A 72,089-nucleotide genomic window follows, 5' to 3' on the forward strand; every position below is an offset into this window, starting at 1 on the left:
TCAAAGTATTCAAATATAAGTCCTGGGTTGAGTTGTGATTGTTTTGTAAAGTAGTTATTAAAATTTTATAAAAATAAATAACAACTAAAAATAAAATAAAAGAAAATAATTAAACAAAATGGGGATTTTAAAAACAATTTATTTTCCTTCTTTCCCAAAAACACTGCCACTTGGTGGACTCCGGATAAAGTCAAGTAATTAACTAAAGCCTTTGACTTTTAAAAAATGAACTTAGTTCTTTAAAAGGCGCAAATTAAATATTTACATTTCAGTAAAGCAATAAAAAATTATAAATAATTTTATGAATTGATAATAAATAAAAAATGTTAAAAGAAGTATGAAAATAAACCTAAACACAATCCGGAAAAACGTAGTGCGGAGCGGAAATCTACTTTCTGACAATAACGGAATTAATATTTGCCCACGACACACCACTCTGGGATCCCCAAACGGGCGCACTTCAGAAGTTTTTGTCGGTCAAAAATATCAAAAATATACTTGAATTCATTTTTTTGGTATTCCTGCTTCATTATATTATGGCATATTTTTTTTTAAGTTGGCCAATATTATAGTACGGCTTTGTTGGCTCCAACAACTAAGATCCTTGAAGTCCTGGAAAAAAATAAACACAAATAAAAGTTAAAAATGAGGAGCAAATAAATTGCAAATAATATTGCAAAAGTTTTGCATTTTGTTGGGGGAGTGAAGTGGAGTATGGGTGTGGATGTGGGTGTGGGTGTTTGGCTAGCCTAAAATTTGATTGTATCGCATATCGTATTGCATTACGTCTAAATTGGACTTCTTTATTTCAATTTTTATGAAACTAAAAATATAATATAATACAAACAAAAAAAGATTGAAATATTCAATTCAAATTTTTGTTGATTTTGCCTTTGTTGCGACTTTTGTTTAAATTTTTCCGCAAATTTCCAAATTTGATTTAAGGACTAGACGAAGTTCGCGGTAGAAATGAGGATGACATTGACGACGACGTTTGGTGAAGCCATGCCAAATATATCCTTGTTGTATTTGAAATGTGGAAATATTCTTCGAGTGTATAATAAGTATAATGGATTTCATAAGCATTAAGTTTATTTGAAAATTTATGCTTTTAGCCAAGTATAATAAATTTGATTTTTATTTTTATACACCGTGATATTTGCACCAAATTGCATATATAAATATAATTTTCACAGATTCATTACGCAGAGTTTTGTGATATAATAAATTTAAAAATAAAAATGAAGTTTATTATAATTAAGAGCAATAAATTCTAAAAAAAATTAATAAATTTTTTCGAATTCGTTTATCTCTTGTATTTTTGGTATCATTACATGTTCATATATTCCTTAATATGGCTATTACACCTGATTTTTCTGAAGAACTTACTTTTTACAGTTGTGGATTATTTTGTTGAGATAGAAAACCAGTATGAATCCTTAGTAATGCTCTTAAGATACTCATTAAGGAGAGGTCCGTCGAATAACTTAGTTTCTCTAAAAAAATGACTTCATATAATCCTTGATAGGAATATCCTATCTAGCATGATTTCGTAATAGACTGAAAATAGGCAGCAAATCTACCTCAACACCGATATCTGTTTAGCATATAACATGAAGATTAAAATTTTTTTGAAAAATAAATATTACAATATTGTGATTCTTATAATATGTGTTATTGATTTAAGCTCTAAGTAGATGAAAATAATAAGAAATTTATAAAAGAAAAAACAAGTCACCTACAAATAGAGTGACTTCTGGAAAAACATGATTAGTCATTGTTTCTAATTTGACAGGCACGAGTTCTAAGCCTAGCACTTGCAGTCCAAACAAATTATATATGGACTAAAAAATTATTAAAAAACTTTGAAATATTTTTTAAGATTACTGAGGATAAGTATTTGGCAATACTTGAAAAAGCGTTGTATGGTCCGCAAATTTTTGTTGTTGCTTCTTTATTACTGTTCAAACCTTTCTAGAAAGTTGATTCAGTTGTCTGATATTTTTATTTCCGTTTTTTAACGGAATCTTTTCTGGAAAAATGTTTAAATTAAATATTTTATAAACACAATGTATTGTAATCTATTTTCTACAGTTAAGTGTAATTGGTTACTTTACTATGCAATGGTTGGATTAATTATAGTCATATTTTCTTGCGAAAAAATCACAACAAAACTGTTTACACTAAAAACAATAAACCCACGGATATTGACTTCACAATATATACTCAGCCCACACTTGCAAAAGAAGTATAATTCCGAAAATCAAATTATACGGAAATAACCTCACTAATGTCAATTTGAAATTTAAACAACAGTAATCATCAACTGACGGACTTAATCCATGAGTTGGCAAAGAAAATTGAGTTCAACTTATAAAATCACAGTCATTCATAGATTTGCAGCGACTGAGCTCTTATAGTGGAAGGATTTGCTGTACAATTAAGAATTCCGGTTGGCTAAAAATAAAATGGCATCAGTTCTTTCTAATAAGCATATATCTAAATCTTTCTAAATCATTCTAACATATCTAGAAAATATAAGAATTACAACACTATCCAATCAGGCTCAACGTTTGGATGAGAATGCAGGTCAGAAACTACTCGCAGCAAGAGATATTCTCACCCTCGCTATGCCAAGAATGTCTATTAAAATTACAATAAATAGAACTTATATTTTTAATTAAATAGACCATATAAAGCAGTTTTAACTTCAACTTCAGTAACTTTTTAGAATAATCTAAGTAAGCAGAAAAATATTTATATAATTTTTACCCATTATCATAACAAATTTTTAAGAAAGAAAAAATTAGTTCACTTTATTTTTGTTTAAAAAATTTTAAAATTTCCCTTCAAAATTTATTAGTTTCCAAAATTTAAAATGAAGGACTTTGCAGAAAACTCTGAAAGCAATAAACTAGAACTAATGAAGGCAGTCAAGGAAAACAATATTACAGCTTCTTTATTTCCATTTTCGATGACTTCAAGATTAATTAACACTCGATCTGAACTACAGACTTCTAAGTGTGACTCATCTCTTAACAAAAGCGATATGATTTATCTACTGAACATTGTCACTTCACTCAAATTATACGCAGCAAGAGGTAAACTACAATTCTATGAGAGTAATACAGAAGAATGTAATGAAGAATGTAATGAAGAAGACAAACAACAACTTCCGTCTTCGATTTCAACTGAAGAGTTATCAGAGGAGTCTTCTCAAAACATAGAGGGCAGCCTAAATACTACTGTTATATACAGCAATACAAATATAATAGATTCCGATTATGCAAGCGAAAACATATAGAAAACATTTAGACTTTGTCTTAAAAATGCAATGAGTCACCACTGCAGTCCTTTCAAATGATCGAAAATTGGGTAATTATTATATTAAAAATTGTTTTGTTTTCTAACAAACAAGTATTTCTCGAAAATATATGAGGGTAGTATTAAGTAAACTTTTAACAAATAAATTTTTGGGCCGACCTATTATGTATTCCCTTATTATTTTAAGTTGAAAAACAACAAATATAGCGACATACATAATCATCAACTTAATTGAAATACTCTTACATCAAATTTCGTCCTTCAAATGTATAAACAACTGTAGAGTATATAATTTCCCATTTAAATTAATCATAAAACATCAAACCATGTACACCTCAACATACAGGTACCCTAAAACTTTTAGCTGATTATTGCGTCTTGGTTCACTTAGGTCTTAGAATTGCAGAGCTTGAGTTATTTTTTCTAAATGTGTATCAGTATATATCTCCCATATAAATAATTACAACTGCTGTTCGTTCAGTCAAAAGTTCTTATTTCAAGATCTGATATCTATAAATGATACATATTTTGCATATTTTTTTACATATAATCCTGCAAGAATACTTTTATTCAAATATTTGACTTCTTCATCTACCAATATTTCTTATATATCCAAAGTTGTTATTATACTTAAAGCTTGAATAATAATTTTTATTCCTCACAACATAGGTATATGTACAAAATCATCTGTAATTAAGTACTTAAATCTTTTATTTCTTATTATTTATTTATTACAAAAAATAAATTCATATAATATTTATAATAGAAATAAAGCTGTTACTATAAAAACCATAAAAATTATGACGATATTATTATGAAAAAAGCCTGTCATACGACAGAATTGTCTGCTTAGAAATATCTGTACCGATATTCCTATCACATCAGAGATTGCGGTAACAAGCAAATATTGAATAGGAAATCTCTAAAGGTAAGATTTTAATAAGTATCTTCCAAATATAGTCAATCAGATCTTTACATATTTGAACAGAGTTATCATCACTAATGGTAGAGTCAATATAGAGGTCTACATGATCTTAGTGCTATGTTAAGCTAATACTTTAATTTTGAATGCATGCTGCAACTCAACAGATTTGAGATCTAGTTTGTCACACACGAACTTTAATAAAAACTATACTATTCCCAAAGAAATCCCTGTGACACAGCTACAAGATGTGTTACTGAACAATCATCTGTAGAGAATGAAAGTGTAGTGTTTGTTGAATGATGAGAGATTCTTAAATGAAAAGAGTATTTATAATGACAACATGATGCATACACTTGGAGCCCACAGAAGCTGCTTAAATAAACCACAAAAGTCTGGAACGAGAACTGTTTCGATAAAGGCTGACAAGTCATTTAGCGAAGTTAGACAGCAAGCTAGAAATAAAATTAAATGGATCTCGCGGAAGACTAAAGACCATGGTTAACCTCAAAAAGATTTACAAGAAAATTATTTGAACAAAGACTGACAAATTGTTTAGCGGACTGAGACAACTATATAAAAATATGATTTAATGAAACCCGCTAAAGGATAAGTGCTATGACAAACCATGACTTGGAGAAGAATTATTGAGACAGAAGCTGACAAATCGTTTAATTAACTGCGATAACTAGCTGGTTATCGTAATAGATGGAAGCAGATTATTGAAACCCTAAAGTTGTTATGGAAATATATGTAATAACAAAATTCATTTAAATACAATATTAGCTGAAAATAATAATCTCTGCAATATTCTCTTTCAAGCAATTTAAATAATGTCACATTTTTTATGAATAAAATTCTTATTCTTGCTTTATTTTTTGAATTACTTAATTTTACTAAATTTTTAATGCAAAAAAATCGAACTTAAAAAACTAAAAGAGAAATAGACTCGTATGGTCAATGTACTGGTAGGCATAATTTGGTCCGAATTCCTTGTCAATATCAACATATCGTATGCATAATTTAATGACGATAACGGTATCTGATTCTACGAACAGTCTTGTAACGATAGCCATCAGCACCCAATTCAGCAGATTTTTGTTCTACTGGAGCTTCTTCTGCTGGTGCTTCAGCTGGTGGAAGGTATTCATTAGCAGGAGCTTCGGCAGCTGCAACTTCAGAAGCATCAGCCTCACGACGATGACGACGGAACTTAAGACGACGTACAGTCTTGTAACGATAACCATCTTCAGCTACTTTAGTCTCTGGTTCTACTGGTGGCAAATATTCTTGGCTAGGTGTCTCTAATGGTGGCAAGTATTCTTGAGAAACATCACGACGATGGCGGTACTTCAATCTGCGTACTGTTTTATAACGATAGCCATCCTTAGCCAAATCAGCATTATCTTCTACTGGTGCCAAATATTCTCTTGATGGCTCAGCAGCCACATCGATGGCAGCATCATTTACAGCTGTTTCAGCGGCAGTAAACGCTACGAAAGCAACCAAACACGCAACCACGAAAAGTTTCTGTAAAATTGGTTCAAACTTAGAAAAGAGGATAATATTTTAACAAAATCCTGTAGAGCTTACCATTTTTGAGAATTTATTTTCTTTTACCCTTGATTTAATTTCTCAATAAAACTATAATGAAGTCAGCACTATCGATGTGTTGAACCCAAATGATGGCTTCTAACAAAACGTTTACAGTATTTATAGTCCAAGTATCGTTTAATTTCGAATTAATGGCAGAACTGTTACCAAATATGAAACATGTAACAAACCTAAATTTAGAATAAAAATAAATATGAAATAATAATAATAATAATAACAAGTGATGCTCCACGCATTTGATGGGTTTGAAGTGCACATTGACTTTCAATGGGTTTGAAGCAGCCAACGAAGAACGCACACAGGCACACACGTGTGTATCTATAAAAAACGAGCAATTAATAACTATTTAAGCCAGCAAATATTTCTTAATACCAATTTTTCTAATTAACAATTTTTTCCCCATTTTATATTGTACTGCTTGAAATCGTACAATTATTTTTGGAGCAGGTTTCTTAAGTGGATTTTAAAAATATACAACAAAATTTTGTGTATTCAAATAATTGGCTACCGACTTTACTAAGAGCACAAAAAATATATTTAATTTAAAATAAATTCAATAATATAATGTATCTTTTTCTGAGGAGCCCTCAGATGTCTTGCTCAAAAATCTTGCGGCTTCATAATTGTTTTGGCATAAGTGACTCTTCTATTTCTGTTTCCAAATCCGTTTAAACTTCATTTATTTGCTTTTCATTTATTTATTTATTTGTGCAATTAGTAATGTAAAATGTCTTATAAATTTGTTAAGAACTGTTTCCTTCTCAAAGTTTTTGCTTAATTAATATTCAATCGTGTGTTTAAAAAAGAAGCACTTGTATACTCGTATCTTCCAATAAAGTGAGTATTTGTGGCTTTGTATTTTCACGAAAAAATTTTAATTATAATATTACATAATTATGACGTCATGTTAGCAATGTTAAGCTGGCCTTGAGTTTACAATTTTTAATAGAAACAAAAAAGAATTTGTTTTATTTTTAATTATTTTTACCATTCAAGCATTTTATTTTGCCTACGCAAAAAATGTTTCCATGACTAAGCAAAATTTCACATTTAAAAATAAAACAATACACAATTTCAGAATGATTTCTTAAGAATAAGTCAAGCAAACAAAGGTAGGTTTCAATAATTATTGAAAATTTGGAATTAGTTTCCTTTTGGAGCAGTCAGAAGAACAAAGTCGTGGTCTTCGTGCTCCAGTTGCTTGAAAGACAAAGTGTGGCTGCTGTCGAAGCTAATCATTCTATTAGCAAATAATTCAAATAGCATCAAATTTAAAACAAAAACATATAAGATATAAAATAATTCATCTTTAAAAATTTTCCATCTCTTAAATTAGTCCTACTATTCGTCTGCGTCATCACATTTTCAAGTTTTCAAGAGGCACTGTAGGAACTCTTTTTGTAAATATGGTCCGGAGTTCTCTCTATCATATCAATGTTGAAAAGCTTTGTACAATCTTGGCAACGATCTTTCTGCTCACCATATTCAAAAATCTTTCGAAAGATTGTTTCAAAGATCTTTCGTTTTCTGGCAGCGATCTTTTTTCAGAATAAGCTCTGTTTTCTAAAGACCAAATGAAAGATCTGCTATTAATCAGGCCTTACGATTGTCAGGTAGGATTTTGTTTGTTTTTTTCTTGCACAAAATTCTTTTAATACAAAATAAAATACATAATAATTAAAATAGAAATTAACAATTAATTAATTAATCGAAGTTTATAAAAATAGAACAATTACTTCCAACTTCATTTTTAATACTGTTTATAAAAATTTTAATACATAAATGTTTTTTATGTAATTAATAACACATATTTTTTAAATATTTAAATTTTAATATATATTAATATTTATTTAACATTGATTTATTCATCTATTTATTTATTTATATATATTTAAGCTATAATTTTAAAACTAATTAATTTTTTTTTGCCACTGTTGTTGTGAATGCAGAAATAGTTGCTACCATTTCTTTTATGATATGAGTTAAATTTAATATATAATTATATATGTATAAATAATAATAATAATGGGACATACATCTGACGGCTCATGCATACATCTGAAATAAAAGAAAACAGCTTTCTATCACGAATTACAAATGATAAAACTTATTTTTAAAAGACTTTTGTGTCAGAATAGCTAAAATCTTACAAACGGTCTTCCAGTCGATCTTACAAATATCTTGCGAAAGACTTTTAACGATCTTTGCCACAATTGCCTTGTTAATAACAACTTAATGGCTATAAGTTCCAACATATCAACTTTAAGTCTATGTATAATATATAGATTCAAAAGATAGATATTTGCTATTAATACAGAGTTGCCATCATTTGGCAATGTGTTTAAGAGATACAAGAAATTATGTATTACACAATAATAATATTGAATAATTTTACAGATGGGTACAGCCCTACCCACCAAAACCGTCATACGGATATATATGGAATAAAACATATATTAGTTTATTTGTATTAACTGACCTAAAAATAAAGTTTCCAATATTTCGGAAAATAGAATGATTTTATACTGCAGACTTACTTTTTTCCCTTTTACTTATTAGTGAATAAGAATTTACAGTATTGGTTTTCATGAAAAGAGTTTGATGGAATATATCGTGAATATATTCGATTACATCTAAAGCAATATATCAGAGTTTTGCAAACTAATGCAAACATATTAAATAGCGAGTTGCTTTTTTAGCAAAGCCAAGTCGAAAACAAGGAATTTGAAACATGATGTCTCCAGGGTAGCGTTCTTAAACCGATTCTTTTCAACTTATATATGTCCAAACTCCCGCACCCCCCTGAGGGAGTCAAAGTCATAACATATGCTGATATCTTTACAATTCTAACTACAATCCAAGACCCTACTATGTATATTGTACAACAAAAAGCATACATTTGTATTGGAAGCATACATTTCCCTTGTGGCATCGTTCTTGAACAATAGAAATCTTTACCTATCCTTACATTGAAATAAATCCTCCTGCACTCTATTTACTTCCTGAACTAAAAAGGTATCTTGACTCTAACTTCCTATGTATATTGTGCAACAAACTGAATGCATTCTTTCCCCTTGCGACATCGTTTTTGGACAATAGAAATCTTTATCTATCTCGAAATATATCCTCCTGCACTCTATTTTCTTCCTAGACTAAAGAGGTATCTTGACTGTGCCCAAAAATAGTTCAGTCAATTCAAGATCAAAACAGCCATCGAACTCATGCCTCGGTTATGTGCTGTCGGGTGAAATCTCGTAATAATGTGTTAAAATCGCTCGCAGGTTGCTTATGGGATAAAACCACTATGCTGCTACAGTATGGACCCCACAACCTCCCAAACCCAACAATTTAAACCCCGCCCATTCCCAATCAACACCTTTTCCCTAATTACAACTGATTACGTTAATTCACTCGTATAGTATATAAAGTTATAAATAACAAGCAGACAAATAGATGTTAAATTAAGTTCTTGCTTGGATCTAAAAACGTTTGTTTCGAATATGTTTAAAGTCTACACTAAATAGATAAACACTAATTTGCAAAATAAAAGTAAAATGGCTTGAGTTGCTTATTATAGGTTCTGGTATATACCTTAATGCAAAAAAACAAAAATGTAATGAGTGTTCATAATAAATTATAGAATTCAATTCAACGGATTGTTAATCCAACGGATTGTTAATCCAACGGATTGTTAATCCAACGGATTGTTAACCATCTATAATGAGACAATTATTATAAGTCGATTTTATTGATTTCTACATTAATAACATAAAATTCTGCATAACGAATGGATATAGTACAAATTGATTTATATATTTATTTATAGTATAAATTATCAATTTATTGTAGTATAAATAACATACTTAAATTTAATCTAAAATGTTGTCTTGCGAAGGTGAAGCTATGTACTGATTAATTATTTTTAATTTTTTTTTCAACACTTTAATAAACTAATTTTCGTCTGCTGCTAGTATACACTTTAAAATATAAATAATATATTTTAGAATATTGCAGTTTTAATAAAAATACAGTGAAAATTAGTTCATTTATTCAAAACCCCTACTCTCTCCCAGTCAAGCTATCACCTCCAATGGTGTGTTCATCAACCTATCGGGCAATTTTCCAATTGTTTGCGAAATTTCTTATAAATATTTAATGTGGAAAAAAATAATCGAACTCTGAACAAAATTCCTTGCAAACAATTTGAAAATATGCCTCTGTGCCGGTCTGGCGAGGAATACAAATGCATTCACTGCTCACTGGTTCCGTGCATCCCCATTAAAAAAATGTAACATGCAACTGCAACGTTTTGCTGCATCAACAAAAGTTCTAACGAAGTGTTAATAATGCGAAATCCGAAAGGGCAATAAATAATTAAAAGCAATAATTGTAAAATATTTTCTAGTGAGTGCTGAACACATCCCAGGGGAATGGCAGCGCAGGTTAATAAATTTGTAAAATAGGTGCTTTTGTTTAATGTTCAACATCATAAAACATCGTTCGACGTCTATGAGAATTTCGAATTGCGTACATGCATTAAAGGCCCTGCCTTGTGGTGGGCGATAAACAATTTTTAACATAAAATTGAATTACAGTGTGAATTTGTGGCTCAAGCGTTTGCGGTTTTTAAATTAAATGAAACAAAAATTTGCGAAATCCGTAAAATGCATTCCAAATGCACAATTAAAATAGATCAATTATACCAAAAATTGACCATTCGTTAGCTGCTCATTAAAATCAACAAATATTAATTAACATAATTTAAGTACAACATAAACAGTTTAATGCTTCATAAAATTCGGTTCAATTTTATTTTTAAGCTGTTTGCGATTATTAAATAAATTATGAAGTTATTTAATTTAAATTATGCTAATTAAATTAAATGATTCCTTATAATATATCATGCTTAAGGAAATTATAATAAAGGCCTCAAAGCATTTAAATAGCACAGATCTTTTGTTCTGCAAACTCTTCGATCACAAAAAATCTGAGGTTACGAAATGTGTCTAAATTTAAAATAAGTAAATAAAATAAAATAAACAATGAATTTTAATAGTACACTGTGACCGAAAAGTTTCCTTTGCGTTTTAAATAAAACGCAAAATTCTTAATCTTCATCAATATTTATTTTATCTCCTTCAAAATATGCTCCATTAAGAAGCGATACACAAATGCCAACGTTTCTTCCAATCATCAAAACATTTTTTATAGGCGCTTTCCGGTATGGCTTTGAGTTCCCTCTGCGAATTCTGTTTTACGTCTTCTATGGATTCAAAACGCGTTCCTCTGAGTGGTAATTTGAGGTTGGGAAACAGGAAAAAGTCACACGGTGCAAGATCAGGTGAATACGGTGGCTGTTCGATGGTATTTATTGAATGTTTGGCCTTAAAATCGTTGATAATGTTGAACAAATTGAGGTGAATCGGAACAAGCCGGGCGTTGACACGTCGCATACACAAATTGTCCACCAAAATCAAACGAGCCATCTCACGACCGATGCCTAGCTCTCGTGCTATCTCTCTAACACTCACATGAGGATTTTTGAACACGATTTCCTTTGCCTTTTCAATGTTTTCGTCGGTGGTAGAGGTCGAAGGTCGTCCAGAACGCGGCATGTCTTCGACGGTCGTACGACAGTCCTGAAAGGCTTTGTACCACTCATAAACTTGAGTTTTCGATAAAACTGATTCCCCATAAGCCTTTTGTAGCATTCGCAACGATTCTGCACACGAAATTTCGTTCGAAAAACAAAATTTGATGCAAACTCTTTGTTCAATATTTTTTTCCATTGTTTTTTTCGCAACGCACTACTGAGGTGAACTGGTTTCAACAGCTGCCGTAAACGAACTGTCTGACAGATCGCGCTCATTTTTGGCCATAGTAATTAAGGGACAGTGCTGCCAAACTACATAAACTTAAAATATCGAAAAATATACAGCGCGCGAATTTTAAATGAGAATTTCCGAAAACTTTTCGGTCACAATGTATTAGCTAAATTTATTAGAAGCGAACATTAGGATTATTTTCATATTTCCGATATTGGATTTCTTATACGTCACCAATTTGATTCTATGATTCTAAAATAGTAAAAGAAATGAATATAAAAAATTGGAAAACAAAAGCAAAAAACAGAGTAGAATGAAAGGATGTTGTTAAACAGGCTTAGGTCCTACATGGATTGTATAGTCACGGATGATGATGATTCTGAAATAGTGACCAAGGACCAGTATGAAATTTTTGTTTTTAGTAGGAACCACAAACTTTAAGAATAATAAACTTTATGATTCTTTTAATATGCTTTATGCATTTCTGGTATAATCTATAATGCTTAGGTACATTACATAGACTATAAAATAAAATACAAGCACTTAACAATTTTTTGTGCTTATTTTGTAATAAGTGAGGTCTCAATGGGCAAACTACAAGCTATGTATTTATACCTGCTAAATTTAATTCATGGACCATATTTAACAATCTTGCGGAACACCGATTGGAAACCACTGTTTTAAAAAGTCACTTAACGTCGACTTGAAGTATAAAAGGGCTAAGTCAAATTCACAAATTAAGTATACGAAAATGTGTTTTAAAAGAAAGCTTTAGATTTATTTGAAGAAATGATTAAAAGCACCATGGGGGTAGATTAGTATGGACAGGGAGAGCTATTAGTCTTTTATTAATTGGCATTTAAATTGAGATCGGAAATTAATAGAGGAACTGTAAAGCAATAACAGATTCTATATTATCAATAAGCTCATCTTAAGTACATAGACTGCATTTCAAACGTCTAAAATATTAAAAAAAAAATTTATGATCCTTCGACTTTAAAAATTTAAAATAAAGTAGATAGAATATTTTTTCACTAAGCCGATGATTTTATTCTTCTTCATTATTTAAATAAATTTAGAAAAGCTAATTGGGCTTGAAGTTCAGGTGGAACAAATGTTCTCACAAATATTACTTTTTAAAAATACAACTTTTAAATATTAAATTAAATTAATTCAAGTAGTCTTAAATTAATTCAAGTAGATATATAACGTAAGAAATTAATAACGAAAAGATTTGTGCATCCATCGAATATATCAATATTTATATAAAATTTTCTATAATATATTCTGTTTCTGGACATTGCTTGAATATAGCCAAAAATCAGAGGCGAGGCGTCGAATGATTCAGAGTGATCACTGAACAGCTAAACAAAGCTTCCTTTTTAGATATTTTTTTTTAGTAGGTAAATAATCTCGCTTTGTTGCTACTTAACATTTTTTGTAATAGCTTTTCCAAACAGATTAACATAAATACAAAACGTACAATACAAACAAAATCACACATATGTTAGTTACACCCAACATTATTTATAATTAATAAAAGAAAAAACACATTCCTGTTAAAATATACTAAGGTTCAGATAAAAACTGCACCGTGCTGCTTACAAAGCATGCAAATGAAATCACATTCACATTGGGAATATGTTAAATATTGAATACATAACACAAAACATACAAACAAGCTTCAAAATAAAAGAGAAAACAAGCCCCGCAAAATATGTACGTAAAATAATCATAACTCTTAAATTAATGCGCGCAAGCGGTTCAATAAAAAAAGTGAACCTCTAATATTTTTCAAAGTAAATACAAAAGAGAAAAGAAATGACTGATCGAAAATGGCCTTACATTTGACTAGAGGTTCAGTCGACTACACTAAACCCGAAATTCATACAAATCGTGCAAATACAATCAAAGTCACGGTTGCCGTTTTATATGAGCAAATGGTTCAATAAAAAAATTGAACCGCTCATAGTAAATACAAAGTAAAAGAGTAAATGAACGCATGAGAGTTTCTTACTCTTATGTAGAGGTTGGGAATAAACCAAAAACAAAATCATTATTGCAATTTTATATTAGCAAATGGTAAAAGTAAAGAAAAAAATTAAAGAAATTTGAAGTGAAAAATAATATTTAGAAATAGATAAATGTGTGATTAAAGATTTGATTCAAATAATTTTTTTTAAACGATCTTCTGAAAAAAAGGTTTTAATTCATAAAATGAATAGACCAACTCCAGATATGAAGAATTTGGTACCTGATGTAAAAATGTCGATATATGTGGTAAGTCGCCATTTTCCTACAGCAATTTACCATAAAAACCAGTGGATCACAGGCTGCGAACATTTAAATAAATTGTTTTGTTGGTCTTGTATGCTATTTGCTTGTGGAAAGGACAAAACTCAGGAGTAGGGGGCATACGTTATTGTTGGAATTCTGTTTTGTTCAAATTGTGAACACCTTGCCAAAAAGCTGACGCCTCGCTACTGCCAAAAATTCATCTAACTTTGAACTTAAACTGAAATACGTTCATAATAGAAAACTTATTAAACTCTTTGTTTCAAAACCCCCCAATTAACTATTTTCTATGCTGGTGATATATTTCTTTACCTTATTATTATTGTTAGGGGATGTGGCACTGCGACCGTCGGGTCTATTGTGCTAGCTTCTGGGTTTAGAGTAGGTCTCTAAACCCAGAACTTTACAGAGTTTTATTTCCTTTTCCGTAAGAATATACATTCTCAGGAGCCTATTCCGTATGTGCATTAGCGCAGGGCATTCTAACAGCAAATGTGTGGCCAACTTCTCATTCTCTTCACAGAATCTACAGTTTGCATCCGTGTGTATACCCAGTCTCGTAAGGTGTTCTTTACCTTTCTATATTCAATATTGTATGTAAATTGTATATTGAAAATTACTAAATTTAATATTCTTTTTTGCAATTGAGATTGTTTAAGTCCTCATTAACCCATTAAAATCTGTTACTAAAATTTATAGGTAATTTTATAGAATTGTACAGGATAATGTAAATGTATTTTATCTAAGCTAAGTGCTTTCTCACAAAAGTACATACTGCAATCAATTCTATTAATTCATTACAAACTTACAAGCAAGAATTGAATGATATGCTTCATTATGTTGAATATTATTTTTTTTGCCAATTTTTAAATTTGTTTTTCCTGCAATGAAATACACCACAAAATGACAAACAATTTCGATTTTCAATGGTACACAACTGATGAGAGTCTGTTTGCGAAGCTTTTAAAATAATGACATATTATCATATCATCAGGACGCATTGCTGATGCAGCACTCAGACATACTAAATGTGTAAACAATTATCTTTATGCGTATGTGCATTTATGCTTATTTACGTTGATTCAAAGGACCTGTCTTCCTGCTGCAATAAGCTGAAGCGTTCCTTTACTGTCTTTGTAGCTTCTGGCGATGTCAATTTTTTAATTTAGTGGCATATTTACCATCAATTTGGCATTTAAGCTTTGCAGTATTGCTCACATGTGATATTTTGTTGTGTCTGCAAGTCCGTTTAAGTGTCCTTACAAAGAATTAAGTGCATGCGTTTGCAATGCGAATTGTTTGTTTTTCTGACAAATATGTAAGTAAACAAAATGTTTTTAAATATGCAACAATAATGCAGCTCCAGAAACAATAACAATTACTACTACAAAGAACAGAATTATTATTATTTTACACAATTAAGTGCATACACACTTATGATTCCACTAAAGCTTATAAAGATACAAATAAATGACAATTACTTTGTCTCTTTTTTGACCTGTAAAAGGATTTGTTAAGTGAAGACTTGATAATTTTCACAGGCACACATTTAATTGCCCTTTAGCTACGTTGTTATTTATTTAAGTGAAAATTATAATAATAATAGTAAGAGCTATATTAGTTAAACATATCACTATATAAAGCAGTATGGATACAATATATAACGAGGATTCAACACAATAAAAAGTCTTCTACACAAAGTCTTCATATTTACAATTAATGCTTTATGCTTTTAAAATCTTTTAATAACACTTAATAGATTAATAACACCTAGAAACAATCTTATATATGGGCTTCTAACAATGCTTACACATTTCTTCGGAAAGAGCTCATGTTTTTTGTCTAGTTTAAAAGTATCTCTTCCATAGTATTGGATTACACTCTGTATTAAAATATCCAAAGCATACATCTTCGTTAGTGAAGCATGCCTTTACTAACTACCTTTAACGACTGTCATCTGGTATCACTAAGCATTTGCAAACAGAAGAGGTCTGTCTAAATTTGTCTATAATTTTTCATAATGCTTTCTCAATTTAAGAAACCTTTAAAGATGATCTCCTCTTCCTCAATTAGCTAATAAAACTGTTTTAATTCCACATTTCTCCTAATTGTAAATAAAAAGTTTGGCATATTAAAAGCAGCCATTTGCATTGATAAATATAAGTATCTGACTATTACTATTGCTAAGTAAATTAAAGAATATTATCTTTAAATGCCTTAAAGCTTAATACTGGATAGAGACTGGTGTTTCGGTCTCTTCTCCTCGAGCGTAGACTGTCTAGATTGTAAGACGTCCTATAGCCCCATGTCCCCTCAAAACCGATATTATCTGTGAAAGATGAACTTCGATAACCGAACTTCCTGTTAACAACTTTGAATCAAGTCAGAGGTTATATATTTGAAGTACATAGACCATTTCGCCCTATAATCCGCTATCTGATTAGAACTAATGTCATCTTATCAATATCATCTTGACATATTTCGATTTGCTCCCATAAATTAAATCAGAACTTCTATATTTAGAGTATTTAGACTATATCGCACTTTTGACCTGTCTACTAAAGAAATATTTCTCCACTTCTATTAGTCTATTGTAAAGACTGATCATATAATAACTTTCCTCTGTTTTTGGAAGGAGCAGAGATTAAAAAGAGAGGCTCCATTGAATGGACACCATTTTGCCAGTGCGGGCATACATTTTTTTGGATGGTATTATCTTGAGATAAGAGTATGTATGCCTTTTAAGTCTCGCGTCTAGACATACCAAATAGTGACAGATGAATTTTGGCATATCTCCCGAAAGGCATCCTTAGATATTAGTGGGATCAAAATATATTCAATTTCACATATACATTTAGCTGCCAAAAAGATTTGTTTCCGTTGTATTCCCTATAATTTGCCAAAAGCTCAAATCGAATCGATCGATGCGAGAAAATGCTGAAAAAATACGGCTGCGGTAGCTCAAAACATCACGACAGGTGTGGAATCATGGATTTATGCCTATAAACCCCACACAAAATAGCAATTCACTTTTTGAGACAGCATGTCGTATGTTTTTCAAGAAGTACCAGACATGTTATAACTCTACCACTTGAACAACGTACATCGGTCAATTCTACACAACTATTTATTTGACGGAAATTTTGAGGAAAACTAAAATTGTGGAAAACTAAAACGTAGACGGAAAATCATTCTCCACTACGACAGTGCGTGTTCCTACATATCAACTCAAATAAAAGATTTTTGAGCACTCAATACGTCGAATTTATACATCATCCGCCTTAAAGTCCCGAGTTTGCACCCAATGACTTCTTCTTGTTCCCAAACTTTAAGAAAAAAATATGTTGTGTTCGTGGTGCTACGAACGAATAGGCAGTTGAAACATTCAAAATTTTAGTTTTGGAGATGTCAACTTTAAAGTGGCACAACTGTTTCGAAAATTACTTCGAATTTAAGTCGAAATCGATTTCCAAAATCTGTTATTTATCATGGAGAATTTTTCGAAAAACAATAAAACCATTTTCACTTAAAAGACAGCCCTTGTATTACTTTGTACAGAATATGTATCTTTGCTATTCTCTGTGAACAATGTTTTCACCATAGAGCTGTAGGTTAAGATTAACTATTTTCTATTGAAAAAGGTAATCATTTATAAAATATTGCACTAATTCTATTTTTATTTCGCATCATGCTTACTTAACTCAGTGATAATTTAAGCTGTATATTTTTAATATAACATTTAGAGAACTACTTTGACAAGCAAGTAGAGTATTTTAATAAAGCCTTGAAAGTTTATTTAGCTATTTCCAGCATCAGAATTGAATTATTTATATTTATTTTATACTATAAATATTATTATAAATGCAAATGAAATTATTCAAATTATTGTATACATTTTGAAACCGTTTAAATACTGGCACAATAAATAATCTGAAATCATAAATGTTCCACTAATCCGCATATATAAATTTTGCAAAATAATTCTAAAATCCAAAACTAATACAAACATAATTAAAAACAATTCATACAACACTTATATGTATAGACATACATATATATGAACATACATACAATAAACATGAGCTCATGCCTGCGATTATACGCGCTCCAATGAAGGATTTTTTCTATGTTTAACTATGATTATTCATAATTTACGGATACAAGACCGTATCGCCACATGTCAACACCACAAAATATAAATACGCGTCATTATCGCCGCCATCATAAATTACCAATAAATCCGCCGGAAACTATGTTTTCAAACGATGTCAGCTACTAGGTAATGGGTTGACGGGTAATACGTTATGCTCGTTTAGTTATCGTTGTCTGCATGAATAGAATCCTGTCAATTTTTGCATATCTGCAAACACTCTTCCATATTCGCGTAGACGGGTATGGATGTTTGAGTACGTTAAGTGCTTGCGTACGTCCGTAATACATGCCTGGACTTCCTGTGAAGAGTTTGCTTAAAGGGTTAAACGTGTAAACAATTGCTTCGACGTTGGTTTTAAGGTGAGCTTAAATAAATTGTGTGAACATATATTTTTGTGTTTCTGTAGCTATGTAAATATATAGGTTTTAATATATGCATTATTTGTATTTACTCAAGGACTTACCTGTATATGTGTGTGTAATGCAAATTTTAATTTATTTTGCATACATTTCCTTAGATTACGCATATCAGTGCGTATACGTAACATTCACTCGGCGTGCTTTTGTTATGCGATACCTATCGAGGCTGTACTCCTTCCTGCCTTCCAGGCATAATAACTGTTTATCAATTGTTTTAAAATCATTCAATTATATTTTTGTATTTACACATGTAATAACAATGCATTTATTTTATCTTCAAGATGTTGACAATATGTAGTTATTTTACAAAATAAATATGAAACTCATGCATTTTTAATATTAATTATATCAATAACTGTTTTACAATAATTGTATGTGCAAAAGTTGAGAAAATAAACGAATTTCAAATTCATATTAGGTTTGAGGTTTTGTAGCAACACAATAGATGTCAGTTTAGATAAATAGTTCGATTAGGAAACACAAATTTAATTAAATAATGTTGATTGCATTTATTGAATTTACCTCACATTTTTTGCACTTTTATACAGAGAACATTTTAAATGCAATTGAAGATTATCAATAAGTATATTGTTAGGATGGTAGTACAGTTATCGCATCAGACCCATGTCTGATATTACGCGAGATTAAAATAGTATTTCAGAAAAATTACCAAGAATACCTCTTAAGGTTGCCTCTTAAGTCTTACGCTTAGACAACACTAAATATTAGCCGATCAGTTTTGATGTTTCTGTTCGAAAGTTTAACATTACCTAAAATAAATATCATTACACAGGGACGAGTTCGAAGCCTGGCACTTGCAGTCCAAACAATTATATACGGACTATAAACTAATTAAATAAAATTCGATTATTTCCAAAGACCACTGATTAAGAGTACTTGACAATACTCGAAACAGCGTTGTATGGTCAGCCAAATTTCAATAAAATTAAAAATAAAAAATTTTTGTCTTTGTCCTTTCTTTGCTATTCGAATCCGTCTAACTTTTAAATAGTTTCTTTCGTCATAAAAAGACACGCTATTATCGGCAAGAAAAAATTAACCTTAAATATCATTACGTTTTAGTTTACGCACATTTATTTACAATATTTACATAGATTCTTAATTGTATCTCTTTTATTAAGAGAGATTGAAAGCCTCAACGATATCCAGGCATTTTTATGGAAATAGACCACTTTCCACTAAAAGGAAATCAAATATTCTCATTGAGATGATCAGTCTTATGGTACGTTTTCTTACAGATCACTACAAACTAGAGAACAATGCCAGAAGATTAAATCTCCCTTTCAATCATAACTGTCGCAGCTGTAAGAAAGACGTCATCGTCTCTCATCTGCACTGTCTTTGTCCAGCTCATGCATGGCGGCGACTCAACACTTTAGAGGCCCCTTTCTTGAGGATCTTGTCAGATCATTTATAAGATCTGACACTAAACAACACTTTAAGCTTACCGAATGGTTCTCTGTGGTTTTAAACCCAGAACTTTTTCTTTATATACGGCCACAAAATGAGTGGATTCTCTAAGAATCGCCGGTATAACCTAACCTAATTGTGTCTCTGACAAAAAAAATGGAATGGAACATTTTGATGGGATGATTTTTTATGCTTTTCAATGCGGATTAACCAGAAAAAAATGCATTGATCAACTTAGTTCGACCTTTGGTGATAAAGCGTCACATCAACTGACTGGAATATGCTGTTCCAATGAGTTCTAAGAACGGCTATTGTTCCAAAAAACATCAATGCACTGCAAGAAATAATTGATGGATCGGTATATTACATTCCGGGAGTTAGAAATTCGTATCATTCGTTTTTCTACGCCCGAACAGCTCGTTGAGGCATTTAAAATCCTGGTTTCGGATATACCAGTTTCAGATTTGCAAAATTTTTTTCAAAAATTAGTTCGATTATATTCAAAAATATATTGATCATTATGGAGAATACTTGGAAAAACAATAAAACCATTTTCACTGATTGCTTATTGTGTTTCCATTATTATGGGCTTAAATAATGACTGACTGACTTAAAAAACAGTCATCGTTGCAGCGTCATTTGAACGACTTAACTGTTTAATATCACTGGTGTGATGGCTTTATATTTGTTAATACATTTTAATAAGGACAATGGATTTTGGTTTAATATTATTTCGTAATATAAATCAATAATTAATTAACATTTACAACCTTTCTTATCCATTATATTTAAAATATAAAACTATTAACCTCTACATAAAACTTGAAAACTTTTAATTAATCATTGGAATATTAAACAGAACGTTCTAGTAAATAGAATTCATGGCGACCACCATTTGCTGTCACCCTTCTTCAACTGTCTAATTTTCAGTGTTATCAAATGATTTCTTAATTTTTACAGCCACTCTCCTCTCAATAACTGAGTATCTACAGTTCGGATTTTATTTCATATCCTGTATGCAAATATAATTATTTTTGTTGAACATACATGCCGTACGTTCGAAGTGGTAATGGCAGCTCATCGGTATTCTTTTCGAAGAACGCAGGTCTTTAAGGTCGATTGATATTTTATAGTTTATACCTTCGCTGCTTTCGTTCAGAGCAATCACTAACCGCATGGGGCGGTACGCAGATCTTAGATAAATCATTGAATATCAGGAATACTCAAATTAGTCAGTGAGATGGGCGGGACTCTGCAGAATCCCCCCAGCTATCATAGAGTAAAAGTGCCCAGATGCACTAACTCGGAAAAGGCTTAACATAACCTTCCCTGCTTGTAATGAAACCACGATTGCTTATTCTTTTCTAAACTTCATATGGTACCTTATAATGAATAGTGGTTTCTTCACATGATCTGCTCGAGGATATATATGTGTGCATATATTTATATTCTTGTGAATAAACATCGATATCAGAGACCAATGGCTGCGAATGAAGTTATTTTAAATACTTTCGGAATTATAATCAGAATTATTTTGTGTTTTCATTACGCTCAAAGTCATTGAAAGAATTACTTGGTAAGCAAAGAGTGAGGCCATAGCATTTTTAAGAGGCGTGTTTATAACTTTACACCATATATATGTGCACAATGTATGGACTATTAAAACTGACAACTTTTAAATATGAATGTGAATATTAGGAAGTATAAGAACTGATTATTGATTGGTTGGTTATAGTGACTGATAATTTTCCACCTTAATAATTCTTAAATATTTGCCTCTTTGGTATCATATTTTTTTGCAAAAAACTCATGTATATATACATTACATATACATATACATATACATATATACATTAAATTGATAAATTCTTATTAATAACAAATCTAGGAGTTCGTCGCGAAAATATTTCTCTAAAAATCTGTTCCTACTGAGAGTTAAAACTGGGCGGTCTGATACTGGAAACTATCCAAAACTAGTACTTGATATTAACCAGTATTCGCAGTTGATGATAATGGTATTCGAAATTGTTACACGATCAACCCATAATTGAGTTTAAATTAAAGTTTTGATCAATTTTATCAATAAAAGACAAGTCTTACAGAATTTTAATATTAGGCAGAAACTTGAGTATATAATATTGTTAATTTCAAAAAAATTATACATTTTATTTTATTCAAAATATTTTCGATCGTTGGCTATAATTTTCGACCTTCTTTTTGGCAGTTGAAGAACCAATGAAAAAAAAAGTATTTATCTTTTGAGGTGATCCATTTATCGAGCCATTTTTTAGTTTTTCGTTGTTTCTGAAGCGCTGGTCTCGAAAAATGACTCGGATCAACTTGTAATCTAGTGAAGCATAACGCAAAATCAGTTTACGTTGATATGCATGGTACGCCTAAATGAACCCTTAATTTTTTGCTTTTAGGGCTATCGTAGTAAATCAATTTTTCATCGCCATTCACAAATTAATACAAAGCATCCATGGTTTCTTGTAAGCAAAGAATTAAAACTTTAAATGATTTTCAATGTTGGCTTATGTCAGTTCATGTGGTACTCATTTTCCTTATTTTTAAATTATTTTCGTGGCTTGTAAGCGTTTGCGTATGACTGTTTGAGAGATCGTTTTTTTTTCTATTTAAGCTGTTTATATTAAAATAAGAGGCATTGACACTCTCTTTATTATGAAATATTAGTTTTCAAAAAATTTTAAGTCACGTGTAACATTATGTGCCTCACTTTAACTACTCCTGTGGTATCTTCAATATTTGGAATATTTTTTTGTAATCAATAAACCGTTCTTACTATGATTATAATACTCAAATTTATTTTAAAATAAGTGGAAATATTTACATAAATGAAATAAAATTAGCTCACTAAATTATTAAAAATTTTTTTAATGCAAAAAAGAAAAATTTGCATAATTAATTTCACATTTTTCTCTACTATTTTTAAGATATTTTAAAATTGTTTGAATTTAAAATTATTAAATATTTTTAATAATATTTTGACAAAATCATCAACGCAATAATGCCAAAATATAAGCAAAAATTAACGCCCAAATGTGGAAATGTGGAAAAATTAACAAGCAACTAATTTAAAATGAAAATAATGTCAATAACTGAATTTTAGCCCCACCTTATATAGTATGGCTGGGATATGTTAGTGTTCACCATTCAACACATCCAATAAAATCCAATTTGATGGAAAAACCTACGCGATTTAATGATTAAAACCACATACACAAGCTTGTAGCGCTAAAATATTTTGCTAATTTTCACTAATATTTGTTGCTATTTCATTGTTGTTGTCGTCGTAGTGGATGTTGTTGTTTTGTTAGTGTTGAGTGCTTAAAATATTTATACAACTGCAACGGATCGTGTGTTAATTGCAATGGAAGATTTAGGCAGAAATGCACTTTCAAATATTTAAACGCATTTAATTAAAACACGTAAATGAAACCACATAAATCACACAAATTAAATTACACGTGTTTCATAGCATAATTTCAGGCCGTTCGTATATATAATTTTTTAGTAAAATTATTTTAAATATTTCAGATAAAATCAAATTTAACAAATATAAAAAAATCTACAAAAAATAAACTAATACTCTTTTACTGCATATTTTTTTACATTTAAAAAATAAAGTAAATGTTTTACTACTTTTACAGCATTTTTATACGTTTTGGCTCTTCTCTCGCTCCTGCCCCTCATTCTATTTTGTTTTAATACTATGCTTTAATATGTTATAATAATACCAGCGTGTGAAAATTGTATCTTTCCGCATATGTGCATATCAAATGCATTTATTTATCTATTCTAAAATTTTTTATCATTTTTTTCCATTTATTTCTTTGCAACAATTTCATTTTGGACTTGGCTATTTCCTTTTGGTTTTAAAAACTTTTCGTTTCCATCCGTATTTAAGCTTTCAATTAAACCTTTGATATTCTATACAAAAACAAAAATCAACAGAAATTTCAGCAGCAAACAACAACAAATTGCTTATGTGGGTAGAGCATTACTTTTAATCTCCTCTGGTCAAAAGTCAAACAGTCATGCGGTATTAGGTTTAGGCTATCTGGTTTAGTTCGTTTAATAGTATTGGTTTCAGCACATTTGAATATCCGCATTAAATAAAGAAGATTAAAAACAAATTCTAAGCACAGTTTCAGATTGAATTTGAAAAAGATAAACTTTCTATTCCTCTCCTGAGCACATATTGATGAATTTATAATGATTACAAATTAAAATTTCATTTTAAATACGTTATTTTGGATTCAACACATACCAAGCAGATGATTGAAAAATTAGGATTCAAGTAAATTTTATTTCACATTCTTGCTAAGCAATACTACTGAATATTTTCATAAAAATTTTAGTTCCTATATATTTTACTTTACTATACATTAAAATTTATAGTTATAACAATTTTTGATTTGTATTATCTAATTTCATAAAATTTTAAATTTATTTATCGACCTGTTTTTTTATAATTATTTTTATGTTTTTTTTTCTATAATGCAGTATAAACAATAGAATAAATAGGATGACGTAGATATAGTTTTAGTAATATTAATTTATGTTAGTTCGTAATCCTGGTGATGACTCCCAAGAAGATATTAAACAAACGTTAAATTATTAAAAAAAAATGACCCATAGCCAGACACAAAAAAAAAATATATACATATATATATATATATATATATATCTAATTCAATTATCTAATTCTTTTATAACACTGTTATTAGAGTCACTTTGAAACCAATATGAAGAAGATATAAATATAAGTGTAAATATAGATATAAATATATGGCATTATATAGATTTAAACAAATCAAATTTTTGTATCTAACTTAAAAATTCATAATGGCAAAAGAAAAACAACACAACTTTTCTATCTTTGTTTACATTATTGGATTAACAAGATCCCAATTGCCAGTTGACCAATTATAAATATTGTTTTCGTAGTCTAAAAATATGATATGAAAGTCAGTATATTAAAGTATCGCAAAACCGTAATAGATTAGATATAAAGAGAAACTTTTTTAAGATTTAATGACAATGTTTATGATAAAAATATGTTATATATTCTTTCTAAATGCTTTATTCTGATTGTTAGAGGCAATCTAATTACTGCATTTCTTCAATATTTAAAAGAATTTTTATGTTTCTAAGATTCAAAAAATTAAAGATCAAAAAAACCTCACAACCTATATCAAAAAAATAATATTTCGGAAACTCAAGGTTCCATATTTAACAATACAATATAAAATTCTGCAGACAGAAGTAGTGTTGCGAAGTTAGTTGATCCACAACTAAGTCTATGATCTTAAATTGTATAGTAAAAAAAAGACTCCGCTATTAATGTGATACTCTTTAACAGCTGATATGCTTTCAGGTTACCTTTGGGTCATCGTAATCCAACTCAAGAATATCTGTTTGTTTAAGATAATAGAATATCGTTTTTACTTTAAAGATATTCAGACTTCTACTCATATTCTCTGTGACAAAATACTAACGTTATATCTCCTATTTCGTAAGATACTCAACAAAGAACATTTTAATTTTCATATGAAAGCTGAGCGTCATCTATTAACATTGATCACAGTATCCCGCTACGTTCAAATTCTAGAACACTGTTAATTTCTAAACTGCATTGGTCTATACTGTGAACCTAAAACCCTATTATCTCTTAGTTTATGCTATTAATTAACTTGATAAGTCTTAGTAGTTATAAAAAATATTATATTTATTTGTATTTTATTTACATACATTTATATATCTTTTTTTTTGTTTTTAAAACTTAAAATTACACTTATGATTAACTGGCAATTTAATATTTTATACATTTTTAGTTTTTATTATTATATAAAAATCACAAGAAGTAAAAGTTTTTGTTTTTTGGAATGATTGAATGTAAAAGTTGCATATCTGAGGGCGCATAAAAATAACAAGTCATTTCTTTTAAACGAGTTTGATAAAAATGCTCTAATATAGTAGAAGACATGGAAGCTCGATTGTATAATATAAATAATATAAAATTATTTGTAAAATGTACATTTTCATATTATTTACTTACATATATATAAAAAACATATAAATAATTATATATACAATTATTTAAAAACGAACTTGTTTAATTTTTATGCGCAATCTATACATCTCTCTCACACTTTATAAATAAAGTAGTAAGTTAACTATATAATAAAATAAAAATAATAATTTTTTTTTTACAATAAAATAATAAATAAATACGATATTAAACAAGTTAAAATATAAAAATGTAAACAAATAATACATATTAAAATATTAAATATAAAATTAATTAAAAAATAAATTCAAAGTTGTTTAAAAAAAAGCTCTATAACAATACGAATCCACATATCTAATTTACTATAATTAAAAAAATTAGTTTTAAAATATACAATGATGCTACTGATAAAACAAAAATCATAAAAATTTATATATAGTAAAATCTCAAAATAACTTAATAACCAACAGTTAATTTACTTAAAAATATTTTAAACAATCTCAGGGTATAGATAAATTTACAAACTTTTTACACAATTTTCGATCAATTTTACATTAAACACTATATAATAAAATATTTGCTGTTTTCAAATAATAAAAATAATAATAATAAAATTTTCGAAATACTTTAAATCTCTGCTCTCTTAAAAATGCTGAATAAGCGTTGCTTTTAATGCTTTTCGGCTATGATGTGCTCAGATTTCCAATCTGGTTCGAAGGCTTGATTTGTGTGTTGCATACGTAATGCTGCTTCTGCATTATTTCTGTTCCTTTGGATTTGTGTCGATTTGCGAATGCCATAGGTAAAGTAAATTATATAGCCAATGGCGACCCAAATCAGAAAACGTATCCATGTGTATACGTCCAATTGGAACATTAAGTATAAATTTGCAAATACACTTAAGCACGGCACAAGTGGCACCAGTGGCACCTTGAACGTAAGCTCAATGGTTGAAACTGGCTGCATGGCTATGATAATCAATATTAATATTAAAGCAGCAGCAATGACACTTAACGTAATGATGCCCTCTGTAGAATCCAGATCATAGTATTTATCACATATGCACCATATTATGCATACAATGGCGAATACAACTACTCCTACTTTGGTTATGGTTGAGGTTAAAATATTTGGTTCCTTAAATTTATTACTATTGAATAATTGACGCAAAACAACTGGGCAGCTAATAGTGACTTGTGTAAACATTTGCTCATCCTGATAACGAAGCACCAAAACACATATAGCGACGATTGTATAGGCCAATAATGTACCAATTGACATCATGTCAATCAATTGATCCAAATCGAAAAGTAATGCCATTATAGCTGAAAGTGAATAACAATGAATTATTTATTAATTTAATAGTTAACAATAATTAGTTTTTTATATTCTATTTTGACAATTTAAAATAACATAGTTCTAGCGATTATTTCAGCCATTAAAAGAAATGGAATACTCGTAGAATTTCGGAAGGTTCTGTGCACCCAGTGGAGCGAATAAGCCCATTACAATTATTTTAATAAAAATGTAATGTGTAGTAATTATTTTTAAATTTATTATCTATTCACATAAATACTCATGACACTGTTGATAACCACACCATGGAGGTAACAATGGTGTATTCGTGGGGCAATGCAATAAACAGAACAAAAATTTATTCTATTACAAAAACACTATCAAAAAATATTTTCCAGAACCCCCCTACACCTTAGCATAATTCTGGAACCAACATCAACACCAGCAATAAGTCTGAAAATCACTCTTGTAATTAAATGCTCAATTGAGAAGTATAACCTTCTCTCGACCATCAAAAATGACTATTAAGAAGCTTATATTGCTCTTGGTATTAAATGGCATAAAAGCATATATAATCAGTATCAACGATAATTAGGGTTTTCCAAAAAAAAATTTTACGATAAATCTTCTATTCAAACTAGGTTAAGAGTTATTATCATTTTAGATGGAAAGATGAAGTGTATGATGAACTATATCACGCTATGATATGTCAAGAAAGAAAGTAAAACATTCAGCTAAAAAATATTCATAATGATATCAACAGGAAGCGCGAGACTTTTATTAAATTGGAAGAATTAAGTTGTAGTGAATCTGTCACAGCTTGATATTTCTGCTAGATTCAACGCGCAAGACATTTTACTGTTATAGCCCACTAAGAACTGGTTATATAGTCCCTTTTGGGAATTGTGAACGGTACTTGGTAGTCGAAATTGACTAGTGGCTCCGGAACTTAGACCCGGTCGCACTTGGAACCACATTGTAGTGTTAGAAAGAGCCGAGACCGATGTACGGTTTTTTTTCAAATATTTAATCAGAAAGTCATATATGTACTTAATAAGTTTCAGATTTTGATATTGAAACGTTAAAACTACGGAATATATCAAGTCTTCATTTTGTACTTACATGCAAATATTCCAGATATTATCGTAGCTAGCAGAGGAGTTTGTGTGTAATCATGTACTGTTGATAATTTCTTGAACATAATGCCATCGTTACCCATAGCATATAGAATACGTGGCAAAGGAAACATAGCACCCAATAAGCTAGTACACAAAGCAAACACAGCACCAATAGTAATAATCCATTTAACTGTATCCCAACCGATACTTTCAAATGCAGAAGGGAAAGGCGCATGTGGATCCTTAAAATCAAAATAATATATTAAAATCAATGAATGTAAATAAAAAATTTTGCTTAACATACTTGTTCGAAATAGGGTACCATCATTGTCAAAACGGTTGACACACCAAAATAAGACAAAAATATAATAATCAGTGATATAACAATAGCCAATGGTATATTGCGCTTAGGATTAATAGCCTCTTCACCGGTGGTAGCAATACAATCAAAACCAACAAAACCATAAAAACATTTTGCCGCACCAGCCATAACGCCTGCAATGCCATAGGGCATAAAACCGCCTGTGCCAAAATCTTTACCTTCTACAATAGGTACTTGATCTGCAGGTATCTTCCAATTTGAAGGTTTAGCTGTAAAAAAAAAATATTAATAAAACTGAATCAAAAATATTAGATTTGCTCTTACCGTTAATACCGCCTGCTACCAAAACAATTGCAATCGTCACCAAATTAACAGTGGTAAATATATTATTTAAGAAACTAGATTCTTTGACACCAAAAGCTAAAAGCGCTGCCAAGAGTAAAACCATACCAAATGACAGAAAGTCGGGATAATTGCCAAGGAAACCAGCATTGATTGGCATTGCTTCTTCTAAAGCTTTAGACATGCTGTTATTGATTAACGAGTCAAAGTAACCACTCAAACCACGTGCTACACTCGCCGTGCCTTTATAAAAATAATTTCATTGAGTTAGATTTTTTTTTTTATTTAACTTGTTTTTTGTTTTTCTTTAACTCACCTATTACATATTCCAATATCAAATTCCAACCGATTGTGAAGGCAACAAATTCACCAATTGTCACATAGCTGTAAACGTAGGCACTACCTGCTTTTGGCACGCGTGCTGCAAACTCGGCATAACATATACCAGCGAAAGCGGATGCGACAGCAGCTATCAAAAATGACAGCGTTACAGCTGGACCAGCTATATTGTATGCTACGGAACCGGCTAATACATAGACTCCTAGACCTAACGTACTACCAACGCCTAACGCTGTCAAATCGATTAGTGTTAAAACTCGCGCTAATTTGGATTCTGACTCATTGACGTCGTCAGTTTTTTGACGCGTTAATGCCGCCCATAGTTTAGACATTATGGATTTCTTCGAATAATTATTCAAGTGTTGAAAGTGTTTATTTTCTCACTGGTACAATAAAGTATATCTAAAAATATAAAAAAAGTATTTATTGGTAATAATTGTATAACAACAATAATATATATTGTATAAACAAATAGTTGGTTTCGGTATAATAAAATTATTATTTATGGTACCATTTCCCAAATTTCACATATCAAATATTCGCTAAATACAATAATTATGATAATTAAAACAGCCTAATTAAAAAAAGTGTTTCCTTTCTAACTTTCTGAAAAAAAAATTAACTTTGTCTTAAATTTTTAATACCATGTTTCTACTTGTCTCATTTCAGCAGTTTTAATTTAGCATATAACATAAAGTACTTTCATATATGTTAAACGAACTCATTATAAATAAATCAACTGATTAAGGGATTAAAATGTCTAATGCAACCCTTAAAAATTAATTTTCCAAAAGGGAAATTAGCAAAATTTGATATATTTGTTATATTTTTTATATATAAAATGTAAACAAACAAGCTATTTCTTATGCACAAATCAACTCACTCCAATGGAAACGACTAAATCTTAATTTCATTTACATAAGTAGTTTTAGCTGCAGTTGAAACATAATATAATATAGGGTCAGGATAAATTCAAACTATTATTATAAACAATTATAACATAATATTTGTGAACAATAAAATGTTGTAGTAGAAATTCACTTAAGACAGATAAATGTTTGGATCACTAAAAAATGAACAGTGGAAGATAAAATGATTAAGCTTCGTATGAAACATATTCCAACAATCTATATTGGATAATATTTTCAAATGATTTTTAAAGATTATTTGGAAATATTTGTTGGAATGTTTTGAAAGAAAACTATATGAGTAATTTGGCCGATCTTATAGTTACCAAGTATATAGTACACGAAAAATACAACACCTTATAGCTTGTAAGTAATATTAAGGATTTCCAATGTGAGGCATGACAGTTCTTTTTCTTTGCTAGTTGTATAACATATAAAAAAATCTCGTGAAATCATTTGAAACTCGTTAAATCTGCAAAGTAACTTTTATCAATTAACTACATAGACCATAAATCAGAGATATGCAGGAAATGCTAAATTATACGTATTTTGTTAAGCTTTTAATACTGTATTATTAGAATACAGTATATTCAGCATTAAATATATTATTATCTTCCACTATCTTCCACATTATAGTTCCACAACTATAATTATAAATTGGTTTTATTCTGAACAGATAATAGTTTACCACAAAAAAACTAAAGAGTAGCCGCATATAGTACTTGACCTGACGAATAGATCAAACTTCCTAACTAATTAAATCTTTAAAGTTAGTGAATAGTAGTATAGGAAAGCAGTGAAGTAGTAACAATATACGTTATAAAACTATCATATGTATCATATGTGTAATGTAATGGTGACTTTCGTTGGGAGTTCTCCATTTCTATCGTTATTAACTACATTTTTTTAATATTTTGGACATTTTTTATGCCCCCTTCTAAGTTTAGAGTTGGTCTCTAAGCCCGATTGCGTCAAAAAAAATGGTATATAACCTATTTTACAGAGTTTTATTGCCTTTCCTGTAAGAATATACATTCTCAGGAGCCTATTCCGTAGCTATAAAACTGTATCTCTTTTTAAACTGTCTTCAAGAGCTTCTTTGCCAAATATTGACGATATGCTAAATTATTTCAATTTATTTTCTTCATATTCAATAAGAAGATAAATAAGAAAATCACTTATAGTTAATTTTCGATAACTAATAAATAATGAATTTCCGAGAAGTATATATTTGATTATTCTTATTAAAGAATTTTTGAAGTTTAAATAAATCATTTTATGCACCTGCTCAGCTTTACGGTATCTGTGCTGACGGGCCACTACATAATAGGAAAGCATGCTATGTTATATCTACCCTATAACAACTTTTGCGCAGTGCTCCAACCCTTCTTTAGTGTCCTTTCTTAGATAAGAGAAAATCAAAAATCTTCAGGGCTTCTTTTCTTACCGACCTGTCATACTACAATATTTGGTATCTGCTCAACTTTACGGTATCTATGCTGACGGGCCACTACATAATAGGAAAGCATGCTATGAGACTGGATCTACCCTATAACAACTTTTGCGCAGTGCTCCATCCCTTCTTTAGTGTCCTTTCTTAGCTAAGAGAAAATCAAAAATCTTCAGGGCTTCTTTTCTTACCGATCTGTCATACTACAATATTTGGGACTTAGCCAATTCATAGAACTAACAGGTTGGTTTACTTTTACCTAATGGGAGTGTCGTTACCTTTTTCGGTGTTGGTCGTATACTAACATTTTAGTCTATTTACGAACAAACGTTATTTCTATGGTACCACAATGCGCCATTATTTGAGCTCAAGTGTTCTTTCTTGAATACGAGTACAAGGCCACCACTACAACCTACCTACTTACTAAAACATTTTAAATTATTAAATATTAGTTATTATTTTTTAATTGTATTTGGTTTTATTGTCTTATGCATAAATATGGTATATTAGAATATATTAACAGTTCAAGGAAACAATAGTAATTAGTTGAATATCGTATTTTTTCCACTGCAAAATCCCAATATCGAAATCTGATTTATTAACTATTATCGTAATAAATTATTTCCTTTAAAAACTGGCAATCAAAAAGCTAGATTAATATTATAAATAGATTAGTTGAACATTACATTATTGTTTTTATGTTATAAACAGGTATAAAAACAAAACCTTCAAGTAATTCAAAGATAATCAATTAAAGCATATGTGTATAACTCCCGAGGTGCAATGCAGTGATAGGTATATTGAAATGACGGCTACGAACGAGTTAATACCAGAAATATTTCACAATAACTCATTCTACTATCTTGGCTTTGAAAACATATTTCAAAAATGTTTCATTGAACGTGTTAATTTCATTTCAGCCTTGCTTTTATCTCTGACGATTCTTTCGGGAAAGCAAAAACCACTTTACGTGTATTCAAAATTTATTGTTAACAAATTGAAATTCATTTCGGTTTTATATTATTATTTTAAATGCGACACTGTTATTAGCTTTGCTTATTTAGACTATGTGAATTGAGTATTAATTGTTTTTTCTTTAAATTTTTTAATAAATATATACAAATATCTACTTATGTATATATTTCGAATGAGTAAATATAAACAACTGTAAAATGTAATTGATATTTAATTTATTTTACAATTAAAAATGATTATTATCGTATCCAAGTAATGAAAGTAAAAGTGATTGAGAACAAGTTGGCTCATGATATTGAACTTTAGAATATAAATAACCAGATTATTATTCCAATCAATTGCTGATTGATATTCGTGTACATATGTATAGATATGTATTTAAGTGTAATTAATCCAACGTAGTTTACACTTTGTTAATCATTAATTACCTATAATTAATTACTAACAATTATATATAATTATGCATATTCATTAAATATCTTCACTATATATGCGTACATGAGCGCTGAAATGTAGCTATTGAGATGTGTTTAACATACTACAATAACACCTCACTAAAATAGACTTAGTAAATCAACAGAATCCAGCTGTTTAGTTCTCTATGTGGAGAGAACACTTTTTAAATAAACAAAACTGTTTTAAATGAACAAAACTGTGACATAATATAATATATTCTATTACAATTCTTAGCTAATCGGTTGACAAAAGAAAGACACAAATTTTTAAATACATATGCAGATTTATTTGTTTTGAAGAAATTTTAAAAATAATTAATAAAATAATTAAGCCACGAATGGAAAATTCATATCACATAAATTAAGAAGTTAACTTTTTCATTTAACTGTTGCAAGCAGTTAGTGCTGAAATCACCTCAGAAATAGGCATATATCAAATTCTTAACTGGCACCACCAAAATCATAAAAACTAATAAAAATAAAAGACACGAAAACGCAAATTAGCTACAAAAAAAATTCAGTTATGAGAACTTTTAACTAAATTTTTGTATAAAAATTTTCAATAATGGGACAACCTTCTGCTTAAAAAGTATCCGGATTTGTTCTTTGTTAACTACTCAAGTAATAGACCTTTATCAAAATTCTTTATGTTATGTTGGTTAAGCGCCATCTGTCAATTAGTTTACAGCAGCTGTTAATATGAGACTACCACAAGTGCATTAAGCGATTTTTACTATGGAAAATTCTTGTTGTACGCGATTTTTTGACAAAACACGGCACCACTGTCATCGCTCAGGCACTATATTCAACACATCTGGATCCGTGCGACTTTTTCGTGTTCCCGAAACTCAAATTGCCCCTTCGTGGTAATCGTTTTGAGTCGATTAAATCAGTAAAAGAGAATTCGCCGAAGGAACTAAAAGCCATACCAGCACGGGCCTACGAAAAGTGTATGGAAGACATGTGTATCGCTTCAGAAGGAGCATATTTTGAAGCAGATAAAATAAATTTGGAATAAATTTGTGTGTTTTATTTACAAAATCAGTATACTTTTTGAGCAGAAGCTAAACATTTTTATTTTGAATAAATCTTAAAGTAATTAATTCATAAATAGAAAACTCATATCGCGTAAATAAAGAATTGAACTATATTCAAGACCCGCAAACAGTTAGTACTTGAATTAATATGAAATTTAGAAAGAAAAGAAAAGACTTTAAAAAAAATCGTTTCTATTCTCAAGCTCCTATTATGCTTAAAAACTTCTAGATAAGAGACATGCATATAAATTAGCAATGGTAATTTAACAGAATTAATTTTTTTTTAATTAATTAACAGAATTTCACGTATCACCTGAAGAAAAATTCATATTTATGACACCAGCAGGAGGCAATATAATCATATAAAATTATATATTGTTTTCTAGTTGCTAGTTGTCTCACACCAATTTCTTTCAGTAAAAGACCCAATTTCTTTCTTTCTTCTTCTACCTATTTCAATATGAGAATAATATTAAAAAATTATTTAAATCTAAAATTATTATTGTTATTATTAAGTTACTAACGTTATTATGTCATTCAATAAAAAAATGCTACACTAAATATAAACTAAATTCATCTAAAAAATAAAAATTAAACTCCTTCACTCCAATTATGCATGTTGTCAATTCCCAACTTAGCTATGTAGTATAATATATTTATGTACGTATATAAATATTGTGTATTAAAATTTTTATGTAGGTATGTATATGTGTAGCAAATAAATATGTTATTTCTAACATTATAATAATGCTCAAATAATTAATTGTTAAATAAATGTTCCCTTAAACTATAATGAATCTGTTTAAACATTTACAATACAGCAATATTTTATTGTACTTTTTGCTGGTACCTGAATTTTTCTTTGGGTAAAATTAAATACCAAGTTGTCTCAACAATGATTAAATATTAGTAATATTAATAACTTTTATATTGAAATATTGTGTAGTTTTTTTACACAAATGATATACCTAAGCTTAGTAGCAGCTGAAGCTTAATAAATGCTACGTATTCTTAAATCAGAAATAAAATTTTTCTTCAATGAAACCCTTAATAAAACTGTATTTTATTAGTATTTTTATTAAATTTTTGTTTCAGTTTTGTAAAAAATTGTGTTTTTTGAAAGGTGACTGAAATATAGTTCCTTTTTTAAGCACAAATTTTAAAGTGCAGTGACTCCATTTAAACATAACATTAATCACAACAAACAAATTATAGTACTAAAATCGTTTCCTTTTCCTTTGTCATTTTTTATTTGAAAAATAAAGCCGAAAATCAGTTTAACTCTGACTCTGCCAAAGCTCAACGACCACTCCCTCATTTAAAAGGAAGCTAATTTGCTTATTAGCTTAAGAGGGAGATTGTATTATTGAAATTCATTTTTAAAGCTGGGTACGACAGCCACTTAATAAAGAGTATTAAGGGGCTTTAATAATTTTTTATTTATTTTAAATTTATTTTTTGAATAATTTTTAAATATGTTATTTGATGTAATCGTATTCCTTTATCACACATTAATACATATTCTCATTGTTCTTCAATCTTCGAAGAATTCTCCTTTATCTTCAAAAAATTAGGAAGTCTCATTTAAATCGGTATAAGTTGGTATTCAATTGGTAGTCAACAGTTACTTAAACATAATATGATACTATGATATGATAGCTATTATATTTAATATACATTCCAACCATGTTTTCTATTTTCTATATCTATTTCTGTTAAATGATCTAAACTTATAAGTTATAATAGAATCAAATATATGTAAGTGCCTAATTCGTATGCCCCCAGAAATTTAAACAAAAAGATATATTAAGGTTAATTTTTTTCTTGCCGATAATGGCTTGTCTTCTAAGCCTGGCACTTGCAGTCCAAACAAATTATATACGGACGATAAACTAATTAAATAAAAATTCGATTATTTCCAAAGACCACTGATGAAGAGTACTTGGCAATACTCGAAACAGCGTTGTATGGTCAGCCAAATTTCAATAAATTAAAAATAAACAATTTTGTTCTTTGTCCTTTCTTCGCTATTCGAATCCGTCTATAAGATATATTGTTTATTTTAATCGAACTTATGTCAAAGATCCGTTGCTTCCTTTATTCTTTCATAGCCGATGCTTTAAAATGCTTCTAAAATACTGCACTTATATGCTGTAAAAGCATCATATGTATAATATATATATGTATGGTATGATGTAGCATATTATATATATTATATATTTATATTATATGTTTATATATGAACCATACTCTTAAATATTTATTTTAAATCAACGAAAAATAAATATTTTCTAAATATATATTTTATTTTATTATAGTAAAATATAAACTAAATTTTAAAAAATTGATAGAAAGTAGACTTTTTTTCTTATTCTTATTAGAAAATTATAAAATTCATATTTTGTTTATTTATTTAAATTAAAAAACTTGATAATTTGTCATAAGAAATAAACAACATTTGTTATTTTTAACTTTAAATTAAAAATAATTTAATCATTTTTTATCGTTTAAAATAATTACTTTTTGTAAATTTTTAGTTCGCAATTGTTTGTAAAAATGTTCAATTACTAATATTGAATAATTGTTTTTAATAAAAAACTCCCCGTTTTTTCACTAACATAAACTGCAGTTGTGAATAATAAACAGACTAAAAATCTACTATAATTAGTTTTACTGTGATTTTTTAAAGTAATTTAATCCAGTAATAGTACAGTATTTTTAAAAAGCGCATGTATTCAAGGTAATATACTATATATTAAATATATACAATGCATATAACATATATTTTACATTTATATACTTTGTATATTCATATGTATTAGCTGTAAATAATGAACTTATACTAAATGTTATTAGGTTTCTTTAAATATATTTATAATCGAAAAAGTTTTTTCACAAATTATACAAAGAACAAATTAGTCATTAATTATAATGATCATTACTCATTAATTATTTAGTAAAAGCATTAATATATTAATTTTAGTTTTTATTTTTTAAGTATTTTAAACAGAACAGATTTTATCGCCATTAGTGGTACCTTATTCCTTCTCTCATTACTTGTCTTGCAAAATAACGTTGCAGAAATAGAAGTTTTCTTCACGTAGAACATCCGAAAAAAGTGGAGTTATCTGTAACATCTTTAAAATTCTTGAGATTCCGTTCACGTAGGAAAAAATGTTAAGAAATCGGAGAATAACTTTTATTACTTCAAACTCTATGTATATTATAGAAATAGCTCAATAACAATTATGGGGCACATCTTCACTACAACCTACACCTAAAATTATCAGTGACTTTTAAGGAATATTATGTTGAAGCTATTTGAGCCAGTACACTTAAGCATTTATACTCTTTCTTAACTCGAGATATTTTTAAAACCCCTTTTTACGCCTTGACTGGATTATTGTTCATCACTTCATCAGACTAGCAATAATTGACCTCAGATCTGCATACCTCCCCGAGGAGCCTGTAACCATTCTGAGATATGATAACGCGGTGTTGGTAAGTGTTGGAATAATTCACTGGAATTTAGCTTATATATGTATGTAGTTATATATGTGAAGAAAAAAAATCTAAAATAAATTGATAAAGCCAACTGTTTATAGTTATGAAATTTTTCCATAGGGTAATCATAGAAAAGTAACTTTTAAGTACTAATTTATATGAATTTTGTTCTCTATCATAGATTATTATAGAATGTAATCACCGTAAGGAGATTTACCGGGAAGACCGAAATAATAACCGGTCACTGTTGATTGAACAATTAGCTAGCAAAGTTAGGAATCCAATCCAATTCAGACTGCAGACACTGTAGAGAAGAGAGAAAAACCCCATACCATGTGCTAGGAGAATGTCCGGCACTGACGCACAAGCAAAAGAAACACCTAGAAGCATATGTCATGGATAATAGGGATATAAGGCTAGGAAATAGAGATTTAATAGACTTAAAATAAAACAAACAAACATTATACACTTATCCTTTTCTGAGTGAAATACCAATCATACCAAATTCAATCATCCCTAAAAAAAATTGTGTTTGTTTGTGCACAAAGTCTCCACATAATTTACCTGCGAATATTCGAAGAATATTCGAATATTCGATATTCGAAGACTCCTGATTTAGAAAAAATCCAATTTTTTTTTTTACTTCGAAGACTTCGTTGCTATCCGATTAATCGAATACTTGAATAACTTCAGTTTTTAAAATATTCGGATAATATGAACAGTTATATACCACACTTGTCTCAGAATAATATTCAAAGTTCTGTAGATTTTTTAAATTCAAATAAACAGTGCTTCATAATTGGTCAAAGTATCGGGTTACGACTTAATTTCTTATATTATAATAGATAATTTTTCGTAAATAATTTTGTGGGCTGCAATAACCAAGGTTCACACTTATACCTTATTAAATCTGCAGTAAACAGTCCGATCCGTTAAATATTGTATTTTATTTTAAATCAATTTTTTTGCATTAATCAAATGTTTATAAGTCATACTTAAATGAATAAATATTAAGCACTCATAACAAACATTATACGTATATTTCTATTAGTAATGCCAGTTTATAAAACAGGTTCTATAAGAGTGGGCCATAAATGAATTAAATAAAGACGATTTATAAATCTAATGTTTTTTTTTATTAATTTTAAAATGTTTTAATAATTTAAATTAATTAAAAAATGTTGACCTACATTCAAATAACAGCCAACTGTTCTGGGATTTTATGGTAATAAATTATAAAACGTAAAACCTAAAATAATAAATAATGATCTATAACAAACATTATAAGCGCCAAGTGAAGTTTAAAATAGAATTAATGATATTAAATCATATTATATTTATTTAAATTTATGCTGTAATTTGCATATCCAAAAAATTAATAGCGTTTTAAAACTGTCAAACATAGATTAACCTCTATGGTTACAAGTACATATAGACAAAAATAGTTTTAAATAATAATAACTCCATATTTAGACTTCCGCAAACCAAATTGATTAATTTCCAAAATATTTATTTCATACAAGGTATGACGACAAATGTTTTATTTATAAAATCTATATTTAAATAATCAAATTGATTTTTATAATTTTAAGAATTAAACAATGAGTATGTTAATTTTTTATTTAAAACGTTTCACAAAAAAAAAAATTCAGCTGAGTGGAACCATACTCCAAAAAAAAAACCTGACTGCCTGAAGGCCTGAACTGCAAACAAGTTGAATTATGCACATTACACCCACAAAACATTTATTAAATAAAATAAATAAATAAAATTTACAATGCATACGTCAAAGTCAATGACTTTTATGGTGAGTTCAGAAATTAAAAATCAAAATAATAAATATTCCACATATTTGTTTAAATTTTTTTATTATAAGTACAATTAAATTAATATATAAATAAATAAAAAGCGAAATTTAAGATATCACAAATCATATAAGAATATTATTACAATCTGCACTTGAATTGATTTTTATTGCAATTTAATTCAAAAATCATTTTTAATTTCTCTGGAGCTATATGGAGACCCACAGCTTTGCTTGAATTGAAAAATGTTTAAAAAAATTTGACACGTGAACTATAACTGGATTGGCGATCAACATCGCTAAAACTGAAATGATACAATAATATAGCTTAAACTCATCAAATTTCGATTTATGGGGTTCACGTATTAAAGATACATTTTATTTGTCCTACTTCGGTAAGTACATGTGAAATGACATTGATTTTATATAGCATTCAAAACAAACTCACAAAACCTAATCCAATCTTTTTAACTCATAACAAAATTTATTGATTTTAAAGATTTTATATAATAGATTATGGATTATTAGATTGTACATATAGCACTAATGTTAAAGCCCTACTTTCATGCAAACTATTGCAAACCGCAATCTTTGCCTCTCCTTACCAGCATACCTATAACACCACTTTATTGTAGAGATTTACGCAATTATGTTTCGTTTTAATCGAATTAATTATTTCACAATTACAATTATAACTAATAATTATACAATTATTAATTATAATTAGAATTAATTTAATGTTTGTCTTTTTTTGTTTTTTTTTTTTTTGCGGAAAGGAGGTTTAAAAATACCTAACGCATTGTCTCTATATCATCACAATAGTGACATGTTCGATTTGCACGGACTAAAAAAAATCCCCCTCATGTACCAGACTGTTTCTATCCTGGCAGTATATCGGGAATAGTTTAGATTAGGGACCCTATGTTGGTTTCTCATTAAAAAAATGTGGTTTTTCTTCGTTATACTGCGTCCAGGCCTCACATAGGTTCATTTGTTTATCTCCTTTTTAAAAATAGACATTTTCCAGATCATATATTTTCCGTCTGAGTATGATCGAAACGAATAGTGATGACCAGCACCGCTGCCTCAGATACCGTACGTTATGCTGAAGCAACTCTCAGAGTTGCTGTTCGTACCTATGTTTATGTCATATAATGCCATGACAGTGACATATCTCCAGTTAGTAGATAAATGGAGAATTGGACACATGAATAATGTAATCTAATGACAAGAGTTCTATTTCAAATATATAGGGAGTAATAGTAAAAAAATTTTCATATACAAGAATTTTTTAATTTTTAATAAATTGAATTTTAGGACTGACCATACAATTGTATCGAATACCAGTTATCCATTATCAGTGATCTTTTGGAAACGTCTATTGGTTTAATTATTTATATGTAATTTTTTAACTGCAAGTGTCACGAATTGAATTATGAAAACAAATATTTATTAATTTGAATTAGATTAAAATATATCAATTCTAAATAGAAAGTTATTACATTTTTAATTTAAAATTAAAAATTAAGGTTGTTGTTTAAAAATTAAGTTTTATATGCGATAATTTGATGTTGCCTTATCAGCTCATATTTAAACTTAATTTTTTTATCTCTTAATCAAATCTGAATTTTTTTCTGCTAATAAAAAAACTTGTACTGGAAGTGTTATCAATCGTTTAAAAGAACGACAGTTGCCAAATATACTATATATATATGCCAAAAATGTTGAATATACGAGTCAACAAGTAGAAAGAAAAGACATTATCACGGTAGCATATTGATTAGGTTGTTTATAGCGATATGTATTACTTTATAAAAAACCTAATAAAAAAAATTAAATAGAAAACCAATTATTTTTAATAAAACAAAGAACATTGCGGAATTTAACCATGGACTCTTAATTATTTGATTTGAAATTGTTTTGTTAGAAGCTATTTATAATTAAAATATAAATTACAATCATTTATAATTTATACAATTTGCAATTATAATTATAAATAGATGATTTCCTAATTTATTAACAATATATATTCTGTGTAAAAAATTTATGGAAGTAGGTACTATTGCTTTTTAATGCAATTTATCTCTAATTAAATTTTCATAAGTTCATCGAAGCACGGTTTTCGACTTTTTCAAAGAATCTTCTTTTATGACCGTAATAGAGCCGTAATGTCTTAAAAACCTATTGGACTTTGTGCTATCGGAGAACATTTAAAAGTATAATATCCGTGGTATCACAACGAGCTGGGCTTTGATGTACAAAGCCTCGTCTCCAACCTAACCTAACCATAATTGCAAAAACAGATGATGTAAACATAGTCAGCAACAAATTGTATTTAAATATCGCATAGTGACACAATACAGCATTATTGCAATGGCGTCTTTTACACGCTTTCTTGAAATCATTAATTTGGATACTTTTTACACATGGACACAGCCCAGAAATTGCCTTCACACGGAAGAACACTTATCGCTCAAATACGAATAGATCATCATTTTTTTAATTACAAACTTATTTTTATTTATTTTATTTTTACACATGGACACAGCCCAGAAATTGCCTTCACACGGAAGAATACTTATCGCTGAAATCCGAATAGATCATCATTTTTTTAATTACGAACTTATGAGTAAAGTAAACTATAAATTCTACTTCCTATTTAAATAATTATGTTATATTTAATATAAACTATACCATACAGACGTAGATGCATCTTTTCTTTTATATATCTACTTGCATCTTACCCTTTCTGCGAAATCATTAAATTGAACATTTAAATTAAAGAAAGGAAGGAAGTAAAATTAAAATCAAAATAGTTTTAATAATTAATTTAGTTTAATTTTTTTTTATTTTTTCAATCACATAAAATTTTAAAACTAATTTAAATTTTGTATAAGACTTAACAATGATAATTAAATCAGCTGTTGTTTTACCGAATATCAATAAAAATTAACAGACCTATTGGCTCAATAATTCGGTAAAGTCGTAAATCAGACCTTTTAGAATTTTTATAAAAACAAATATAGACAAAAAATGTCACCTTTTTTCTGAGTCTGAATACTATCCATAACTTTATAATTCTAACGAAAACATCTTATACAAGGCAGTCATTGATTTAGATGTTATATTAAACCCCAATCCTTAAAGGTTGAATATATTTTTTTAAAGTAATATTATAATAGCAATTTTGTGTAATATGGTAATATTATGGTAATAATAGTACTATACTATATTTACTATACTTTTTTATAGTAAAATATATTAAATTTTCTATATAACAATATATTATTAAATATTGCTCTATAATATATGTAATTTGTGTTTGAGCCATTGGCTACATGACTAGCTGAGTATAATAGTAGTAAGGCAAGAATCTTTTAAAAATTTTTTATAAAAGATATTTAAAATATATCTATTATATAAAAGATAAATAAAGAATATAAAAGATATACATAACATTTAATATAAATAATATATATAAGGAAATAAATGTTGTTTTCTCATATAATCCTTGCGATTACATATTTTATGTCCTTTTTTCCTGTTAAATTTTGAGTGTGGAATATGTATTAAGTAAAATATATATAAATAAGATATATGAAAAATTATTTATATACACGAATTTTATTTATAAGAAATAACCAATTGAAAGGTCCTTTCCTAACTTGATATATACAGTCAAGAATGTTGTTTATATTCAAAAATTTGTTCACACGTGATTTTCGTTAATTATAAACAATATTTTTTTTAAGTATAATTTTATTTTCATAATAAATGAATGTATTAACTTCTTAATGACCTAGACTTGTCAGTTCAAAAAAAAAAAACAACTATATAAAACGTATTTAAAACTGGTTAACATTTTTCACATATTCGTTAAATTCTGTTCAATAAATCCTAAGAAGGCTTTAACAGTGTTGTTGTTTCAACATTAGTTTTTCATATTTAAATAATTTTTTAGTGCATTTTTAAATAAAAATTCTAAATATAAAAATTTTAATAACATTCATTATGTTTTTGCAAGTCAGAAATTTTATTTATTTATTTTTTTTTTTTGCATTGCTATTTTTCTATGAAATAATGTGACATTTATTTTGTTTTGATAATAAAAATTCATTTAGTATGCATAATAAATTCCATTAGAGGTAGACAAGGTACAATTATTTCGACTTATTGTACGATAGGCCAATGTAAACAAAACAAAAACCTATGAAAATTATTTATAACATAATTTAATTTAAATTAAATGTAATTTTATTTATAAATGGTTTGAACTAATTGTGAAGTTGCTATTAGTTTATAACACCTATTAAAATAATTATTTATAGTTATTGCAGATTAACATAGTTTGATATAACTGATAATAATATAATTGTAATTATATTTTATAAAAACTATTATTATTTCATGTTTGAGTAAATAAACATGAGTTGTTTACTTAATTATTATTTATATTTATAACAACCTATCTAGCCTATTAATCTATTATTTTCTACATAGCTATTTTTATTATTAATGCACATAAGCGTGATAAAATAATATTATTTAACTCAACAGAACAAAATATTATTTTATATAACATTTATTTACAAGATTTTTTAATTGTATAAATTATTTATATAAGATCATACTAATATATATATGTATAATAAAATTTTAGCTGTTTATGAAACTTTTAAAGTTTCTCATGTATTAATAAAAGCTCAAACCCCATTAATTCAATTTCCAGAAAAATTTTGAACTTTAAATCAATATCGCATTTAATATTTAATATGAAGGAACTAATACACTTAGAAAAATATGCTCTAACCACATACTTGTTGAACTGACCTCATCATTTTGCTGGAAAAATTTTAACTCATGTGGTGAAACGATATCAAAACCAACTTGTACGTATGGCTGAACCAACATGATACATCTAGTCAGAATATTTTGACCTGAGATTTGATCAAAATCTCGTTAAATGAACCAAATTATTTTTCTGAGTGTATGGATAAAATTATTATTACTAATTTATACTTAATAATAATAACTAACTAATAACATCTAACTATCGTATTTGCAATAAGTAAACAATATAAAAATAATGCAATTTTTATCTAAATAAATAAAATAATATACCCAATAAACATACAATAAAATAATAAAATTTAAAATATAACTAAATTATATAACAAAAAAAATTTTTATATTAAATTTTATTAAAATTATAGTTAAATTTTTTATATTTATGTATATCTGTAATTAATTTGCGCAGTGTTAACTTGAAACCAAAAGGAGACTTGTATATTAATTCAATGGTTAACCATCGGTTAACCAAAACTTTTTCTTTTTGACTATCATGACATATATGTACTTATCTAATTTTACTCATATTGTTAGCTGTGGAATATTGTGGGTTATACAATTTTCATATGTACGGGGATTTTTGATTAACTCAATCAAATTTTCACAGAAAATTTATTTTTAAATTTTCTTAAAAATAAGATAAATATGTGGTTGGTTTTTGTTTCCAGTGAGTTTATCAGAAATATGATTGATTTTATAATTAATTTCGTAGAATTCGTAGATATACGACTTCTCTTTCGCATTGGCAACAGTTCAACTTTTTATTGTATAATGATTTATTGTATAATAATGATTTTGAGGTATCAAGAAACTATATATCAGATTAAAATTCTTCTAATTAGATTGCTGAAGGTACCTGGGTGCAAGATTAGGCGCTTAAATCCATTATTTTAAAATAATTATATATATATATATATATGTTCTGAGTTATAGAACAATACGAATGTCAAAGATTACAGAAAAAAAGTGTAATTCGAAATATGATGACAACATGTTAAAAGAAACTGTACACGCAACAAGCATCGATCTATTGATATCCACTTCTGACGTGACATAAGCATACGTGCTATCTTTCTTCCTTTCCAACAAATATGTTATTTAAAGAACTATCCTATGTCGATGGTATAGGTCATTTTGCTCACATTCAAAAATACAGATCTAATACAGAAATATAACATGTAACAATATAGAAAATATGAGTATTTATTTAATGGAAATCAATTTTCAGTATAGAATACTCTCACTGAGAACGTATTTGAATTTGAATAGTTTACTACAATATTAACGAAATAAATGGAATCTCTGACTAAAATCGGCAAATCAAAGCTCATGCATGTTCTGCAGTTTTTATAAATGTGTAGGATACTAACAACTTCCAGATAGGAACTAAAATTCAAATCTTTAATAAATATAATAATAAAAATTATTATGGTAATAATAAAAACACAATGAAGTATATTTGATCGTAATACTTTAAGCCGTTTATTTACACTCGAACCATTTCGATTTATTAAGAACAATTAAAATTGCAATAAACGGATTGCAATTATAGTTTATTTGTTACGATCTCTGAATAAATTCATATATATTAATTAAAATTCATTTGATTAAAGATTTCATTGTATTTTTTTAAAAACACTTCCAAAAGTTATATGTGTTTTCTACGAACGTGCTTTGAAATAATGATACCTTTGCCGTATATTAAATTAGTCACTAATAGAATGTATGATAGATTAACTAGATATAAGCGGTTTTAACTTTAGTTAATCTTATTTAAACATAAATTAATAAACTTAACACGATTTTATTTGGAAAATTTCTGTTCATTTTTTTTTTATTGTTAATTTTTCATTTTATATATTTATATATATATTGTTTTTGTTTTGTTTATTATTTTTTTTTATATTTATAATTGTAAACTTGCAACACTGCTTTTCTGTGCAATTAAGTTAATTTCTTTAACAATGAAACTTGTTAAGTACCTGGTATGTAAATATAAACAAAAAACATAAAAAATTCAAATTAAGTAAAAAAGTATTATTAAAAAATTTTTCTTTGCTGATAATTTTTTATAAATTATTTTAAATTTTCAAAAACAAAAGATAATGAATTAAATTAATAAATGCAAAAGTTTACCTTGAAACTTTGAGAGAGTACCGGAGTTACTATTGGAGACGTCCCGAAATTTATTCCGAAACATATAAAAATAATTATAATACATAGTTACAGAGAGATTTAATTCATGTCTGCTTTCCCTCTGCGCTCCTTAATAACTATTTAAAAATAATTTATTCAATTTGCAATATCAAATTTCAATATCATTGAATTTTGAATTAATAAAAAAAATTTTGTTGTATATAGTATTGGAACTATCGGAATTAACTCTGTTTAATTTGTAAGTTATAAATATTTATATATATAAATTTAAAACCAAACGAATCTTTTTAGTTTAACCCTAACTATAGTTATTAGTTTCTCATATAATAAAAAAACCTCAAAGCCCATTATATTAATTGCAAGCAAAATATTAGACTTTATATCAATATCGCCATATATTTAATATGACAGAAGTGACTAAATGGATAACATTATTTTTACTAATAACTAAAAACATCTAACCATCATATTTGCAATAAGTAAACAATATAAAAATAATGTAATTTTTATCTAAGTAAATGAAATAATATACATTGTTTTATTTTAATAATTTTTAATACTGTTGCATATATATATGTATATATATAGTACATAAGCTAAGTTAAGCATTGACTGTATTGACGTGTAAGGAATAAACGAACTTACTCTGCAATTGACTTATTGCGTTTACTACTGGAGGGTTATTGAATCTTTTTGGTTTTTTTTTAACTTTAATATTAATATTAATATGGGAGAAATCAAATTTTTTATTAAATTTTTAACAATATTTTAAGTAACTTTCATAGAATTTATTTATTTTATTTAAATAATATTTTAAGTAACTTTCATAGAATTTATTTATGGAGAAATATATATATATAATAATATATATTACAACAAATATAACAAGGAAGAACCTTAAGTATAAATATATTGCAATAGACAGCTTTCAATCGGAACTTATACTGTCATATATAAAAAGTTTATATGCTATGTTATTCTCTGGTCTCTCTTGAAAAGTTAAACATGTGACTCGAGAAGTAGATTGAACCAACTGACACTGGTTGTCGTGAACAACCCTCTGGATTTTTGATTAATAATTTGTATTGATCATAATTGAGAGCAGTTTTATTAAATGCATAATGTGTTATATTTTATTATTACATATCACTTTTTTAAATTTATAAGTTTACCACAAATCATTAATATTGCAATCATCTTTTTTAGGTCTATATATAATTTATTAAAAAATATCATCGAAGAATATTAATTCGATATTTATTTATGTCTTTTGAATAAATAATATTTTTTATGCAAATTTGCAATAAGGTTTTAAACACCAGTAATTCTGATAAGGGTAGTCTAAATAAACTCGTGCTTGGTACATAGCTCACACTCATTAAATTTTGAACTAGGAAATTCAAACTTTTTTAAATTTATTTAAAAATATAAATTCAACCATTTTTGCAATGTTTATGTCATTTAAATAAATAATATTTGCTATATTAAATTTCTAATAAAAAAACAATAGCACTTTAAGTTAGGAATAACAAATTCCTATGCGATTATCCTATATCCTATTCAATGCGACTTAATATCTCACATTCATCAAATTTTAAACTATAAAGATTTCCATTCCCAAAGTAACTACATATAAAATGACAGCTGATATGAATGGGATATAGAAAGCAGATATAAAACAAAACCCTTAAAATCTTTGATAAAGTATGAACATCTTCTCTATGTATTGAAATAAGATTGTTTAACACCCGCAGAGAGTTTTTACGTCTCCTAGCCTAAAGCAAATTGATGCAGTGCTTTGTTTCAAACGAAGCTCGAATGAAGTTACAAGATTGCTTCTGTTAGAACTCAATCCCGTCATATGTTCTTAGTACGAATTTTAAAGTTTAAAGATATACATATATATATTTTATTTTATTTATTTTCACATAATACACAAAATATATATTATTAAATACATATTATTCGACTTTTCTTAAATGCGCTTAAGAATTCTTAATTTTTTTTTTGTGGCTTTTAAAATCATTTAAAGAATAAAAAAGTTTACTAATTTTACTTAATATTTTTAAACTATTACAAATTATATTTATTAGAATTCAAATTAATAAAATTAAAATCACTGAATTTTTTTTGTTTTATGTTTAAATAAACTCTTATTCTATCTTATTCTTATACAAAGTAAGATGTCTTTGGTTCCACCTTCAATGTATGAGGAAACACTATTTATATTGTATTTGAGGTTTAGCCAAAACATAAAAAAAAATTTTTTTTAATTAATTTTTTTGTCTAAAGTGACGCGTCTTATGATGAATAGAAACTATTAGAAATTAATCCTTCTAAATTAAAAGGATTAGAAAGGTTCAGCCTGGTACTTACAGTGCAAACAAAAATTCGATTATTTCTTAAGACCACTGATGTTGAGTACTTGGCAATACTCGAAACAGCGTTACGTGGTTAATCAAATTTCAATAAATTAACTAAAATTTTTATTGTTGTCTTTTTATTTATATTCGAACCCTCTTAATTGTAAAAAAAAAATAATTTTTAGTTTAAAAATCAATTTTATTGTAATAATTTAGAATTATTCAATTTCCCAACAATTTGCATTGCCAAAATCATTTTTTTAAATGTCATAATTAAATTATGCGTTGAATGCAAATATTCATTGTAATATATATTTTAAATATATAAATAAATTTGCAATAATATGGTATTTAAATACAATATAATTTTTTCAAATTCACACACCTAACTTTTTAGTAAATATTTAAATTTCTTTTCACAAAATACGAGTAATTTAAAATTTTATATATAATATAAAAATTTTTCTCAACAAATAAAAAAGTCATTGTTTAAAAAAATATAAATTAAGTAAATAAAATTAAACGTTAATATACTTGCTTTTATTATGATAATAATTTTTTTTTTTTTGAATCGTGTTAGCAATTAAATTTTACTTATACGTTTAATTGCATTCAATATACTTTTTTTATAACATTATTTAAATATTATTTATAGTAAATTTTTTTATTTGTACAATTTGTTTGTTGCACTAAAAAAAAACTTTATTTTTTTCAAATAAAATATATGTACATTTATGTATAAATATATATTATTTTAAAAACTACTTTTAATTTTTGAACATACTTTTTCACTTGCATATGCAATTTCACCTTAAACTGTAAATAATTTGTTTTGAGTTTGTCTGAAGACTTTGTACTTTATCAACTTTTTTTATATATTTAACCAAGTTATCACCATTTAAATACTGCAATGGCACGACTCTTTTCCAAGTTTATATCTTTAATAACACGTATACTAAATGCGCGATCGTTCAACACCGACTTCTACCGGAGCTAACTAAAGTAAGCACCTCCGAGCTCGACACGCTTTAAACTTGTTCTGATCGCTTACCGCTGAAAGCATTTACCACAAAAGCTTTGATGTTGGTAGTGCTTTCAAAATTATATATGAAACACAAAAAAAAACATTTTATAACTCTTTAACTGCTTTTAACGCTTCTGTTTACATTCAAAACTTTAGCATTCTTTTGGCCGATAACATTTCGTCTGAAGTACTTCCATATACAATACATATCAATTTCATTTATTGGCACATATTAATGAGCCGATAGAGAGAGAGATATAGTGCAGTTTATGGAAGAGCTTGACAGTTTTATAAACGCTTTTCTCATATGATTCATTTACTTCAACAACTAACTAAACTTATTAATTAACAGACTTAAAGTTTTTACACATTTGTAAGTGCATTATTCATATAAAAGTTTTATTATTCTAATTAGATTCTACTATTTGAAATTTACTAGATGTAACATCACACACTTTAAGTATATTTATATATATAGCACATGGAACTTCACTCGTCAGATTAGAAAGTTGCAGTTAAGTTTAGTATTTAAGTTAATTTTAGTGTCTTTGTTTTCCTATATATTTCTATTAATTTTTGATTCATATAGAATAATAAAACTCAATCAAGTTTGAAAACATTAAACTCAATTTGTATATCTATTATAAAATCATAAGATTGATAAAGTTGGTCGCAGTGTAGAAAGGCCTTAGCCTATCCCATAAACCATTACATAAAATCATAAACCTTGTAAACTCTTTGTAATTAATACAGTTATACGATTGTATATTACTTTTATTATTTTTGATGCTATACAAAAAATTTTTTACTGAACTAGTTTATTTTAATAAACTATTTCAATTTACTGAACTAGATTATTTTAATAAACTAGTTCAATTTACTGAACTAGTTTATTTTAATAAACTAGTTTAATTTACTGAACTAGTGTATTTTGATTTTAGCTAGCTTATCCATTTAGTTCAGTAAGTTACAATTACTGAACTATATTATAGCCGCGCTTTAAAAGAAAAATTAACAAATTTATTTGAACTAGTTCATATTGATTTTAACTAGATAGCTGTTTAGTTTAATCAATGATTTTGTTAAGTCCCAGTTAAAAAAAAATAAAAATAAATAAGATAATTATTTAAGAAAGATATAAATAATAATAAATAAAAATAAAATTAATGTAAAAACTTTTAAAACATATTTTGAAAAAGATTTCGTCAAACTTTGCCAATGTCACATTGCATTTGAACTACCCTATTAGATTAAACTTATATTGGAAAGTAGAATTATTCACTTCAATATGCAAAGTAGTTTTTATATATACATTTAATATATAATAAAATAAACAAAAGTCAATAAAATGCTTATCAACAGCACTAAAAATGAGAAAAATGACTACCTAACAGTTAAACTAACAGCCAAACTAATGGCATTTTCAATTGGTAAATCTGAGGTAATTTTTTCAAGATGCTCTTGATTTATATGATCAAGAGTTGCTCTTTTGATGCACTTTTCATGTAATTCTATTTTCGATTGGTAAATCTGGGGCAAAATGTTTAACACTTGAGATTAATTTATAACACTCTAGATATTTTGTCAGAGTAGAAAGATGAGCCTAAAATGAATATCTATTTTATATGATCTGACAGATAAAGTGTGATTTGATTCAATATATTCATTTATAAAAAATAATATCTAATAATACTACTATAAAACTGTTAGATTACTCTAAAAAGGTTCGATTGGGCAATAAAATTTAACAGATTGAGAGTAAATCTAGATTGAATTCAGATTTAACAATCGAAAATGCCATAAGTATCAAACATATGAATTTTGTTAGAAAAACGAACAAAAGTGCCAACTAACTGCACTAAAAATGAAATATGTCGATATGTGATTGATATCAAATATATTTATTATAATATAATAATATATAGATTAAATATTTCAACATGTTTGTTTGACTGATAAAATCTTAACTTATAAAAATTCCCATTAGCACAAAGCTCTTAAGGTTGTATACATTTAACTACATGAGCTTAAGGCCTTTTGATATCAATATAATTTAATTTGTTCCTATTAACTTATTTACTTTATGTGTTATCGTCTTCCCCAATCTTTACAATTTAATTCAACAATTTTGACGTCAATCGAATAAAAGTAAAAATTTATTTCCTAATCGTTACTTTTAACATGAAAACCTGTTCCCCATTGTTTCAGATATACATAAGTACATACACTTAGTATTGAGTATAGTGAGTGTAACTATCTTAAGCACAATACATTGCAATAAATAGAGTAGATTAAGTGTGCTTCCTATCAGCTTTGATAAAAATCACTTACGAAAACTTTCGCTAATTGTGGTCTTTAGAATAGTTCGTGTTTCAAGTATCGATAAGATAACAGATGCCAATATATTTGATTGTTTGATTGCTATCATTTGTTTTGTGTATTTTAATATAAAACTAGACTAATTATTTATAATCTTTTATTGAGATTTATTGTACATTTGTAATTTAACATGTAGTATTGTCCATAGATAAAAATATACATTGTATATCATATGTGTTACATGAGATATAAAATTTAATATTGTTTAATATTGTGATAAATCCTAAGTTCTGACATTATCTATTCATTTTATATACATGCTTATATGTATACATATGGGTGTAGCTTTTGTGAAATAAAAACTGCTTATCTATAGACAAATTAAATACCTTGAAGATATTTCTAAATTAGCCCAATTTTAAGACATTATACATAATCAAGATAAACTAAGTTGTTTGAACCTAAATGAAATATAATTTGGAATCATTAAGTATAATTTAGACTCTTAAAATAAATTCTATTTTTGTTTAAAATTAAGCAATCTTGTCAAACAATTTTAAATGTTCAAAGCATGTAATCTCTTAATATTGTTGAAGCAAATTAAATAGTAAATTATATTTAATACATATAAGAATTTTAAATAATTTTAAGTCATATGTACTTATACGAAATACATATGTAGTATAAGCAGACTGCATAAATTTATTATTTGATGGTTGAATTACAAATAAGAGTTTAGTACATAATTAGTGCAAATAAAAATCTTTCAATAATCTGGACATTTCGTTTATCCAACATACTTGTTCGGATCAATAATTTTATCAATATGCACTATATAAAGTGTTGTTATACTAAATACTGAACACTTTAGAATGATAGCCGGTATTTTACCTAAAGAAAATTATATATATTTTAGATAAAATGTTCAAAAACAGTGTTATCTGAGGGATTGTTAATATTTGATCAAATTTAAAAAAATATTAGTTTAGAGGAGAAGATAAACTAAATTTATTTATTTAGTCTACTTTAAATATTTTTTATATATGTTCTATATTCTATTTTTTAAATATATAGGAATTTTCAACACCTTTAATTGAAAACCTGGTATCTTTCATCCTTATGCCGAACTAGAAACTCGAAATGGAGGCGACCCATCACCAATTTTTTTTCATATTATGAACTCAATATATTTTTCTGTAATATATATATTTTCAATATATATATATATTTATATATATATTTTAATATATATATTAAATGTAACATATTTTTTATTTTAAATATATGATATTTAAATTATTACGGCAAATTTTCACTTTTTTTCTGCTAAATATTTTTTTATATTTATTAGAATCTTCAAAATCATAAATAATTCTTCACCAAATAGTAAAAGAGTATTAGATATCAAGATTTATCTTTATAAATACTGAAAAAATTTTTTTTTTAATTTCAAAAAATTAACTTTCATTAGTTATTTTCTTATAAAAGCAATTACTATTTTGTAAATTTACTTTATATTAGCAATAAGAATTTTTAAATGTTTTTACAGAGTAAATAGATTATTCGTTAGCTTATTTTAAAAAAATGTAGACCATATTTTTATAAAGACAGCTATTTTCATCAACTTCTTTCAATACGCTATGTGTCAATATAGGTTCGTTTTCGATATGCTGGACTTTATACTTGGTACTTTATGTTTGGATAAAATAACCTATATGAAGTATATCTAACGCCATCTGGTGTTAGTTTAATTAAGCAATACTAAAATTTACAACATTAAACCTCGATATCTGGACCAGTTAACTATTATGACATATAATGTATTGAGAACAGTAATTATATATAGAAAATTCTACTGAAATTCATTATCTAATCCACATCGCTGGAAAATCGGACCAAGCCGATTTTTTCATGTAACTTGAATTTAGTAACGAATTTATTTTATTTTCATGGAAAAAATAAAACAATAATAAAAATTATTTATGTGTTAAAATGCTTTTACTTTAGTGTATAAAAAAAACTTTATGAGCTTAAATGTCAAATAAAAATATTTCAAAGCAGATTATTCTGGAAAATTTTGTCAAAGATAAGCTAAACTCAGTCGACGTGAATATATTTCTCTAGAGTTTTATTTTCTCGCTAATAAATAAATGCTTGAATAAACTACCTGTCGTAGTCATTAAGTAATATATTGTTTTGGCAGTGTAATAAGTCAACACTTTAAAATAAAATTATAAATTGATCTATTACTTTAATTGTCTTACCCAAATCTTTACCTGAATTGTGTTTAAAACGAAGGCTGTTTTTTTTGGTTTAAACCAATTGAAACCTAATCGAAAAGATCTATGATTATCTTAAGATGACTGTGAATATCAAATTTGCTGAAGTGACAAACAAAATTTTTTTAAAAGCCAATCACATTAAAATTCATGGAACATTTTAAGAAACTAGTTGATGGTTTGCATAGATATATTTCAGTGCGTAATATATGTATGCAAGTTTGGACTAACAATTATACTCGTAAGACAAAAAAGCACATCTAGTTTAGATATATTAAAATATGTATACCTAATGAAGAAAATATTTGCGAATTCAAAATAAATATAAAAATTTTGTTTTTTGTACATTCAATTAAGAGTTTATTATTTTTTAATTGAATTTTAAACATTTTTTTCAATAAAAAATATTATGTGTAGTATGTTTAATGAAAGAGAACACGGAAATAATTTATACATTCAGAAAGATTTAATTATAAAAACAAACATATATATAATATAATATGGTATAATAATAGGGGAGCTTTCATTAAACAATATTTCATAGACATGGGTCCATAACCATGAAAATGGACATAAAGCAATGACAGTGATGAAGATCCAGTTATAGTAGTAGATAACTGGATGTTTGGACACGTGAATAGTGTTAACTAATTTGTCTATTCAGCACAAAAAAATGGGTAATCATTAAATGTAACGCTGTTTTAATACAAAAACCTTTCACGATTTTTATATTTCTTCTTCTATATTTTAATTAATTCCGTTTTGAAGCCCCCCAACTTATTTATATTTAGTATGCGACGATATATTTGACGTGAATCGTTCTTCTCCACATTACTTATTAATGGTTCTCCTGTATAGAGGCTTCCCTGAGGGTTTCATACAAGAACTTGTCTCGTAATATTTGAGCTCGGTTTTCCAGAACATACACTCCCTTTCTCTACATTTGTTCTTCTATTATATCTGAGTAGAGCACTATTTTTACCGTTTCCATGTTTTACACTCATACATTAATACAGATTTTACATTTGAGTTGAAAGTGTGTCTTTTTGTTTTGGTGCTCAGTCACCAAAATCTTAAAATGTTGTTGGGCTGATTAACGGATAGATCTCCCCATAACAATAAATATTTCATACAAAAAATTAGGGAATTGTAAAAACACTGTAAAAAAATTATTTTTCAGTGTAGCCCCTCAATTCTAGTTACACCACTGACTCTAACACAACATTAATAAAAAAAAATGATGCGAATTGCTGTTATAATTTATCCCACCTTAAATCGGATATAAAAATAATTAATTTCATTCTCTTCTTATAAGTTTTATAAATATAATATGGTACATATTAAGAAATATGTGTATATGTGCAGCCTCATATATTTATAGATAGCTTTATACTGAACGGTTACGTTTTTCAGAGGTAGATAATGAAACTGTGTCCCAAAGTACCGGGGGTTAAAATAGTAAAAAACGGTGATCAAGCAATAGCAGCCAGTATATTCACTGGCTTAGGAGATTATTATGGTACCCACACAATAAATTTTTATTTTTCCCTCATCATACTATATTATTGAATACTCTTGCAATTGGAACATTTTTAATTCCAAAATTGAAGACCAAAGATATGTCTCGAGATTGAGAACAATTATAAATATTTGTATATATATAATAATTTATTTTAGCATTTTTTTTTTGTTGTATAAAATCTTATGTATAGAACAATTAACTTGTTAGTAATAAAACTTTAAAATAGATATCAATTAAATAATTTTTTTATAAACAAAATATGCGCTTATACATTATAAATTATAATGTACATATATATAATATATTTTCAAACCAGCTAAAACTTACAATGAATTTAAAAACTAAGTTCAATGATACACTTTTCCGTTCTATTAATGTTCAAAGCCAATTTAGAATATTATTTTTTAGCTGAAAACACAGTAATTTTGATCGACCTCATATAAGATCAATGACTTCAAAACTAGTTTGCAATTACCATTGCAGCACTTAAAATCGTTTAGCTCATATAATTTATTTATACTAAACAATTTTAATCAACGTGCTGAAAATTAAATTGAAATTAAAATTATTTTGATCAAATAAAATAAGCTTAAAATAAAAATAAACTTCTTTATATTGAAACTATTCATTATTTAACAAATGAAAGATCAATTAGATATAGTTTACATATTGCACGCAACTGTAGTTAAAATTTGATACGAATACTTAATCAACAATTATGACATATTTTTTTTATCATTATTTAATGATACAACAAACAATAAAAATGAAAATGGATTTTTTGGATAGATTTTTTTTCTACAACCAGCTTCTCGGTAAACTTTGAAAATTAAGTCATTTTCCATAAGCTTCTTTTGTTCCGTCATAGAACTATCACTATACTTTCCACGCTGTTCCTAAAAAACACGCTATATATGTTTCACTTAATTTTACTATAAATTTAATTACGGACGCTATTATTGCTACCATTGAAATATTTTAATTTTGATTTTATCAGTATTCACCCTATTAGTCTTTATCTTATTGGGCTTCGCTTTATTAGCCCTCGTTTTATTTATCCTGATTTTATTGGTTGCCATTTATTAGTGTTCGCCTTATTACTCTTCTTCTTAGTAACTTTTTTTTATTAGTCTGAATCTTATTAGTCTTCTTCTTATTAGGCTTCAAAGATCTATAGGTCTTTGTTTTATTACTTTTTGTTTTAGTAGTCTTCCTTTATTCAAATAAATTACTTAATGCTAAATGTTGGAGTGTTGGACTAGATAAGAAAAATATAACATATATAATATTAACATTTACAAATTGTTATAATGATAATTTAATTATTTTCGTATTTGATATATCGTTTAAGTTGTTTAGTTTACTTAATAGAAACTAATGTATTTAATAGAAGGTTTCGAACAGTAGTAAATTGCAACAACAATACTTTTATTATTTTAATTGATTGAATTTTTGGCTAAGCATACAACACTTTCGAAGAATGCCAGATACCCATCATTAGCGGTCTTTTTTATTACTTATAAATGTTTATTTATAAATTTCAAGACAGCAAATATTAAGAGTTGAACTCGTATCCTACCAAATTTATAGCTCAGAGTCAGTATATTACATTTCCAATTTTAAACCCTTAACTTATTCTTTAAATTTATATCTTTCGAATAAAGAAAATTATTTTGCAATGATCTGCCCACCCTGCACAGTTTTAGTACTCTGCATTAAGCACATTACTCCTAAATTTAAAATAGTATTAATACTAAACAAAAAATCAATACAGAACTTTTGTTCTATTATCTACATTAGTGAAAGAAATATATGTACATATGTAATACTAATATGATACTCGAATATTTTTTTTTAAATATTTTTAATATAAAAAATATGTATAAAGAGGTTTCCTAAACACATTTTTATACATTTCGTATTTTCTCCACTTTTTAGTGCATTTAACTGGCTCTTTGGTTTTATTAATATCAATGTATGTATTTGCGCTAAAGTCTACACTAACAGAAGCTAGTGTAAGTAAAATAAATGATAGAATTAAATAAAATATTACTAAGCAGTTTATTGAATTTCTCATAAAAGGGAGCACTGTGATCATAATGCATCTCTAGTGCTGAAAATTTGCAGATTCTCATACCAAACTTTACTCTTAATTTAGCTCGTGTAACATCTCCCACAAACTTCTCTTATATAAAGTGAACCGAATATCAATTTTTAGAGTTTTTAGGTCAATGTGTTTTTTTTAAATACTATTTCTTATAAAAACTCTCAGAGGTTCATAAAAATTCTGTTATATAGACATCGAAGAAAAAAAAATAATAATTGTCAAAATTATACTTTCAATTTAATTATTTGTTTCAAAATAAGATAAAAATTATTATTACCACATTATAAATAAGTAATGTCTATAAATATGTAAATTGATTTAATGATAACTACATTTTTGTGCATTTTCACTTCACTTGGCTAAATAACTTTAGTAAAGGATATTGAGGAATTTTTTTTTATCATATAATTTATTATTTTTTATTTATAAAAAAAGCAGTTATAGAAATATGTAAGATCATTTAACCCTTAAATTTAGTTTTAAAAGTAAAAGTAACAATGAATTTTAATTAATTGTATATTAATTGTGTTTTAAATTGTTATTATTAATTAATTTGTTATAATTAATTAAAATAATTCTCATTAATATTCAACTAGAGAAAATTGTTCATGAACCAAATATGCCGGTCAAGCATTGTAGCTCATGAGAATATTGGTCAATAGTGTTAAATTTCAATAGCAAAATAAAAAAAACACAAATTGTTAAACAAATTTGGCTTTGACACTTCAACAAAACAGTTGAGAAAATAAGCTACTAGCAAAGCAAACAAACGTCATTATGAGTTTAAGCAAAAAATTAATAGGAATCAGTCCGATTATTATTTATAAATAATAGTAGACAATTACAAAAACAATCACAAAAAACAAGATCTACATGAGAAATCCGTTAAATGCTATGGAAAATATTTTTTATCACAAACTGAGTTATTTAAATTGTGTCAATTTGTGAATAATTGATTGACGTCAAAATTATTGATTTTCATTACTGACAAATTTTGATATTTGAATAACAAATTAATAATTTGCTGTTAAATTAATTAATTATTACCAATTTTTTTATATATGTACCATTCTTGAGTTTACTTCATTCATATGAATCATTTTTGGCAGGGGTTCTTAAATATTTGTTATTAATTTTTTATTTTTAATATATTTTAAGACAGGAAATTAAAGCGGTAATAATTAATAAGTTATAATTAATAAGTAATAATTGATAAGTAATATATAATTATTAATAAAGTAATAAAAATTTTGTAATATACTTTTAATTTTAAATGGTATTCAAATTTAGAATACTGAATATAGTAGGTTTCCCATATGTGAGTTATTACTTATAAGTGATATTTATAATCACAGTTGTAAAATTTATTACTTTACAACTTCGTCCATTTAAGGAAGGAAAACTGCTAAATCGAATTAAAAGTATTTAAAATAAAAAACTTGTAACTAATATTCGATATTAAGTATTTTGTAAACGAAAAAGAAGATTGAGGAATTATTTATAAAATTGAAATAAAGTAGATTCGGCTGTGAATTAAAGGAAAAATCGCACACTTCATGATTATAGGCTCATATTCTAAAGTGGATTAAAAATCTACTTACAGAATTAATATATTACAATTTAATTCCTTATTCTATCTTTATTCAGTCTAACATACATAAACTTAGAATATTCTTCTGCTACAAATAATCGAACCGACCTGTTTAGCTTTCATAATGCAGTAAAAATTGCAGTCCTATACGTAAGCCTCATGTTGAGTATACTAATAACAATGTACTCTTACTAGTTACTATAATATAAGCCTATGATAGCTTATATTCGGTCTCACACTGAAGTACTTTAACCTTATAATACTGGAATCGCATAACATTTTACACGAACTTCTCTTATATAAAATAGATCTAAAACCAATTTTTAGGCTTTATGAATCTGTGTGCTTTTCTAAATATTAAACTATTATATGTTTAAAGCTCTCTGGTATAAAAACACTGAAAGATGAATTAAAATTTCTATTATTAAGAATTTAGAATACGTTTTACAGATGACAGCTATGAATGTAGAATCTTATGTGCTTGTAAAGATCACTCTTAAATATTGAAATTAACTTGAAAATTTTAGAGGCACGTTTCAGATATTAAAATTTAATAAGATATACCATATAACTTTCAAAACAATGTAATTTTTTTTTTTAAAAAGTCTGATAAAGATTAGTAACTAATTTACAAAGGCATTGGTTGTCATGTACTGGTAAATGGTAAAACGTAATTTACTATTATTTACCATAGTATATTTCGTAACCGATTCGATTATCTTAGTTCATTTAGTAATTCAGAAAATCCGTTTTGCATTTTAGTCATTAGTGAATTAATAATTTACTTAATTTAGTTTAACAGACTCTACATTTTGACATACTCTTATCTTTTGGAATTTACAAATAGCTGATTATACATACTTTCAAAAAAATTATTCATTATAAGTTTTATCATACTTTTGTAAAATTATTGATATTCTGTTATTAATATATGGGCTTTGTAAACCCTTAAGTAAATCTTGCTAAAAACTATTTATTTATTTATTACTTAACATTTCGTGTTAACATTTCGTAGAAGCGCCCCCTATATAATGTAAACATTCCTGTTAGGTTTTTTCTTATTAAAGTTTTTCTTATTACTTTCAAGCGATCCAGTTTTGGTACCAATTGAAATATGTCACGCCGTTTATATTAATATTAATATTATTATTAATATTGATTAATATTAATGTTATCAGTAATATTAATTAATTTTAATATTATTATTAATATTAATATAATCATTAATATTAATTAATAATTAAATATTAGATGAGAATAAAACACATTTATATAAGGCAATAGTCAGATCAGTATATACTTATGGAACAGGAGTTTGAGCGGAAAATTTGAAAACAAAGCAACTGTTACGGCCTACAGAAATATAATAGCAAGAAAAAATAAACTAGATCGTGTAATTAACAACGATATTATAACTCAAACAGATGTCACCGACATTGCATAATTTATAAAACCAAACAGTTGCTACAGTCTACAGATATGTAATATGTAATAAGAAAAACTAAACTAGGTCATATAAGTAACTACATTAGAACTCAAAAATATATAATCTGTAAAATTCATATTATTTAGTTCACAACCATGGAATGAGATGATGTTATAAACCTCCAGTAATCACTTGGTAAATGATTGCGCTTAATGGGATACGAAAAGAAAGGACACTTCCAAAAGATCAGAGAAGAATTGTGTTTTCCATTAAACAAAAATCCAAATTTAGCATTAATTTGTTTATATATAGTTTTTTCGTAAATGGATTAATCGATGTATTTTTAAAGGTTTCGTTAATTTTAATGGCGGCAGAGTTTCTTCTAACAAAGTAGCGCGTAGATGTCATTTTGTTACCATAAATCCACTTACGAAAATCTGAGTTTTTAAAACTAATCTGCGTGATGGATAAAACTAAACTAATGATAATGCTACAGAAGATTATTTTTCGATGATCTATACTTGGAATGTCTGCCAGATATTCAGTGTGAATAAATGTAAGTGGAAACTTATAGAGGACTAAACAATTGACTTTTGAATATCTATTGATATTGTAGCCTCTCACTAAAGAACGCAGACGTACGGAGATTTGATTGTATTTTTAGTTATATTCCTTTTTTAATTTTACTATTTTTATCTGTTCATGGATGGGAATAAAGTATGCCATCAAATAAAGTATAGTCTGTAGGACTTAGTATATACCTTATTGTTTTTGGCGTTTTTCCAGTGACTAGCATTCACCGTATCCAGTTGTTGTCAGTAGGCAATACACTGTAGACATGGATCCATAACCATGTAAGTGGTTATGGAACCATGACGATGACAAAGCTCTAGTAATCAAATAATTGGAGGTTTGTACACTAAAATATACAAATTCAGACTAACACAATTAAATTTGTTGTTTCTAGATTATATTATTATGTTGAGGCTAGTTGAGTCAGTGCATTTGAGCACTTTTACTCTCTATTAACTGAGAGGTTTCTTCGTAACCCCTCTCTACGCCTTTACTAGATTATTATTTATCACTTCATGAGACTAAGCAATAATTGACCTCAGATCTGCATACCTTCCCGAGGAGCCTATAAATATTCTGAGATTCGGTAACGCGGTATTGGTAAGCCTGTCGGTTTTCGTAAATAATTTCAGGGCTCTATCTATGTATTTTTTGATCTAAATTATATGTATTTATAATTTTTTTGTTTAAAGAAACAAACATTAGTCTATAATAAAATTCTTAAAAGAAGAAGAAAAACAGTTTATAAACAAATTAAGTATTTTGAAATTTCAATTGATAAAATAAGATTCTCACAGTCCTCAGATGTGTCCGAATCCGATACATTGTACATTCACTAGTAAATAATCTTTGTTGCAAAACTTGTTTCTCGGAAACTATTTATCTTTTCCATAAAACTATTCATTTATCAAGACTCTATGATGATATGAATATTACACACGTATTAATTTATATTTACTTAATAAATTAGTAATTTAATATAAAAATTCTTTGTAAATTGGTAAAAAAAATATTTATCTCTAAAAAGATTGAATGTTTGAAAAAAAAAAATAATACTTAAGTTTTACTACTTCAGGAAAACTACGAAGCATTCACTAAACTTTACAAGTAAATAAATATATAGTAAATTTATTATTTCCTTAAAAGTCATGTGTAATTGGTTGAGATACTATATTTTTACAATTCTTTGAATGAAATATTTAAGTTTATTATATTAACATTTCACATTCGACACTTCTTATCGCAAAAGGCAATCATTGAGGTTTTGGTATTTGAAGTGATGTACTTGAAATTGTATTTATTTATGTATGAAAATAAATGATTTCAAGTTGAAATACTCAAATCATTGTACTTTGGTGCACTTCAAACCATTATCAATCAAAACAGTTACTAAGGACGCTTTGACTATATACTATATCTTTATATATATAAACCACACCATGAAAAAAGTCTTTTAAATAAAAATTATACAAAGAAATTATAAAGCATGTTAATTAAAATAAAATCAATTTTTTAATATTTTATTTTAAAAAATATTAACAAAAGTTTTTATTGTCGTAAATTCAGAAGCTTTCAAAAAAAATTAACACCAAAGTTATTAAGTTTCACAAAATCGATTAAAACGATTAACTTACAAACAAACCACTTTTGAACAGTTAAGCACATAATGCAGTAAATATTTGGAATAAATTTTTAATTTTAAAATAAAAATAAAATAAATTAAAAATAGTGTTATTAAAGAATTTTTAAAAAATTTATTCATATATAGAAAAATTGTGATGAAAATGCAGTCACCAATCGTAGTGACCACATGTCACATTTATAACATCAATTTATTGTACGTAGAAGGCTTAAGTTATACTGAATGGATTCTTAGTAAATTAATAAATGTATAATGGGTAATTATTTTAGAATTTATGAATCATCGAGAAAATTAAAGCACGAGTTTACTAATTTTATCTCAGGTATTTAATCTATAACAGAATTATTCAATATCAAGCATAGCTACATTTAAGATAATGGTGTTAAATTATATACTAAGTACTGTAGAATTTAAAGTTCATAAATTTTTTTAATCAAATCAATAAAAATAATTACCAGGTAGCTCAGTAATCAGTAGTTTTTATATTTACATATTAAAAATTATAGAAAAAGTAATTGTAGTTTCAACGTTTCAAAGCAAGTATAAGAACAACAATTTACAACAAAAAAATGATACATCTGGGTTTTTTTAAGAAACTTACTGACATTAAGTACGATATACATAGTCATAATCGGGTATTTTTTTAACACCTATCAATAAATTCTATTGAATAATGCATTTCAGCGCTTATTGTAAATACGATTATTATATGTAATATACTAATATTAAATATTTTTTGTTTTACTTTTTTTTTTTTGTTCCAAAAATTCTAATCAAAATTGGTGTTTTTGACAGTCCACACTATATGATGACCATTATCTGCTCCTACAGCTCCTTAACGTATATGGGGCCATTAATTGTAAGCGGTTTCATGTTTTCTGCACCAGTCATTTGAAACTGAAGACCTTTTAACCTAACATTACATTTGCACATTCTTCTGCAAAATATTTGACACTTCAAAGGTCTATATATAAGCTAGGGGATTAAACATATTACGGACACCTTTTGGATTAAACACATCTAAGACATTTTATTCCATTTTGGTTCCCGTAAAACTTGTGTGAGAAATAATGTTACGACAGTTACAGCCACCAAAAATTTACTTTGGAGAATGGGTTTCAGATAATTTCATGATATATAAATTATGAGTATACATTTGTGTAAATATAAATTTAATTAGTATATACAGTCCTACAATTCATATAGCAAGGGAAGAAAAATGCCTTGTGGGACTAAAGCTTGACTATGTGCCTACATTATTTAAGTTAATGATTTTAGCACATCACGTGTACTTGCTTCAATGGCCAAAAAGAAAGTGAAAGAGCCTTTTTTTTGAAATTGAGAGCTACGAAAGTCAAATGGGACTTTTTCAGGCAAACAAGTTAATGTCCCGTGTAATAGTAATCAGGCGATCCAAAAATGTTGCATGATTCTGCCGTTAATGAAACCAAACGCTGGGGCCGAATTCGAGAGGCCGCGGGTGTTAAGTTATATTAGCTCGATACTCAAAACCTATTTGGAAGTCGTTGAGCATCAGCGTTAACCATTACAACTGATTCTTATACTGCAATCTATATTTTTTACACTATCTCAACATGAACTCGCAGATGCACTACAGATCTCAGGAACTAGAATATGTTGAAAATATGTAACCAACTAAGTTAACTCCGTAAAGTAAATGGTTTTCGTGTTATAACATGGAGCGTAAGTGTAAAGAGTTAGATTTGATACTAAAACCAAATTTTTTTTAACAATTATGTACTATACATAACCTGATTTAGTACTATGATGTGTTACAGTTACTGCAATTAAAATTACAGTCCGATGGTACTAATAACTTTAGGAAGACGGAATTAAGTAGTATGTAGACATGATATACCTTATGCTCAAACATATTTTGTAAATAAAACAGACAAATTTAAATTTTATTCCAAATTTATTTTATCTCCTTCAAAATATGTTCCTTCTGAAGCGATACACATATGCCAACGCTTAACCTAATCTTCCATACACTTTTCGTAGGCCCGTGAAGGTATGGCTTTTAGTTCCTTCAGTGAATTCTCTTTTATCAATCGACTCAAAACGCTTACCACGAAGGGGCAATTTGAGTTTCGGGAACAGGAAAAAGTCGCACGGCTCCAGATCTGGCGAATATAGTGCCTAAGCGTTGATAGTGGTGCCGTTGATAGTGGTCAAAAAATCGCGTACAACAAGAATTTTCCATAGCAAAAATTGCTAAATGCACTTGAGGTAGTTTCACATTAACAGCTGCTGTTAACAAACTAATTGACAGATGGCGCTCAAATTTGTCCCATATGTCAAGAAAGGGTGTACCAACATAACAAAAGAAAATTTTTGAAAAAGGTCTATTACTTAAGGAGTAGCTAACAAACAACAAAATCCCGATACTTTTTGAGCAGAAGTTGAGTTTAGGGTAAACATATAAATTATAAAAAATCGTTGAAGTATAATTTAGGTAAGAAGTTGATTTTAACTAATAAATTTGAAAGTGTTAAAAAATAAAATGAAGTATTTTTAAATTGCTAACTTATATTAAAGAATGAGGAATAAAAAACCATTAACAGAAAGAACAAAAATATGTTAGAACGATACTCAAAACCTTTCTTATAAACATCACCATTTTTCAATAGTTCACAAGTGATATCATTTATAAGCTTACAACCCTCACACTAATTATTAAACATTAGTCTGAAAATTTTTTTCATATTTAGTTAATAATAAGTCTATAATTTATATTTTTGTATAGTTGTTAAAAAACTAGTGTTAAAAGATTTTAGAAATCAACAATTTAAACTAAATTTGAGGTTCCATTTTAATAAAATATAGACTAATATTGTATATTGTTATATTTTAAACATATGAAATGATAACCAAAAAACAAATAATTTTCCCTTCACACTTTAGAGTCTAGAATTTTTATAACATAAAATTCGCAATATAAAATATAATATACGAGTATAACATAGCATACATATGAACTTAGAAAATAAATATTTGTCTTCAGATAAAAATAATTGACATTTTATAAATCCCACTTCTCGAGAATGTATATAAAAAATCATATAAGAATTATTTTACGACAATCAATTTAAGCAGCAATTAATAATCGTTATAAAAGTTTAAATTAATAAATTATTTCAACAAATTGCTCGCCTTTGATGATTGATTTTATGAGAAATGGAAACCACGAGCCAAAATTATCATTTTCAAAAAGATAAGAACTATTCAACATGATTCAAAAAATCGACACTGAAACTTTAGTACCCTACAACTAAGCAATTAAAACATTTCATTGAAAAGATTTAGTACGAATATTGCCTTTATATAGATGAATTGATATTAGTTTTGTAAGCTTATTTTTCAATCACAGAAAATATCAATCATAACTCCATCTATTCGTCAATAGTAGAACTAAAACTAGGACTCTTTTGTAAAATCTCGCTTTCATTAGAACGTAGTCACAGTTTCTTTTCAAACTATCAGTTAATTCTGTGATTATACGCTATCTGGAAAATTGGAAAAAGGCTTGATGACGATGGAAATCTATAACAGCATGGTAAATTTGCTGAGAATCTACGATCCTCATGAAAACGATGTAAACTTTTAAGATTGTGAATGCTATATGCACGCTACATCAATTAATATTAATGAATGGTTAGAAAAAGCAGCTCCAACTGATTGAGATAATGTAATTGGCTGCAGACAAGCTAAAGAATTCATGCCAAATCGTTCCAAAATCTAGGGAACTAATGCTGAACAGAAAAGGCACCTGACTTGTCACAGGGTTCCTTACTGGACATTGTGGAGTCAAAAAATATCTATCGAACCGAGGTATTACAAGGGACGGTAGCTGCAGTATTTGTCACGAAGAAGAGGAAACAGCAAACACATTCTGTATCACTGTAATAGTCTCGCCAGGCTTAGACTTCAGTACCTTTTCTACTACCTATCCACTTATAACGAAAACTGGCAATATCTCTCCAAGGTACATAATGGCATTTTTAACTGCTACGCTCCTATGGAACTAAAGTTGGTTTGCCACAATAATCCTCAAAGAATGCAGTGAGGAATGGTGATATAGTCTACATAGTCTATAGGCCCATTAACAGCAATACAACAAAATAAATTAAAATACGAATTTCTCGACAATACCAGGATTTTTAAGAATCAAAACGATTTTGAGTAGTTTAAGATTATGGAGAAAATATCGATCTACCATAATAATTTTGAATCAAAACATGAGGATACAGACTAAAGCGAACCCAGTTTTTGGTTGTTCGGCATGAAAAGACGTTTAAGTCGAGAAATACGCCAAATAGACATTTTTGATATAATATTAATCTAAGATTATTTTTGTAAAGAAGTACCGGCTTAAGAGAAAAAATTGTAACCTTTTGGATCGGTTAGATTCAAGAGCTCATAAATAAACTATTCGGTCTTCAGAAATAAAGTCATTTTTATCTACTTAGATACCTATCTCAATAAATTGTTGCTAAAATTAATGGATTAAACTGTGCATGCATTAATGGATTAAACAACCAACCTATTCGCAAAGTTTAGCTCACTTTGTATCCTAGCTCTTCTCACATCTTAAAAATCCTTTAAAGCAAATCATTTTAATTGAACGAAGAGATAGAATCGACAGATATTTTCAGGCATTTCGGAATACAGTTACAAAAATGGAATACATAAATTGAATGATCATTAGAATAAGGGTACTAAAGTTAATAGAGTTTATAAAGAAATCACGCTTTCTTTTATTAAACTTATTTAAAAACTATCATTTTATTTATAATAATGTTAACATATATAAGAAAAATAATTGAACTGACATTTTTGAAAAAGTTGTTAACGTTTTTTAAATACTTTTTTATCTTCATGCGATTTAAATGCATAAAAATTATTGCAATAATTTCCTCATATAAATTCTAAAAAAAAGAACCACAATCTTATGATATTATAAAAAGCAGACAGAATTTATTTCACTCACTCGAGATAAAATTCTATTATAAAAATCACATTATTTGATTAAGATTAAATTTTTATTAGTTGACTTCATATTATGAGTGCGTGTAAAATGTGGACTTTGTTTAAAATAAATTTAATTCGACACAGAATTTAATTGTTAATTACGTCATTGTGCTATATAAAATAAAAGACATTACACTGAGAAAAGTTTGTAGTATATAAACTTTTTCTATAATGAACTAGTATTAATTATAAACCTAGACATAAATTTATATTCTATATAAATATTATTTCATAAATAATAGGATTTTACTGCTACTATTACAAAAGCAAATGGATCACTGTTGTTTAAAGATGCGCTAGTGAAAAGTGGCACTGATACTGTTTCTGGGCACTCCCTCCTCTTGACTACATCATAAATAGCAAATGTAAACCACTCAATAGATAGCCAACCTTGTAAAGCTGAAAACAGAAACTACAAGATATTACTTAGACAATCAGTTAAGCACCTTTGACATTAATCAAGCATTTTCAAACACAGAGAATATAAATGACCACAATACGTTTATCTAGAATAGTACCCAACAGGTTGTAATTATAGTTAGTGAATAAGTTTTTGGCCTTTGTCCAGCCGTAAACATTCATTTATGTGTAGTATACTCCTGCATTGGAATGTGGTACTTAATTGAACAATTAAGGTTGTACATGCGAAGCCAAAAACCAGTATGCAGAAACATGAACATGAAACACTTTTCAATAGTTTGTAAAACTGATTTATCATTCATGAACAAGAATATGCCAAACATAATAAGCAGACCTATCAATATAGCAAGTAGTAGAATCAGACTTCTTCTTCTAGAAGAAAACTTCTCTGTGAATGGCAATAGATAATCGAATTTATTCGTTGAATCTTAGAATTAATAACACATCAGAAATTTTCACACAAGGATGGACATTGCTGACACCAAACTACACTCAGAAGCTTTCACTCCTACATATTAACGAGGTATCATTCCAATGCAGTACCTTTTTAAAACTTAATTTCTCAAAAAGCCTTCGCTCATAAATTCCTTAAAACAAGATACGATTGGCTAGTACCCAACTTAGCTCATAGAAAAGCCATGTTTTAAGTAACAACTTATCTCGAATGAACCCTATATTCCTGACCGCACACTCATAAGATCAAGGGTGTTAATCCACTCGATTCACATAAATCTGAGTTCGTGTGTTATTTCGGCTCTGAAATACAATTATGAAAAGGAATTCACCCCGAAAATACGCAAATTTACTTTACTTGTTATATATGGAAAGAAAGAAGAATATTATGAATGGACTAAGTTCTCATAGTTGGCGGTAAAAATCACATATATATTATATATTATATATTTAAAATATATTGGGATCCAATTGGAAAATTGGATATTATATATTACATATTTAAAATATATTGGGATCCAATTGGCAGATTGTATCTTTGTGGTGACATAGTATATCATATATTATATATATTATATATTTAGAATATACTGGGATCCAATTGACAGATTGTATCTTTGTGGTGACATAGTATATCATATATTATATATATTATATATTTAGAATATATTGGGATCCAATTGGCAGATTGTGTCTTTGACTATGCCCGACTCACTGTAATAAGAATACGTTACCTGTTCTTAATAAAGATTCTCTTTTTTCGGATCAAGAATTGACTTTTTCTTTACTGAAAAAGGCACTTTTGTAATGCTTATATTGGTAATACTGTAGAGACACTCGAGCAACAGTCTTCTTACAATAGATATAAGACTTCTTAGATATAAAATGTAAGGTATAAGTTATATGGATATAAGTCGCTAGCCAGCAATCGAATGTATATATATATATATATTAAATAAATATTTAAATAAATATATAATAAAATATTTTTGAGTTGATCGTTTAGCCCGATTTTAACTTTCTAAAAAACTTGACTCGATCTTGTATTCAACAAGTGACTGATGGAGCGTTTACCTGTTGTTGTTGGTCTGTATATAAGAATTTTCAACTTTAAAGCCAGATATCATGAAATATCACTATAGAAAAAGTTGCTCAAGAGTTATTTTTACTGAAATTTTTTGTCAAATAAAAATTTCGTATAGAACAAAAAATTATATACAAATTTTACATAATTACAATAGACTCGTGATTTAACAAATACCCGATATAACGAAGTAACAAACGATAAAATACTTGCTAAAGTACCAAAATTATTCTCATTAAATAACAAATGTTGCGTATAAGATGTATATTCAAAATTACGAAACACCTTGTCATTTATCTTTCGTTATATCGAGAGTCCACTGTAAGTAAAATTGCCAAAAAAAATCAATTTTAATTTTACTGCATGCATTCCTTTTTTCATTTAAGAAGTTGTTAATTTTATATATTTGCTTAATTTAAAAAAAAAATTTTCATAATTTTTTTAAAGGTTTTAAATTTTCTTAAAGCCGGTTTAATTTGGGTTTAGTATATAGAATTTATTTTTAAGTTCTTAAATACAACAAAAAAATTTACAGTTTTCTGATATCGATTTTTTCATTATTGTATTCATGAAACTTTATTTTTTATTATTTGTTTTTATATAATTTTTTATTTTTATTTATTTGCTCATTAAGGTGAAACTCACGTTTTAAAAATTAAAGCCACAAAACACTGCTGCTGTCTTTTAAAAATTTCAGTTCCTGTTTTTTATCAAAAAAAACCTTTTTTTTTTAATATTATCACAATTTGTTTTAAAAAAGGATTTTTTAAAAATAAATTAAAATTAAACATGAAGTGCTTTCACAAATTAACAAATAAGTTATTTATTCATTACATTAACAAAACGCGCTTATATTACTTTATATTGCAAAAAATAGAATAAAAGAAATCAACAAAATAAATAATAATGTTAAATAACATTTAAAAAAAATATACAATAAAAGAAAAGCAAAATAAAACTGGGAATTAAAAACAAAAAAAATGTTTAAGGAAATATTTGACCAACTTTAAAGATACCGTAAAATGGACTTATATCAATTTATTTCTTTATTAACAAATTGACTAGAATAAATTACAATAATGTTATAATTATAATGGCCTTATACCAATCGTATTTATAATCGTATAATAATATAATAGTATTTTATATACATTTGTATTATATCTTCATATATTACATCAATTATAAACATATAATAGCGATTAATTTTTTAATAGATAGTACTAAGTCTTTATATAAATTACATGTCTGCAAATATTAAATTGTCTGTAAATATTAATTAGCTTTGGTAAGAAGAGAGTAAGAAAAGAGGGAAAGAAAGTACTCAGGTAGAGGAATCTTAATACCTCAAAGGAGCGGAGCTACCAACACCCCAATAGATCAATAGAAACCATCTTAAACTTGAGGAAAAGTTTAGGTTGTTCATCACCAGATGAACGCTGATATATTTAACCAACACTGGGAGCGATTTCTAGAGTAAATATGTTATATAATAAGTTAAAGAACGAATCACAAAATACAGTGATTTTATTTTGGATCTGAATAACTCAAAATGACATAAGATTTAGGTATTTTCGCATGCCAGCGAACACGATCTACAGAAGTTATATAGAATTATTAAACCTAGCTAGTCTGAATAAAGTAAGAGCTATATATTTTTCT

At 27.4% G+C, this 72,089-nt stretch overlaps 2 protein-coding genes across 2 annotated transcripts; both read right to left on the reverse strand.

Moving 5' to 3' along the window:
* Window positions 1–5,200: 5,200 nt before the first annotated feature.
* Window positions 5,201–5,904, reverse strand: LOC119672872. The gene is made up of 2 exons (XM_038084034.1): window positions 5,840–5,904; window positions 5,201–5,776 (listed from the first exon to the last, which is right to left on the reverse strand). Exons 1-2 carry the CDS (start codon window positions 5,840–5,842, stop codon window positions 5,270–5,272), a joined length of 510 nt encoding a protein of 169 aa, XP_037939962.1. The 5' UTR covers window positions 5,843–5,904; the 3' UTR covers window positions 5,201–5,269.
* Window positions 5,905–26,567: 20,663 nt separating this feature from the next.
* Window positions 26,568–49,957, reverse strand: LOC119672873 (cationic amino acid transporter 3). Its single transcript, XM_038084035.1, has 6 exons — window positions 49,720–49,957; window positions 29,412–29,836; window positions 29,078–29,338; window positions 28,736–29,022; window positions 28,436–28,673; window positions 26,568–27,342 (listed from the first exon to the last, which is right to left on the reverse strand). The coding sequence occupies exons 2-6, from the start codon at window positions 29,764–29,766 to the stop codon at window positions 26,687–26,689; spliced, it is 1,797 nt and encodes a 598-aa protein (XP_037939963.1). The 5' UTR covers window positions 29,767–29,836; window positions 49,720–49,957; the 3' UTR covers window positions 26,568–26,686.
* Window positions 49,958–72,089: the final 22,132 nt, after the last annotated feature.

This window comes from Teleopsis dalmanni, chromosome 1, assembly GCF_002237135.1.
Source record: "Teleopsis dalmanni isolate 2A chromosome 1, ASM223713v2, whole genome shotgun sequence".
Taxonomy (NCBI): domain Eukaryota; kingdom Metazoa; phylum Arthropoda; class Insecta; order Diptera; family Diopsidae; genus Teleopsis; species Teleopsis dalmanni.

Coding starts and splice junctions, on each gene's coding strand:
- LOC119672873 (XM_038084035.1), bottom strand. CDS start 29,766: ATGTCTAAACTATGGGCGGCATTAACGCGTCAAAAAACTGACGACGTC. Junction 29,339..29,411: donor GATATTGGAATATGTAATAG/GTGAGTTAAAGA, acceptor ATTTTTATAAAG/GCACGGCGAGTGTAGCACGT. Junction 28,674..28,735: donor TGGTACCCTATTTCGAACAA/GTATGTTAAGCA, acceptor TTTGATTTTAAG/GATCCACATGCGCCTTTCCC.